Here is a 72089-nt window from a genome sequence, read left to right on the forward strand (position 1 = left end):
AATAAATAAATAAATAAATTAAAATTTAAAAAAAATAAAGAGTCAATACACTTCAAATACATAATCACGTCCAGGACTAGGGTTGTAGCTCAGTGGTAGAGCACTTGCTTCGCATGCGTGAGGCACTGGGTTTGGTCCTCAGCACCACATAAAAATAAATAAATAAAGATATTGTGTCCGTCTATGACTAAAAAAAAAAAAAAAAAAAACTTAAAAAAAATAAAAAAAATCACTTCCATTTTTATTTCTTACATTAACCCTATTTGTTATTATTATAAGCATTATTATTATTAATCTTTACACTAAGTTTAAGAATATGAACCCTGGGCTGGAATAACGGATTTCAGCCTGAGCTTTGCCACTATGTATATGATATTCTTCAAGTTACTTCTGTATGTGCCAGAGTGCCCTAGTTTTTTATGTATACACATATATTTTTCAAAAGATAATGTTTTCATGAAGGTTACATAGTTTTACAAGTTTATAAGGTTTTCATGAAGGTTAAACAAGATAATGGGTGTGGAGGTTCAGCATAGACACTGGCATGAACTATGCTGTGCTGGTGTCATGGTGATGGTAACAATGATGAAAAACATGTTACACCAGAAGAAGAAACAGAGATAATGAAAGGTGTGGAATTTGCCCAAGGTCACACAGCCAGCAAGGATCAGATCTAGAATTTCAATTCCAGTCTGATTCTTTAAATGTGACTTTAACTCCAGGCCATACTACCTCACAAGGGCTTCAGATGCTTCCTTCTCACATTTCAGTGCTACCAAATGTGCCTAAGAGCTGGTTGAGCTTTTGCCCAATCTCATAGAACACTGCACAAAATTCAGGGACTCTTACTCCAGCGCTCATTGACTGCATGATAAAGAATGCTACCAGTCAACAAGAGCAATTTATTAATTTATTCCTCAATTTTTCCAAATCTAAAATTTGGAATTCCATAAAGTATGCATACACTTTCCCAAGGATTTTGCCCTAAAGATAAAAAGGATAGTGATATTCTTCTAGGACAACAGATCAACAAATATCTACACATCATCTCAAAAATTTCACATAAGTTCCCAAAGCCTTGGCTACTTCAGCTGATCAGCTCCAAATCCAAATGCTTTTGCCCTTCCATGACAACTGAGTTCAACCCCCAGTACAAAAAGAAAGAAAGAAAGAAAGAAAGAAAGAAAGAAAGAAAGAAAGAAAGAAAGAAAGCTATTTTTACAGGACAAGAAAATGCTTTGCTCTGCCCACTTAATTCACTTAACTAATATCCAAGAAACTTATGAAAAACAAAAAAACACTGCTTAGCCTTTTTCAAGTCCTAAGTGTATCCATAAAACACTCTGGGCATTTGTGGGTTTTGTTTATTCAAGTAATAAGCTGCTACAATAAACTGCACATATTTAAAGTGTACACCCCAAAAATCTCATGTTCCTCTATAATCCCTCCCTCCAATCCCTTCCTGCCCACCTTTATCTCCCGGCAATGACTACAGATTCATTTGTATTTTCTAGAATTTCATATAAATGAAATCTTAAAAATATTTATTCTTGTTTGTCTGGCTTCTTCCACTCAGCATAAATCCATGCTGTGAGTATTAACAGTTTGTTGCTTTTTGTTGCTGAGTAGTATTGCATTGTATGGATGTATCACTCATTTATTTATTTATTTGTTTATTTAATTCACTATATAGCCAAAATGTTTCCAGTTTGGGGAAGTCACAAATAAAGTTGATTTGAACATTCAAGTTCAAGTCTTAATTTGGGGGATGTATATGCGGCAGGGAATGGGAGGTCCTTATAAGCAAACAATGAAGACTGAGAACAAGGGCTGGGGATGTAGCCCAGTCATATCTTAGCCGGGATGCAATCAACTTATCTACCTAGCTATCTATCTAATGCCTAAGCCAAACTGGAATCTGTAAAGAAATATGAAATAGAAAACAGAAACCTTTTGGAACTTCACCAATAAGCCATTATTTTGTTTTTAAATTTTTCCTTTATTATAAAAACACTAATATTCTAGCCAGGCACAGTAGTGCACACTCAAGAGGCTGAGGCAGGAGGCTCACAAGTTCAAGGCAGTTTGGTAAGACCTTGTCTCACCAAAAACAAAAGGAGTTGAGGATCTATCTCAGTGGTAAAGCACCTCTGAGTTCAACCCCCAATACAAAAAGTAAGAATGATAGCTACTTTTACAGGAGAAGAAAATGCCTTGCTCTGCATACTTGATCCACTCAACTAATATCCAAGAACCTTACATACAAGGCCCTACTTGATCTGCACTCTGTACTCACATCACTCTCCTCTCCCCTCTGCTTACTGGACAAGGGCTAGGAGCTCCAAACATGCTAAGGACCTCTTCTCTGCATGGGCTGCTCTTTCTTCAGCAGCCACATGCTATACTCACATCCTTCAAGTCTCCACCCAAATGCCATCCTAGGCTTTCCTTTCCTGTTTACCGATATAAAACAGAGTCCTCCCACATTACTCTCCATCTCTTTAGCCAGATATTCTTTTCCCACAACACTTGTCATCTACCATAACACTTGCATGGACACACACACATGAACTGGTCCTCCATATCTGCAGTTTCAACCAACCACAGATAGAAAATATTCAGGAAAAATAAACAGATAGTTCCAAAACACAAAACCTGAATTTGCCTTGCACCAAGCATTATGTTGAATCCACACAAATGAAGTGATGTGTAAGCATGCCCTCAGCAGCCTCCTGCCATTTCAAAGACCCTGAGTCTTGCTCCAGCACTCACTGTTTGAGCAGGGTTCCCCTGCCAGTCATTTATGAACCACACAGATAGACCTAGAACATGTACAAACCTTTTCTTCTCATCATTTTCCCTAAACCATACAGTATAACAACTATTTGCCTGCCATTCACATTGTTTTAAGTATTATAAGTAAACTATTTAAAGAATGTTGGCGAATGTGCCTCTGTTATATGCAAACACCACACCACTTTATTCAAGGGGGTCTTGCAACCAATTCCCCCAAGTACACACTGAGGGATGACTGTACATGTCACATACTTTTGTTATTATCTATATTCTCCTACTAAATACAAGCTTTAATACATATATATGTATATATAGAGATGGACATAATAACTTTACTTTATTTATTTATTTTTATGTGGTGCTGAGGATTGAACCCAGGGCCTTACATGTGCTAGGCAAGTGCTCTACCACTGAGCCACAACCCCAGCCCCTAAATATAAGCTTTTTAATGACAAGGATTTTATTTCATCAATTGCTATAACCTCAACATCCAGGAGAGTGAAAGAGCTCACTTCTGAAGTCCACAAATATTTGTATGAATTTTTTTTTTATTTTTTAGATGCAGATGGACACAATACCCTTTATTTTTTTTTAATGTGGTGCTGAGGATACAACCCAGTTCCTCACATGTGCTAGGCAAGTGCTCTACCACTGAGCTATAACTCCAGCTCTATATTCATCTTTTGACTAAATATTATTTATCTTTTTCAAAAACTTATCTAAAATTAACTGGGAAGAAAATTTTTAATTCAAACATTTTGCTCTTGTTTAAATGAAAATACTAACTCAAGCCAAGCATGGTGGCACACACCTGTAATCCCAGCAGTTTAGGAGGCTGAGACAGAAGGATTACAATTTCAAGCTAGCCTCAGCAATTTAATGAAGCCCTAAGCAACTTAGCAAGACCTTGTCTCAAAATAAAAAATAAAAAATGAGGGCTAGAGATATGGCTCCATGGATAAGTGCCCCTGGGTTCAATCACTGATACAAAAAAAAAAAGGGCTGGAGATGTGGCTCACTGGTGTGCGTGTGGCCCGGGTTCGATCCTCAGCACCACATACAGACAAAGATGTTGTGTCCGCCAAATACTAAAAAATAAATGTTAAAATTCTCTCTCCCTCTCTCTCACTATTTCTTAAAAAAAAAAAACCCTAAGTCAATGCTAATTGACTTCTTAGAGTGGATTCTTTTTTTCAGATTGATATTTAACTTTACATAGCACTTATAGAGTGGAAAAACCACCAGAATTCAAAGGCAGAAAAGCCCAGGTCTATTTGTTGCCCTGCCATAACTAGTGATGCTATAACCACCAAGAAGTCATAATCTCTCCCAACCATCTAGAATAATTTCTTTCTAAAATGAGGGAAACAATTATCTAAGGGGGTCATTCTAAGTTCCTTTCATGCTCTAAAACTGTGATCCGTTACAGTCTTAAGCGTTATGGTTGCCAGTCACAAATTACTCAAACTAGTTTGGGTTCCACCCCTCATAATCAAATTGTTAACTGAGGATCCAATAAAGAATAGCCATTTTCAACCACATGTGCATTGGAAATCGAAGCTTAGAAGAGTGCATTTGATTAGGATGGTAGCCAGGAATGGTGGCACATGCCTGTAATCCCAACAGCTCAGGAGGCTGAGGCAGGAGGATCTGGAGTTCAAAGCCAGGCTCAGAAATGGCGAGGCACTAAGCAACTCAAATAATACAAAATAAAATACAAAATAGGGCTGGGGATATGGCTCTGTGGTTGAGTGCCTCTGAGTTCAATCCCTGGTACCCCCCCCCACAAAAAAAGTTATCTGTAAACAACTGATAAATTTCTAATTTTCCTCAAATATGAAAAAGAAACAGTTGCTAGGAAGGAAATAAAGATACTTGTTTATTACACCAACCATAGCCAGTTATGAGATTAAAATAATTACAAATAGGGCTGGGGATGTGGCTCAAGTGGTAGCGCGCTCACCTGGCATGCGTGCGGCCCAGGTTCGATCCTCAGCACCACATACAAACAAAAGATGTTGTGTCCACCAATAACTAAAAAAAAAAAATGTTAAAAAAATTCTCTCTCTTTTAAAAAAAATAATAATTACAAATAGGGCTGGAATATTTGCTCAGTGAGAAAGTACATGTTCAGCGTGGGTGAGGCCCTGGGTTTCACTGGGGGGGGGGGGGCGGGGATTCATACATGCATGGAGGAGTAAAGTATTGATTAGAAGCAAATGTATTTGAAATGAACAGAACTGGGTTAATTTCCAGGCTCTCTAACTATGTCACCTGGAGCAAGCTGTATACCTGTTAATGTTTACTTGTCTCACCTGTACATACAAGAATTGTACAGTATACTATATACAACTCTTACAATGTGTAACAAGATTTAGCTCCCAAGGTATTTTGAGAATTTAAAAAAATAATACCTGACACATAGGATATATTTAATCATAATCATTATTAAATAATTAAATGTGAGTATACCCTCACAAACAAATCTAATAGCCACAAAAGCTTTTCTTAGCTGTCTATCTTCTGATGCTATGTAGCCCATATAACACCTGGAAAGAAATGAAAAAAAAAATTCTTCACTACTGCCAGTCACAAATATTTATCATTCATTCACATGTTAGTTTCTGAGAGGCTATACCACAAATTAAAAGAAAAAAATAAATAAACCTACCAGGTCAGAGAATCCTTTTAAAATCGTTCTTTGGGTGAAACAGCTGACAAGTTCACACAATATATATGGTAAACATTTTAGGAAAGCCAACTTAATGGCACAGGTATTTTAGCTAATCTTATTCGTTCTGATCCTGCAAATAATTCATACACATCCATATCTCTATATATGTATATACATATTTGTATTTGCTTCCATGAACTTAGATTAATCTCCAAGACACAAAGAGCATCCAACCCCCACCTTTCACATATAACAGAGCCAATTAAATTGAGATTCCACCATCATAGCATAATACTCCTTGAGTTTTCAGACAGATAAGATACTCAGACACACCTTGCTTTTTATAGAACAGTTCCAAATAAAATAAAATTATAATTTCCTGTTAGGAATTCCCTACCAACTTATATCTTCACAGTTTTGGTGGCCAAATTGTAAAATAAGTCAATTAAGAGTTCAAAACGGAAATGCTGAAGCAACCTCAAAACCAGACAAATACAGTGGAACGTATTCGCATCTCAAGCACGTATGTCCAAATGTCTCAGCCAACGCGAACAGATCACTGCCATTTCCAGAAACACACATTAATGGGTTTTAATCCATTTCTATAAAATGTTCCTTGTGCTGAAAGCCAAAGTGCATGGAAAACCACAAAACACAAAAGATTCCTCGCATTCCGTTTATAGCCAGAAGACAGACCATCCTCTCTGTGCCTTACCCAGAGGGCCCTCCTTAAGACAATAAGAATTTCATGACACCCCAGGCTACCTACACACCAAAATGTCATCCCACAAAGTGGAATGGCAGCCGCGTCAGCATCTGCCGGCGCGGATAAAAAGATACTGCTAGTTTTCCCACCTCTAGGCAAACATCAAACCGAGCGAAGCCGGTGGAAATTTTCCATTCACCAGGCATATTTGGTTTCCTTCTGCCCCCAACCCCAGCAGCACAACTGCTGAGATCCGCTTTTGCACCTGCCGTGGCTCCCTAAGCCTGGGCTTCTCCTTGACCCCTGGGCACACAAAAAGGCCCTGCGGCCTAAGAAGCCTGTGACCCTCCACCGTGAACGCAGGGAGGGCCGCGGTATCATCCCTCTCGCTGTCTACACCCCGCTTCCCTGACAAAGGCCGGGTGTCAATCCGAGGCACGACACAGAGAAGTTGCTGAATTGCCCATCGAGGACCGGCAGCTGCCACTACCCTCTCCCGAACACATACACACATACCCCGACACAGAACTCGGGAAGGAGAGCAGGGGGAGGGTGTGCAATGTTTAAATAAAAACGTCCCCAAAGCTGAGCAACCTGGGTGTGCCCTGGAAGTGAGTGCAGGGGGCTTGTGGGGGAGGGGAGAGAGGGCCCGGGAGGCAGCGGCGGCTCCTCCGGGGCATCCAGGCCGTGCAGAGGGATGGTCTAATAAAATGCCGGGTGCCGGGACGTTCAGAAGGAAACCACAAATGAGATCCCCGGCGGGCGCGGGGCGGGCGTGCGGTCTGCAGACCTGCGGCCCGGCCCCCACACACCTGCAGGTCAGCCAGCGGCGGCTCGCGGGACCGGCCCGCGCCCCAGGTGGGCCACACAGCGGGGCCGGGGCCGGCGCGCTCACCTCCAGGTCCGTGTCGGCGGCCTCCGGGGCCCCCAGGATCTCGCTGGGCAGCTCGGCCAGGTCGGTGACCCGGATCAGCCCGTCGTGCAGGAAGATGGTCTCCTCCTTCACCGAGAGCCACTGCGCCGAGTCCGCGGCCGCCGCCGCCGCTGCCGCCAACGAGCCCATGGCCGGGCTGAGGGGTTGGCGCTGAGGAGAGACGCCCGGCCCGGGAGACGCGAGCAGGAGCTGCAGCGCTCACCAGCCCATGGCAGCGGCCGCTGCACCCGCCCGCAGCGCCCCACCGGCCGCCTCGCCCGCGTAGCTCCGCCCTAGGCGGCCCGAGCTGCCATCCTCCCACCCTGGCCCCGGAGACCCAGGCCCTGCTGCTGCCACAGCCGCCGCCGCCCTGAGGAGCAGGATCCGCCTCTGCCGCTCAGCAGCCAACTGTCAGTGAGACGCCATGTTGGGGGCGGGGCTCCCGGCATGCCCCGCGGAGCGGACAATACAGGCTCCGCCCGCCCGCCTGGCCCCGCCCACCGCCCCGCGGACTCGGGCGCTGGGGCTGCGGAACCTCGACCAGCGTGCCACCTTGCCCTCCATTCCACCTTGCCCTAGTTCTGACCCGACCGCCCCCTTCTTCCCCTAGCCATTCGGGGTCACCTTGAGTCTGCAAGCACTAGGAGAAGACATCACCGCCTCCCCTTCCCTCACGCCGGTGTACACCCTTAGCAGAACTTGGAGGTTCACGCCCTGCAGTCTAGTTTAAATGAGATCCTTGCAGAAATCCGAAGCGGGGCTCGGGTAGAGCGGTTTCCTAGCATGCTCGACATCGTGAGTTCCAAACAGCACCAGAGGCAGAGGAGGGTGGGGGAGAGCCTGACGCAGAATAGGCATTGCACACCGGTCATAAGCAATGGGTAGAACTGTGCAGTACATACTTAGTATTTACTGAATAGTGTAGTATGGATAAACACTCAAAAAAAAAAAAAAAAGAAAGAAAGAAAGAGAGAAAAGAAAAGAAAAACAAGCGTGAAAGTAAAGCAGCTGTCAACAACTCTTGGAGGCCAGTGCCTGGCATTTAATAGTAATTTTAACTGTTATATTCAACACTGAAATGTATCTTGAAGATCTTAATGACATTCCATTTTTATAAAAACAAGAAAGGAACAGCTATATGTCTAGAGAAAAATGTGTAGAGGAAAAACATACCAAGCTGTTAATATGAGCTACCCCAGGGGAGTGAGGCTGGTCTGGAATAGTTGAGGTGAAATTGTTCTCTCTATATTACTTCTATACTCTTGTTACTTAAAAACAAGAAGAAGAATAGTAAGGTGCACTCCCTTTGTTCCAGCAATTGAACTTTGAGGAAGTTGTTTGAAGGAAATAAATACATAGTCAAGGGAGTATGTACAGGGAGGGATATGCAGCTCAGTATGGTTTTTGTTTTTCTTTCTTTTTTTCTTTTCTTTTTCTTTCTTTTTTTTTTTTTTTTAGTTAAAGCATAGCAGAGTTTATTAAAGGAGAGAGAAAAAACCTTCAAGGGAGAGTGAATAGGCTCAGAGAAAAAAATCGTCCTCAGTCTTGTTTTTAAGAGGAAAAAATATAATTATTTTAAATGTGGGATTGGTTAACTGAAATACATGTCAATAATGTGGAATATTATGAAACCATTCAAAATAATGCTTATGACCTGGCACAGTGGTACACACCTGTAATCCCAGCTACCCAGGAGGCTGATGTTCCAGAGCAGCCTGGGCAATTTAGTGAGACCCCATTACAAAATTTGGGGCAGGGGAAAAAAAAGGAGGAGGGTGCTGGGAGTAGGTCAGTGGTAGAATGCTCCTGGCTTCAATCTCCAGTACCACAGAAACATAATAATGTTTATAAAGAATATTAATACAAGTGAATGTTCATGATATAATTACTAAATGGAAAAAACCAATTTAAAATAGTAATTTTGGGGGCAAGGAGGTATGGGGGGGTTTGAACTCGGGGGCACTCTACCACTGAGCCACATCCCCAGCCGTATTTTGTATTTTCTTAGAGACAGGGTCGCACTGAGTTGCTTAGTGCCTCGCTAAATTGCTGAGGCTGGCTTTGAACTCCTGGTCCTCCTGCCTCAGCCTCCAAAGCCACTGGGATTATAGGCATGTGCCCTGGTGGCTGGCCTAAAATAGTAAGTTTTAAAATTCAATTTTAAAATTGGCTGTGGTGGGACACACCAGTCCCATCTTCTCTGGAAGCTGGGACAGAGAGTTTCTTGAACCCCTGAGTCTGGGTAACACAGCCTGGGTAACATAGTTTTTGAGACCCTATCTTTAAACAACAACAACAATATATATATATATATATATATATATATATATATATATATATATATATATATATATATATATGGCAGTACTAGAGATTGAACCTGGGGGATGTTTCCTATTGAGCTATATTCCCAGATGTTTTTGTTTTTTATTGTGACACGGAATCTCACTAAATTGATAAAGCTGGCCTGAGATTGTGGTCCTCCGGCCTCAGCCTGTGTCACTGCTCCTGCTACATAGAAAATAAGCTTTATAGGATGATTGCCTTTTTTTAAAAAAATCACATGCATATATGAGTACAGGTATAGAATAAAAGACTAAGTATCATGCTGATAACACTTGGGTGAGTCTAAACAGTATGTTTAAAGGTGCCTGGGGACTTGTGGTTTTTACTTTGAAAAAAAAATTTTTTTTTAAGTTTTGTCTTAGAGCATGTATGGCTTTTGAAAAAAATAAAAGCAGATTTTTTTTTAATTTAAAAATCTATGTAGCACCTGGGAGTCATTTACCCAACCATTCATAAGGGAATGTAATGCCCTTCAGAGCATATTCACAGAAAGTCCTATAGTTTAAAGAACTGAGGCTCAGAATGACACAGCTTTAGATCTGGCTACTAAGTTGCAGAAACAAGATTCAAACTTACTGCTTCCTCCACCCTGCACGGCCTCCCTCCCAACTAAATAAATCTTACAAGATGTACTGTTATCACAGTCTCATGCTCCTTACAACAATTGTTTATTTTATTGTCATGATATTATTTTCACAATTATTGGTTTAGCCGCCCCCCCCCCCCCAGATGTCAAAGCCTAGGGTGGCATATAGGATGAAGATAATCAAATATCTGAAATAATATATGAAAAATTTACTCCTGACCCTCAAAAAACGAGAGTTGCTGGACGCAGTTGCGCATGCCCGTGTATTCCCAGCGGCTCAGGAGGCTGAGACAGGAGAATCGCAAGTTCAAAGCCAGCCTCAGCAAAAAGCAAGGCACTAAACAACTCAGTGAGACCCTGTCTCCAAACAAAATACAAAAAAAAAAAAAAAACTAGGGCTGGGGATGTGGCTCAGTGGTCGAGTGCCCCTGAGTTCAACCCCTGGCACCCCCTCCCCCCACAAAAAAAAAAAAGAAAGAAAGAAAGAAAGAAAGAAAGAAAAAAGAACTAGAGAGCTATTCCAATATATGTAGAAAATGCTCCAAAATGACATGGTATTCCTCTTATACATTCAACTATAGATAAATAGATAGATTAGATTAGATAGATAGATCTATTTATATGATATACATAGATATATAGGGTTGTTTGTTTTGTTTTGTTTTGTTTTGTTGCATAGGGGATTAATATCAGGGCACTTTACCACTGAGCCACATCCCCAGTACTCCCCACCCCCCACCCACTCTGCCCTGTTTTGAGACAGGGTCTCCTTATGTTTCTGAGGCCAGCCTTGAACTTGCAATCCCCCTGCCTCAGCCTCCTGAATCTCTGGGATTCCAACTTGCGCCACCAAGTCTAGCAACATATTGCTATTTGACATAGTTCGTGGTTTGGGTTTCCAAGGATGAGCAAGGTAGAAAAGTCTTCTCTTATGGAACTGACAGCCTGATGGGGGGAAAGAGACAAGAAGCAAGCAAACCTCAAATCCAGCAGTTTGGAGCAGATCAGTGCCGAGAAAACAATAACACAGGCCAATGTGATGGGCCCGCGGCTGGGGTGCAAGCAGCGGTGGAGTCCTTGCTTAGCAATTCCTAGCGCATGCGCACAATGGAATGGCTGGTTCATCAAATCCTCACAATAACCCTAGACAGGTAGCATCAATTCTCCCCATTTTCAGCTGGGAAACCACCCAGAATCACTTTGCTCAGGGCCGCAAAATAGTAAACATCAAAGCTCAGATTTGAACCCAGCCAGGGCTACCTGATTCTGCAACCCCAGTTTCCTTATTTTTGCTGTAAGGAAACACCTTAATTCCCTTTGCTCACAATTTTAAAAAGTAGCTCAAAGGAAAGCTCTAGTACTATTTTTTTTTTCTGTTACTGGGGATTGAACCTCAGTGTTTTATCACTGAGCTACACCCCCAGCCCTTTAAAAAATTTTATTTTCAGGGCTGGGATTGTAGCTCAGTGATAGAGCACATGCCTAGCACGTGTTCGGCACTGGGTTCAATACTCAGCACCACAATTTTTATAATAAAAATAAATAACATAAAGGTCTTTAAAAACTTTTGTTTTCAGGATTCTGGTGCAGGGATGCAAGTCTGCAGTCCCAGCTACTTGGGAGGCTGAGGCAAGAGGATAGTAACTTTGAGGTCAACCTGGGCAATTTAGTTAGATCGTGTCTCAGGAAAGGAAAAAAAAAAAAAGACTGGGGATGTTCAGTGGTAAAATGCCCCTGGGTTTCAATCCTCAGTACCACAAATACATAAATAAAATTTTAAAAAATAAAAAAGAACATTAAACTTTGTTTTATTCCTTAAATTTTGTTTTATTTTATTTTAAATATATTTTTAGTTGTAGGTGGACACAATACCTGTATTTTATTTATATGTGGTACTGAGGATTGAACACAGTGTCTCATACATGCTAGGTGAGTGTTCTACCACTGAACAACAACCCTAGCCCCTTAAATTTTATTTTGAGAAAGGGTCTCACTAAATTGTCCGGGCTGGCCTCAAACTTGAGATCATCCTTCCTCAGCCTCCTGAGTCACTGAAATTATAGGCACTGCACCTGGCTTGGTATACTTAATTTTATATTTAAAGATCAGGAGTCAAGATGCCCAGGAACTATTGTCTTTCACTTAAATTAATGAAAACAACACACATTTAGGTCTCAAGGTCCTCAGACTACATAATGAATAGCTATTTAATATTTTCTATACAATTTATTTATTTAATTTCATGTGGTGCTGAGGTTCAAACCCAGTGCCTCACACATGCTAGCCAAGCTCTCTACCACTGAGCCACAACCCCAGCCTTAGTTATTTAATTAATTAATTAATTAATTTTGGTACCAGAGAATGAACTCAGGGGCACTCGACCACTGAGCTGCATCCCCAGCCCTATTTTGATTTTATTTAGAGAAAGGGTCTCACTGAGCTGCTTAGGGCCTCACCATTACTGAGGCTGGCTTTGAACTTGCGATCCTCTAGCCTCAGCCTCCTCAGGCTCTGGGATTACAGGTGTGGGACATTGCACCTAGCTAGTTATTTAATATTTAACAACAGTAATTAGTCCAAGGACTGCAGGATCTCCATGAGGCAGCTGGTGAATTAATATTTACAGACCCTCCCTCTGGAAATATCGTCTTTGAGTGGGAATTTTTAGAATGGATCAGGAAGACAAAGAAAGCCCTTTGTCAACCAGGGAACCCATATGTAGTCAAGACAACACACACACACACACACAGGAAACACCCACAGATAGACAAGAAAGGGCTGTAACTTCTGACTTGTTTGGAATTGTCCTTTCTACTCTTCCACTTGAAAATAAGAGAATTAAGATGGGGAAAGGATCGAGGGAATTTGTTGGCCCGGCGACTCTAAGCTAGAAGCTAAGAGGAAGCATAGGAAAATCAGAAAGAATTAGCAGGTTGGACCTCATCACCCCTAGGAGGCATCTCCCCAAGAGGGTGTGGGCTGGTCCAGGGAGACCATCTCCCTCTGCCCCAGCTGCTGACGTGATAGTCACTGGCCATGGCTAAGCTGGGCCCCTCTGGGATTTTGTGATATCTTTTTCCCTTCTGTTGATTTGCTGTACCAGCTGACTGTCTTAAAATGAGTGTGTAATCCTTTACTGGACCCACAAATATGTGCGTGTGGCAAGGAGATAAGTGGCCCTCGATAAACCTTAATAGAAACTGAAGGATGGTTTTAGATGAAGCAGCCGTGTTCATCTTTAAGGCCTTTGAAAAACACCAAGGAAATAAACCACAAATGAACATCTGGTGAACACACACACACACACACACACACACACACAGTTGACAGAACCTGCGGGGGAGATTGTTCCCATCCCTTAATCACCAGCTCAAGGAGGAAATGCACACACCTACTCCGAATCTTCTTTCTGAGCAGTTCTGTAGGCTCCCCAGGGTCTCATGTCAAGGGAGACTCTTTTGGCTCTTGGGTGGGTCTATGAGGGTGCAGGGAAAGAAAATCAGATGAAAGAGCTATTCGAAAACGAGGAAGAAGAAATCCTCCTTGGAGCTCCGCTGAATTGCCAAAACTAAGGAACAGTGCTCCACATTGATGGGAAAAAGCCCAAGGAGGAAGCCGCAGCAACTGCAGCCTTCTCCGCTCCAGAAATCAGCCCCGGGGAGATCTGAGAGGAGCTGCGTCCTCCGGCTCCCTCTTGTGGACATAGAAGGCACTGCTGCGCCAGAAATTCCAGTTCTGGTTTGGAATATTGCAAACATTCCCTGCTACAAAAACAGGTTAAGGAAAGGACCGAGTTGGGGGTGTAACGCGATGGTAGGGGCCTGGCCCAGCATGCACAAGACCTTGGGATCAATCCCCAGCACCAGAAAATTTAAAAAGAAAAGAAAAATAAAGGTCATTCTACAAAGGAAAAGTGGGCAAAACTAATCCCACTGATTTGGTATTCACTGAGTGCCTTCTTTGTATGGGAGTCCAACCTGCATATCTCTCTCTCTCTCTCTCTCTCTCTCTCTCTCTCTCTCTCTCTCTCTCTCTATGCTAGGGATGGAACCAGGGCCTTGCTAATGCTGGGCAAGCACTCTCCAACTGAGCCACGGCCTGAGCCTGAGGTCAAGTTCTCTAAGGGGACCTAGTTGGATCAGTGGGATGCTGTGGTTAAAGCTGATAATTGACAGGTTAACATTCACTAAATGTATGTGGTATTTGGATCATTAACCGCCTGGGTTTGGTCCCAACTCCTTCGCATGTTCCGATGATGAACAAGTTTTATCACCTGTCTGTGCCCTAGATTCACATCTTTAAATGGATGACAGCTGGGGATGTAGCTCAGTAGACTTGCCTAGTGTTTGAAAGGCCCTGGGTTTAATCCCCAGTACCACAAACTGGAAAGAAAGAAATTAAAGGGATGAGAGTACCTACCTTTAAAACCAAGCAGGGTTGGTTCCTTCTGAGGGCTGTGAAGGTAGGGTTCATTCCAGACCTCTCTTCTTGGCTTGTAGACAGTACTGTTTCCCCTCTGTCTGTCCAGACTTTGTTTTACAAGATTATGTTCTCTTACAAATTTCTTCTTATAAGGACATCAGTCTGTTGGTTCAAGGCTCACCCTAATGACCTCATTTTAATTTGATGTTCTATGTAAAGACCCTATTTCCAAACAGGGTTATAGTCTAAGGTATCTAGGGGTTAGGACATCAGTGCATGAATTTTTTTTTTTCAACAGTGGGTATGGAACCCAGGGCCTCAAGCATGCTAGGCAAGTGCTGTACCATTGAGCTACACCCCAACCCAACGTGAATTTTTTTCAACCTAACGTATGATTTGTGTGCGTGGTAGTAGGGATGGAACCCAGGGGTACTTTACCACTGAGCTACATCCTTAGACTTTTTAAATTTTTATTGTGAGATTGCAAAGTTGCTTAGGGCCTTGCTAAATTGCTGAGACTGGCCTTAAATTTGTGATCCTCCTGTTTCAACTTCCTGAGTTGTTGGGATTATAGGTATGCACCACCCCTCCCAGCTTTTTTTTTTAAAGAGAGAGTGAGAGAGGAGAGAGAGAGAGAGAGAGAGAGAGAGAGAAAGAGAGATAATTTTAATATTTTATTTTTTAGTTATTGGCAGACACAACATCTTTGTTTGTACATGGTGCTGAGAATCGAACCCAGGCCGCACACATGGCAGGTGAGCGCGCTACCACTTGAGCCACATCCCCAGCCCCCCTCCCAGCTATTTAAATTCTTTTTCTTCACAAATTTTGGAATTTTTTTTGTCTCACACTGTCCTGGAACTTATTTTTACATACGTTTTTTATAAAAATTCGTTTAAGGTTCTAATTAATAAAAATAATGGCTTGGGGTATGGCTCAGGAGTGAAGCCCTTGGTTCTAGGTTTAATCTCCAGCACCACAAAAAAAGAAAAAAAAACTTTTTCAAAATAAAATAAAAATCAATGTCAATCAGATTTCAGGATCTGTCTATATTACCAGCACTTTTTCATTTTTCCCAGTGTTTTCTCTATTCCAGACTTCATATAGAGTGATTTTAGGGGGAGTGGAGTTCTGAGGATTGAACCCAGAGGCATTTTACCACTGACCCACATTCTACCACAGCCCCCCTTTTTAATTTAATTTATTTTATTTTTTTAACTTTATTCTATTTATTTATTTTTAGGTGGTGCTGAGGATTGAACCCAGGGTCTTGCACATGCTAGGCAAGCGATCTACCACTGAGCCACAACCCCAGACTAACCACAGCCCTTTTTAAAAATTATTATTATTATTATTTTTGAGACAGGTTCTCACTAAGTTGCTGAGGCTGGCCTCGAACTTGTGATCCTCCTACCTCAGCTGCCTGAGTCACTGGGATCACAGTTATGAAACATAAACATGAGCTGGAAACCATCATGCATAGTGTGTCACTTCTCAGACAGTCCTCTCCCTCCTCCACCTAATATACCAAAGTACCTGCTGCCCACAAACTGCATTGAACCATTCCCTTTCCTGAGCTTTGTTTGTAGCTCTGTGGCAACTGGAAATACTAATTCTCCACTCTTCATTTTCTCCCTTATTAAGATTATACAGCTCCTGGCTGTAATCCCAGTGACTCGGGAAGCTGAGGCAGGAGGATTGTGAGTTCAAAGCCAGCCATCAGCAATGGCAAGGCACTAAACAACTCAGTGAGACCCTGTCTCTAAATAAAATCCAAAATAGGACTGGGGATGTAGCTCAGTGGTCAAGTGCCACTGAGTTTAGTCCCCCCATTAAAAAAAAAAAAAGATTATACATGCATGTGTTTTGTTACATGACTACTGGGCCTCGAGCCAAGCCCTAACGTCGAAGCTTGGGAGCAGGGACACACCAGTCAACCACAGACCCAGGAAAGGTGCAATTCATGTTTAATATTGTCAGCCACTGAGATTTCTGTGGTTTAATCCTTTAGTTCCGAATGCTTGGCATGGTGCTTAGAATAAAGCAGCAGCTTAGTAAAGGCTTTTAGCACTAAATAAATTTGAAGATGCCTTGCTAGAGAAGTTCAAATGTTAAGCCATCATGTTCTTCCACCTTTTGGGTGCACTTCAGGCATCCTCTGCTCCCTGCTTGTCACCTGCCTCTTTGTCTCATCTCAGGCCAGTGCCCTTCTTGATCTCAGACAATCACCTTGGCCTTGTCCATTTTTTTGTTAAATGATTGTATGATTTTTCTTTTCCCTAGACTTTGGAACTTGCTGTTCTCCTTGCCTGGAAGGCCTTTCCCTACCTGTTAGGTTTGGCCAGCTCCTACTCATCCTTCAGGTTTTAGTTTCCTCATAGATGAGTCTCCTTATGGGCTGGGTAGATCAGCGTACTCTTGTAAGCCCAGAGACTGAGGCAGGGGGTTCACAGGTTCAAAGCCAGCCTCAGCAACTTAGTGAGACCCTAAGCAACTCAGTGAAACCCTGTTTCTAAATGAAATTTAAAAAAGGTCAGGGCGGCTGGGGATATGGCTCAGTGGCTAAGTGCCCCTGAGTTCAATCCCCTGTACCAAAAAATAAAAAAAGAGATATGGAAAGTAGAATAGGGGGGCTGGGTCTAGGGCTCAGTGGGAGAGCACCTGCCTAGCATGTGTGAGGCACTGGGTTCAATTCTCAGCACTGCATATAAATAAGTAAATAAAATAAAGCTCCATCAACATATAATTTGTTTTTTAAATAGAATAGTGATAACTGGGGACTGGGGTGGGGTTGAAGGGAATAGGGACTTAATTTTTTTTTTTTTTGTACCGAGGATTGAACCCAGGGATGCTCAATCACTGAGCCACATCCTCAGCCCTGTTTTGTATTTTATTTGGAGACAGGGTCTCACTGAATTGCTAAATGCCTCACTAAGTTGCTGAGGTTGGCTCTGAACCCTAGATCCTCCTGCTTCAGCCTCCCAAGCCACTGGGATTACAGGTGAGCGCCAACATGTCTGGCTTGGGGACTTAATTTTTAATGGGGGGCATTTCAGTTTGGGATGATGAAAAAGTTCTAGAGATGAAGCTGGGGGTGCAGCTCAATAGCAGAGTGCTCTCCTAGTATGTGTGAGGTCCTGGGTTCAATCCCCAATACTGGGGGTGGGTGGGGGGGATGTTCAGAGATGCTGGTGATGGTTATGCAGGAATCTGCATATACTTTTTTTTTTTTAAAGAGAGAGTGAGAGAGAGACACAGAGAGAGAATTTTTAATATGTATTTTTAGTTTTTCAGTGGACACAACATGTTTGTTTGTATGTGGTGCTGAGGATCGAACTGGGGCCGCACGCATGCCAGGCGACCGCGCTACTGCTTGAGCCACATCCCCAGCCCAATCTGCATATACTTAATACCACCCAACTACACCATATGAAATGGTAAATTTTATATATTCCGTATATTGCCTCAATAAAAATTATTTTCTTTTTGGTACTGGGGACTCAACCCAGGGGCACTTAATCACTAAGCCACCTCCCCAGAGGCTGGCTTTCAACTTGTGATCCTCCTGCCTCTGCCTTCCCAGCCACTGCGATGGTGGTGTGTACCACCATGTCCCACACAATAAAAGTTCTTTAAAAATTATCGCAGAGCCTGGCATAGTGGCACACTTCTGAGGACTGAGGAGACTGAGGTAGTAGGATCTCAAGTTCAAGGCCAGTCTCAGCAACTTAGCCAAGCCTTCAACAACTTAGTGAGACCCTGTCTCAAAATGAAAATAAAAAGCTTTGTGGATGATTTACTTAGGTGCTTTGCCTGTAGTCGGGATCACAGCATTTGCCATCATTGTTACATACCGATTATCACAAAAATGAACCAGTAGGCAGCCAAGTCAGATTTTTAATACAAGTCCATCTGGCCCCCGAAGCAAAACTTCAATCCTATGCCATTTCCAATTGAGCTGCAAAAAATTATTTTCATTTTGAATTTATTCATTGATTGATTGAGATCACATCATGTTGTCCAGGTTTGCCTTAACTGCCGGGCTCAAATGATCTTCCTGCCTCAGCCTTAAGAGTAGCTGGGATTACAGGTGGTTTTTTGCTTTATTGTTTTCTGGTTTTGGGAATCAAACACAGCACATTGCTAGGCGCATGCTCTATGGCTGAGCTACAATCCCACCTCCATATATATATTTTTTAAACTAATAGATTTTGATTTTTTTGTAGTTTAAAATTAATTTCTCCACTTATGTAAAGTATGCCAAAGAGCATAAATGTATTCCACTGTCCTGTATAACTAATTAGAACAAATAAAAATTTTCAAAAAATTAACAACTATATCTATAATATAAACGGTAATAAAATTCCAAATATACACTGTATACAGAATCCCTTTCAAAGGGATGCTTGAGAGTCATGAGAACATAATATTAAGTAGAAACAGATTTTTTAAAATTTACAATCTTTTTCTGGCAAGGTGAGAGAGCCATCCCCTCACTACCTTCGCAATGCATCTGCTCACCTGCCCCCCACCCCAGCCATGTTTGACGGTTGAAGTTCTTCAGATTTCCAGTGGAAAAAGCTGGGTCCATCTCCCTCCAGGCTCTTCTTTATCTCAGACTATTCTCATTTTCAAAGTCATCAAACACTAATTTCTCTGTGCTTTTCCTGCCTGGTGTTGGATACAAAGCAGCACTGCAGGAATCACGGTCTCTAGTCCTGAGCCATTACTAAGTCTGCTGGGGACCTTGGATAAATCTTAGCCTCTCTGGACTTGCTTTCCCCATCTGTAACTCCAGGGTACAGGTCTCAATTCTGGAAGAGAATTAAGGACACTTCCAGCCACTTTTGGGGAGGGGATTAGACATAGACTCTGATTGTATGTGTGTCTGGGGGGGGCCCTCAAACCCAGGGTCTTATGCATACCAAGCATGAGCTCTGCCACTGAGCTATATCCCTAACCCAATAGACTTTAAAAAATTATCTGAACCAGGGATTGAACCCAGGGGTGCTTAACCACTGAGCCACAAACCCCACCCCCCTTTTTTTTATTTTGGGATGGGGTCTAAGTTGCTTAGGGCCTCACTAAATTACTGAGGCTGGCTTTGAGATCCCCCTGCCTCAGCCTCCCAAGCCACTGGGAAAAAAGGCATCTGCCACCATGTCCAGCGAGACATTAATTTCTGAGTGGTTTTAGATTTACAGAAAAATTCAGTAGGAGGTACAGAGTTCTTATATACTTTTCACAATTCCCCATTTTCTCTATAATTAGTATCTCAGTGTGGCATCTTTATTTTAATTGATGAGCAAATACTGACTTATTACTAAAGTCTATACTTGACATCAGAGCTATTTGTTATGTATAGTCTATGTTTTTTGACAAATCTATGACATACATCTACCATTATGGTATCATACAATATAATTTACCCACTGTTTATCACTAAATATTTATCCCTGCTGTTCATTTCTATCCCTTATCCCCAATCTCCAGCAACTACTGTTCTTATCATCCTAGTTTCACTTGTTTTTTTTACGATCTCATAGAATTAGTTCTAAATTTTTATTTTTATTATGATGATGATGATGATTCTTGTTGTGGTACTGGGGATTAACTCAGGGCTTTGCACATGCTAGGCAAGCACTATACCACTGAGCTACATCCCCGCCTGGATGTCATATATTTTGACTCATAAAATATGGATCTTTCTCAGTTTGGTTTCTTTCCCTCAGCAATATGTATCTAAGGTTCCTCAGAATATGACTTGATAGCTCACTTTTTTAAATCACTAAATATTTCATTATATGGATGTACCAGTTTGTTTATGCATTCACCTGTTGAAGGACATCTTGGTTGCTTGCAAGTTTTGGCAGTTATGAGTAAGGTTTCTAAAAATATTTGTGTGTAGGTTTTTGTGTGAATGTTTCAAAACTCATTTGTGTAAATTGTATTCCGTTTTAACTTTTGGCTTATGTATGTGTATTCCCATGTATTTCTAAAACTGTACATAAGCCAGGCAAGGTTGTCCATGCCTGTAATCCCAGCAACTCCAGAGGCAAAGACAAGGGGATAACAAGTTCAAGGCCAGTCTCTGCAATTTAGCAAGACCAGCTCAAAAAAAAAAAAAAAAAAAAAAAGAAAAGAAAAGAAAAAGAAAAAGAAAGAAAAAAAAATTAAAGTACTGGAGGATATAGCTCAGTGGTAAAGCACTGCTGAGTTCCATCCCTAGTACTACAAATAAATAAAATGTAAGCCAAGTACAAAAGTCTATGATTATAGTTTTAGTTACTCAGGAGGCTGAAGTAGGAGGACCAATTTGAGCCCAGGAATATGAGATCAGGCTGGGCAAAACAGTAAGACTGAGTGCAGTGGTGCACACCTATAATCCCAGTGACCAGGGAGCCTGAGGCAGGAGGATCACATCTTCAAGGCCAGCCTCAACAAATTAGCAAGGCCCTAAGCAATTAGCAAGATCCTGTCTCAAAAAGGACTGGGGATGTAGCTCAGTGGTAAAGCACCTGTGGGGTCAATCCCCAGTACCCCAAATCAAAATAAAACTCATGTTTTAGTTTAATACCCATTGTGAGGAATTAAGAGAGTGAAATGGCCTGGCACACTGGCTCACGCCTTTAATCCCAGCAGCTCAGGAGGCTGATCCTGAAGATCTCAAGTTCAAAGCCAGCCTTAGCAAAAGTGAGGTGCTAAGCAACTACTCTTAACTCAGTGAGGCCCTGTCTCAAAATAAAATACATAATAGGCTAGGGATGTGGTTTGGTGGTTGAGTGTCCCTGAGTTCAATCCCCGGTATTCCCCCGCCCCCCAAAAAAAGAGGGTGAAATGGAAACAGCTGAGTTTAGTGGCACTCACCTTTAATCTATAACTTGGGAGGCTTAGGCAAGAGGATTCTAACTTGGTAGCCAGCTTGGGCAATTATGGTGTTTAGGGGAAGTAATTAGAATAAAGTCTCACAATGTTATATTACCAAGCTATTAAAAAGAAATGAGGCTCGGCTGAGGCTCAGTGGTAGCGCACTTGCCTAGTATGTATGAGGCACTGGGTTCGAATTTCAGCAGCATGTATAAATAAATTTAAAAAAATTTCTATCAACAACTAATATATATATATATATATATATATATATATATATATATATATATATATGATGAAATTATGGCATTTGCCAATAAATGGATGGAACTGGAGAATATCATGCTCTGTGAAATAAGCCAATCCAAGAAACCAAAGGCCAAATGTTCTCTCTGATATTGTGATAACACACAATAAGGGGGTGGGGGGGTGGGGAGAGGGAAGAATAGAAGTTCACTGGATTAGACAAAGGGGGAATGCAGGGAAGGGAGGAAGGATAGGAAAAGGAAAGACAGTAGAATAATCAGACATAACTTTCCTATATTCATATATGAATACACAACTAGTGTAACTTCACATCATGTACAACCACAAGAATGGGAAGTTCTACTCCATGTATATATGTCAAAATATTATATTGTCATGTGTAACTAAAAAGAACAAATAAAAAATTTAAAAAATCCAAATTAAATACTGGTGGTATTGTAGGAAGAGGGAAGGCTGGGCCATAGTTCAATGGCAGAGGGCTTGCCTAGCCTGTGTGGGGCCTTTGCTGGATCTTCAACAGCACATAACACAGAGGGGTTGGAAGAGACCAGAACACATACCTGTGTGCATCCCCCAACCATGTGATACCCTGTACCACCTCTACACTAGGATGGCAAGGCCATCACCAAAACCAGTGGTTCCTTGGTTGGACCTCTCAGAACTCAAAGTAAAAACAAAACAAAACAAAAAACCCACTGCTTTTTCTGTAACTTCCTGTTTGTGGATCACTGGTTTAATGTAGAGGAATGGTAAGATTCCTTGTGACCATTTTTACAAACAACCCATCACATTTAAGAAAAAATTAAAGCACTATGCATATAGGAAAGGCAGCAGAATACAACAGACACTAGTATGGCAATATGTAATTCAATAGATGTGTAACTGATGTGATTCTGCAATCTGTATACGGGGTAAAAATGGGAGTTCATATCCCACTTGAATCAAAGTGTGAAATATAATATATCAAGAACTATGTAATGTTTTGAACAATCAACAATAAAAATTTAAAAAAACACACAAAAAAAAACTATGCACTTGGGCTGGGGTAGTAGCTGCATGTTGGAGCAGTTGTCAAGCACGCATGAGGCCCTGAATTGGATCCCCAGCATCACAAAGTATGTCCATACAACATGTATGTGAATGTTGTGACTTTATTGGGCGGGACCCAGTTTTGATCCTCAGCACCACATAAAAATAAAAGGCATTGTATTGTGTTCATCTACACCTAAAAAAGAAATATTAAAAAAAAAAAAGCCAGACTCAAAAAGCTACCTAAGTAATGACATTTTAGAAAAAGGCAAAAACTATATTAACTGAAATTTGATCACTGGTTGCCAGGACTAACAGTTGACTATGTGATTAACTTGAAGGAAGATTATGAGATGATGGAAATTCTTTTCACAGTCCTTTCATAGAATTGTGGTCAAAAAGGATTAATTTTGCCATTATGTAATATATATCAATAAAACTGATTTAGGAAGCTGAGGTTGTGGCTCAGTGGTAGAGCACTTGCCTAGCATGTAAGGCACTGGGTTCAATCCTCAGCACCACATATAAATAAATGCTCATCAATATCTTAAAAAAAAAAACTTAGAAAACCAAACTGATTTAGAGGGTCACTCTCATAAATTATCAGGTAGATTTTTAATATAGCCTTACCCAGTGATACCTAGCTATATACAACTGTACCTTAGTTCACATTTTTCCTTTTTTAAATTTAAAAATTCTCCTATAGTAAAACTGACTTTTTGGAAGGTATGTTCAATTTTACAAATTTTGCTACATTTATATTTATTTAACTATTACCACCACTGGAATTAAGAAGAGTGTCTTCACTCCTGCAAAACTCTCATAGTATTCTTTTAAAGTCATACCCTGCCTACCCTGACAAACATTGATGTGTTTCCCATCATTATTTTTATTTTTTTCCATGCCAATCCTGATTCCCTGGGTCTGGCTATTGCACTCACGGGAGAGCTGCGAAGGGCCCTTAAGGTTCCCCCTCTGTGTGGAGAGTGATGGCTAGGGGATTACACACCTGTCGCCACTGTTCCCAATGAAGTTATCTCCTCAGCCGAGTGACGTCAGTTCTCTGCCATGGTGGTATCCCATGCAAATGGTGACCTTTGCCGGGTGACCAATGCAACGGGTGGGTCCTGACTGTCTCTCCCAAGCCCCATTTCAATCCTGTGGCCACAGCCTATGAAGGCTGGGTTGGCTTCTACCTCTGTAAGTTCAGAGGGGCCGATCAGTCATTTCAGCGGGATCATTGGTGCTGAGTCACGGGAAGCAGGCGAACCGGAACTTGAATGCAGCAGATCCGGGCTTGGTGTGTGTTCTGAGAGGCCCAGACTGTTCACCCCAGATCCATGTCAGCTCAGCATTGCCTAGTGATCCTGAGCAAACATCATTTAGACAGTTTACGACTCCCTATGCCCGCGCAGCTGCAGAGGTCAGAGACTTGATCTCTCCGCGCCCGCCGCCATGTTGGATCTCTGGACATTTAAAATTAATATGGAATTCAAATGGTAGTGTCCATAAAGGTTTACTAGATTAGGATCACCCTTATTCATCTATGGATTATGTAGGTTGTTTTCCTCTTCTATAATAATAAAAGTGAGTACTTATAGCAAAAACAGTGAGTCAAAACCATAACACCTTGACCTTTATAAAAAGAGAGCTCTAAATTAGGGTATTAGGAACAATGTAGGCAACCTAATGACATTGTTTACATCTTTTAAAACATAGTTGAGAAAAAACTGAGAATTAGAAAAAGTGGCTTCCTGAGACTTGAGAGAAAGTCATTGTGCAGGTTCTCTTCAGGGTGAATAGCAGAGGTGTACATGAAATCATTAACAACTGGTTCCTGCAGAAGTTAGACCCAGTGTAGCCCAGAATGCAAGCAATGACCTTGTATCTTGAAGGTGTAAGAAAAAATTTATATCAACATTTAGAGACCAAAAAATAAGAGTTCAATTACTTGTGTATTGTTTTAACTTGAAAGAAGGTAGGAGATTTTTTGTTAAAGGAAGAACCAAGTGTATAATTTATCATTATCAAGGAACCTACTCCTTATAGGAACTAGATAAATTTTTGAGGGTGGAAAAGAAGGGAGAAAAATATACTTAAGAAATATTTGTTTTATTGTATTTTATCTTCTTGTTTGTGGAAGTTCATGAATTCAGGTGCAATTCCCGTAAGCAGACAATTTTATTATATTTGTAAAGCCACTAGCATACATTTCTAGAGACACACATTTATTGTTTTACGTTTTAAAAGCCTATTCTCATAATGAAAATCAACCACCACTGATTCCATAGGGACATCAATCATTTTGATCCCATTGATCAGAGGTTAGTGAAGTACTAAAAAACCCAACAGGCTTTACCCAACAACTGTAAATAAACCATTTTCATAAGCCCTCATTAGTGGTAGAAACATCACGTTGTCAAACATAATTTTAAGGGTATTCTAGCTATTCGTGTTAATGACACCTATAATAGAATCATTATGTTCTTTCTTGTATTTAAAGTGCATATCGTATATTTTTATTTTATTGCAAAAACCCTCATCAGCAATCTTTTAGATTCTCCTTTAAACATAGAAATATTTTGTTTTTATTTAAATTTATAACTGACAGCCAGTCCCTGGCATGTTTAGCTATAGACTTTCATCACCATAATAAAAACCAACAACAAAAATAACAACATACCAAACAAAACTTCTGCAATAAAAAGACTCATGAGCAACTGAACTAATTGTAGAACTGTATTTTTTTTAATGGTGACTTGGTTTCACATATATTCACCTGCTCTTAAGTAAAGGCTCTAAGTTACGAGGGATGACCTTCCTCTATGCAGAGGCCCTGTGGACACCTAGTCTCCAGGAGGCATGGAAGCTCTAGGGACTAGTTCTCATTAAACACTAGATACAAGTGGAACATTTTATAATCATCAGAGTTTGTTTACATCTCAATAATATTGCTTTGTGTTTAACTCTGCCCCCCAGCCCCACCCCCATACACTCTGTCAAAACAGATATTTTGGTTCTTTAGCTCGATCTTTGATTGAGATGGACATGTTTGACAAAAACTGAAAAGCCTCAAGCCTGCCCTAATAGGATGTCTGACCTTCCCTTAGTTTTTTGGTGGAAGGGCTGGATTGCTTTTAATAGTTTAAGAACAGGGTGGAGTGACATAGAATGCTGGTATCCAGAGAAGGCCTATCAGTCTCTAATGCTGGGAAAACAGAATTTTCTGCCTTTTAGGGTAGGAAGGTTGGAATCAACAAGATAAATAACAGCTTTCTGTCTGGGCCCTAACATCTTGGAATTAGGGTGGACCTAAGCCATGAGCTGTGGTGAGGTAGGCAGAGCACAGCTTTGGAGGAAGTGCCTCGGGCTTCCAAATGCACTGTGCCTGTTACTAGCTGTCCAGATGCCATCTGGCTGCTTTTCCAGGGCAGGCATATCCTGATTTTCTGCTAGTTATGTCAATGGAAGGCAGTTGGAAACTGTGGCAGATGGTGGCCCATCCGTGGAGCCCTGGGACACTCAGGGGTAAGTGATAAAAAGAAGCTGCCTGTCCCTAGATAGGATGGGAGCAAATCTGCTTGTTTCTAGGCAGATAGGGTGAGAGAAAAAATGGCCATTTTGAGAAAAATGGAAAAGATTGATACAGTATGTTTGTGTCTTGTTTTGTCTCAGTGTATTGTGTTGTCTTTGTGATGAAAATAAGAAAGGGGTGAGAAGTAAATTACTAAGGGAAGAAGGCACCCCAGTGGAACCAAGAATAGTTAGGGCATGTGTTGATGGAAGCCCAGGAACTCTAGTCAGAAAGAAAAAGAAAGTTCAGAGGAGGAAGAATTATCAGGAAAAAAGTTGGAGCAAAAGGCTATTACTGAATACTTTTCATTACAGGAGGGTGCGTGAATCAGCTGCTGCCACTTGTGCGAGCCAGTCATGGCGCAGCAAAGACTTTCCAAGCAGTGGCAGTGGGCTCTTCCTCGCCCCCTGCCTGGGGAGCAGGATGACACTGCGAGAGCCCAAATCCAAAGCTGACCCAGAGGCACAGTCTCGCAGGCTCTTGCTCCCTGTGCCCAGTGGCAGTTTGAGTCCGGAACACTCCCCGGACTCACCTCAGGCCCATCTGGGGCTGCCTGGGATGCTGTAGGTGGAAGATGGCTGTGTCCCTAAAGTTTGATCATTTCCAAGGCCAGTAACTACAATGGTTCTCCCACACCTGGAAGCTAATGAGTAGTGAGCACTATTAAGGCTTATTTCAAATGTAAAAAACCTTGAGATAATGAACTAAATTATTCAGAAGGTTGTTTACTTAGTGGAATGCTGCAAGATTTTCTTTAGCATCACTGCTGGAGTTTCTGCCTTCATCCCAGTGCCGGTGAGGACGAGGGTGGAAGAATTTCCAGTGTTGCTGAGAACCGGACGAAACTTCGGATCAAGCTAGCTGCCTGCAGAACTTACCTGGACTGTGATTTACCTGGACTGTGAGTTAATCTATTGAGACACTGCTTTACCTGACTGAGACAACAAAATGTAATCTACAACAAATTGTAACTCGGTATCTTTGCTAACGGTGTCATTAGTGATATAATTTTTCCAAGGTCTTCTTGCATGGAGCCATCAATTGGCTTGGTATTGTGGCATTTTGTATCCTCCCCTTCTGCTTGTAGCAGATTGTTTGTGGTGTTTGTGTAAAAACACCTGTTGTCGTTATTTAAATTAAACAAAAGGGGGAAATGTTAGGGTCTATAAACAAGTCAAGATGGTGCCTGGCATTTTGCCAGAGGGAGTGGTTTGTGAAGTAACGCCAGTGAGCCATTAAGTGTGGAGATTACTTATTGGTTGACTGCTGTATCTAGTTTATGTTAATAAAGATAAACTGTGTGGAATGTATATATACTCCTCCTGCCCTACAATAAATGGCTCCCACTCCTGCTGTATCAATCTACACAAGTTGCTCGTCACCCCTCCCCCTCCCCAGTTATTTTGCTGCAGCCAGACTGCAGCATGTCCCAAGGCCATTGCTAACCCTGCTTTGTGATTCTAGTTCTTTCCATAGTAAAGTCTTGGAATGGTTCCACCTTTCATTCAAGATTCTTCTCTTGAGCCCCCCAATTTTCTCATCTCTCTTCCCTCCAGCCTCCTGATGGGTGGTGGTTTCTTGCTATTGGCAACTCCTTTATCCCAAAGCCTCAGCAACTCCATTGCCTGAGTGATGAAAATTCTGTACAGTAAATTCATTCTGTGAAAGTGCTTGAAGTGGTTTCTGTATTCCTCCCCAGACCCTGAACACAAACTTTATTATTTTAAAAGTAAGGTGCTTATTTTTTAATCTCATTTCCAGAACATTTTGTGTAGATAGGAACATGCAAAGACATGTGAAACATATACATTGAATTTGCTTAAGATATATTCAGGGTTTAAAAAAAATAATAATTTCTAGCTTTCACATAACCTTTCTCCTCTTTTTCCTTAAAATGAAATCTGAGGAAAATAATTTTTGTAGAAGATTCTTTTTTTCAGTTGGTTTATGTGCAAGCAGGTGTGCTTTTTTTTGGTTGATTTTATTTGTTCTTTTTAGATATATGTGATAGTCGAGTGTGTTTTGACAAATTATACATACATGGAGTATTTCTTATTCTAATTATGATCCCATTCTTTTAGTTGTAAATGATATGGAGTTTCACTGGTCTTGTATTCACATATGAACAAATGCAAGTTATGTTTTTGTTTTGCAATAGTGTTTTTATATAGATACAATCAGAGGGCAAACATAAGAGCATTTACAGACATCTGACAGTGCAGAAATTCACAGGTAGAGCAATGAACATAAGGCCCCTTTACATATGTTTATCATACTTAATAGGAAAAATGGCCATTTGGTCAACAAATTCTAGAGTTGATCCTCCAGGCAAAGGAGACAGATCCAAAATCTGTCATTTTTTAGGCAAACGCTTATTTTAAATGTCAAAAAGGAATCTGTCTTATGGAAGTAAAATCAGCACACCTCTGGCAAACAAGTTTTATACCACAGGCAGGTGTCATACAGAAACACTTAAAAGAGTCATTTGCTATTTGCATACATTGCATCTACTATAAAAATTATTCATCAAACCCTGATCCTTCTAGAATAACAAACTGATGGCATAAAATCCATGAGACCCTAAGGGGTAGAATTATTGGTTAAGAAGTGATCCAGTTTCCAGGTCAGAAAAAATTGTTTCTTAGAATTCTTGGACTAACACTCTGGTCCAAAAGAAGATTATAACACAAAATTAATAATAAAAGTACATAAACACACACTATCAGCTAATGACTTTCCCCAGGATATTGTGCACCTACTTGCCTTCATCTGACTTTTTTAAGGGTACCTGTTTTTCAGATATACCATCCAATACTGATTTATGACCCACTGAAGTTTTTTTTTTTTTTAACTATTATACATGTTGAGTTACAGTATGGACTCAGCACCTGCCCCATATAACCTTCAGGATGCTCTGAGGCTTCTGTGCACCCACACAGGATCCATCCATTTTATTTCTTATATGTGGCAATTTATGACTTTTCATTGCAGAAAGAGAGAGAGAAAGAGAGAGAGAGAGAGAGAGAGAGAGAGAGAGAGAGAGAGAGATGGAGTTACACTAAACATCAAGGTTTATTTTAACATCACATTTTCTTCCTGCTATATGTGAATTTCTTGCAACTTTGTGATTGTTTATAAAATACATTATTTTTTTTCCTCTCTGAGTATCCATGGGAAATAATTTTATAGATGGAAAGTCATGCCTTAGCTGGGGAGGTTTATTTTATATAACATTTCTCCTTTATCAGATGAACCTACAAATTCTTCAAATAATAAGAGTAGAAAAATTAACATGTATGAAAAAAAAAAGCCAGGAATCTAACAGTACTGAGTTCATAGACTATGGAAGAAAATTCAAGGCAATATTTCTGCTTGAGATCTAAAGACAACCACACTCTAGCCATATGATCTCAGAAGAATTTGTATTTAGGGAAATTGAGTAGGTATTTATAAAATTTGGTTTGGAATATGTTTAAAAACTAGGCATATTTCCTATTTTTATATTACTTGATAAATTGGGAAGATGGATAGATAGATGGATGAATGAATGAACAGATGGATAAATTAGATAGATAGATAAATTCACTTTAAGTTGTTTGCCTGAGTTAACCAGTTTGTACTACTTTTTTGGCATTAGGTAAGTAGAGTACATGCCAGAATTTAAGGATTTTTACATAAAATCTTTGAACAATATTTGAAATTGAACTCTGCAAAAAAATAGAAATCATTTTCTGAGGATTTGGTCTTCCACAAATATGATTTTTAATGTAGAGCATAAGTTTTCATTGTAGCCAAGTGTATTTGAACATGCAAATTTAGAATTAACATTTAGTTTTGTGAAACACGACTTCATAGTGTAACTTTTTACTTATATGAGGAAGAAAAAAGCAATAAGCTGACAGATGTCCAGTGTGGGAAGGAGCAGAATGAAACCTGGGCGGCTGTAGCAACATTGGGACTACAGGAGGAAGAATGTAGAAGAAGCAAAGAAAAGTAAGGGGATGTGAAGAGCTTTATTTCAATAACAAAGTGCAAGTCGCTTTATTATGTAAAACTTTTGGGTAGTTTTTCTCTCATTATAGTATCGTCTTCTTACTTCCTTCTATTTTTTAAGAACTCAATATTTATATTTTTTTGATCTTTGGGACTATGCGTAGTCTTATAATTAATTTTGTTAAATATATGAAAATAAACACATCCACCTAATATTTTAGTGTAATGCTTTGGAGAATTTTTGAAGGCTAAAGATATAATATTAAGTTCTGAAGAAAAACAGGAAAAAATGAAATGTATAATACTACCAGGCTTAGTCTAATTTTAAGTCAGGAAAAAAATTGACATGTGCTTTATGGGATATAAAGAATAATATATCAATAGGTAGCTAAGTTGCCTAAGGTAGAAATTAATCATTAAAAGATGGTGATATTTCAGGAACGCTTTAAACTTTAAATGATCCTTTTGACATAAGTGTCACTTCTCATGATAAAGCATTGTGTTCCAAGCATGTCCTTCACTGGGTTTCAGAGGGATCTAATTTCAGAAGTGAATAAGGCTATTGTGCTTCTTGCTATGAGTCTGAATATTGGTTTTAAAAAACAAATCCTTTGCTAAACAAAGGACAGCAGCTGTTTTTGTCAGAAAGATATTTCTCATCCCCAGCATATTCTATGCCCAATGACAAGTTTTTTCAGAAAAAAACTCCCGATTTCCATTTTTCCAGATCAGTCCTAACTGAGGAGAGAGACAAAATGGAAATCACACTATATTTTTTTCATTTATCCTCCAACATGTTCAAATGAGCAAAACATACTTAACATCTTACAAACATCAACAGCACTCCAGTCTCTAGAAAGCAAAGGGAGCAGCAAGAAGAGCCTGTGGGCCCTCTGTGCAGTATGGAGGGGGTGCAGAAGGAGGCAGCTGATGCACCTTAGGAGAGGGCACCAGCACAGGCTGTCCTCACATGTCAGTAATCACAGGACAACCTGGACTATCTTGCACCCTGTCTGCTCTACTTCCTGTGCTCTTGCACCATCTCCCACTGCCCTGTCACACAACAGCAGAGCCTGAGTTGGCTCACACGAGTTGGCTACCATGTGGGAACGTTCTGTCTCTCTACTGGAGTCAAAAGATGAGAGATTTACCCACCAATGATCAATGTGTTCCCTCCTCTTCCCACTATTTCTCATTTCCCACCCAGTCATCTCAAATGCTTACCAACACTTTCTGGATGCCAAAGGAATTTGGATTGCAAAACAGATGTGGTAAAGGAATATAAGAAATATCATTTTATTTGTTTCAGATTAGCATAGCTTTATTACCTAAACCATCCCTGTATATTCATCATCTGTTTTTCCTTTATGGATTTTTGGGGCCCATAAATTGGCTGCTTTTTAACAAACTGCATCATTTCCTGTTTTAGTCAGCTTCATTTTCACTGTAACCAAAAGATCAGAAAAGAACAATTATCACAGAAAAGTTGATTTGTGGCTCAGGGTTTCAGGGGTCAAAGTCCATAGATGGCCAATTCCATTGCTCTGGGCCCAAAGTAAGCAGAACATCATGGTGGAAGGGAATCAAAGATGAATGCATCAATTCACAATAATCAGGAAGCACAGAGTTCCACTCATAAGAACAAAGTATTAACCTCAAAAGTCATGCAACCAGTGATCTGCCTTCTATAGTCACACCCTACCTGCCTACTTACTGTCCATTTAATCCTGGTTAGTGCATTAATGCACTGATTAGATTAAGGTCCTCATAACCCAATCATTTCACCTACAAACTTTCTTGCATTGTCTCACATATGAGCTCTTGGTAGACACCTCACATCTAAACCATGACTTCTTTTTACTTTGTAAAATTTGCCAAAATAATTAACAGGTTTTCTGGGTTTGCCTACTCTATGACATAATGCACATAGATTACAAAACAAGTTAGTAAAAATCTAATTTAAAATAATCTTATAGAGATGGGCAGGAGAAACTATGGGATGCATTCATTACTATTCATTTTATCTCTTTGTTTTATATATTTATATTTTTAAAGGTTAACTTGGATCACATGGACTTTATTGCTTGTCTTCTCTGCCTATGACAAATAAATGGGTTTTATTTACTTCTCTTTTGATAAAGTATTTTGATAAATACTTCCTAAAATTTAATTGGTAGGCATTCAAATCAAATCCCTTCTCTTAAAGGTGGGAGTAGAGTGGGGCACATCTTCTCTAGGGTCTATTACACAGTCAGTGAAAAGAGAAAGTAGATGCTCATGGGCACACAGTATTGTATAAGAAGGAGCTGACCTTCTAAAGCCCACAGACATATCTCCATTGTAAGAATGTCCTCAAATCCTTTTAACTCACTTTCTAGGTTTCTTTATGGCTGAGTAATATTCCACTCTGTAACTATAATTCCCACAAGATTTTGGACAGAGAATGATGGTACTGCTTTAATGATGGTACTGCAATAATAATAATAACTTAAGAACCAGAATATGGGGTCCATATTAAACAAGTTTTTTTTTTCTGAATTCTAACTGGGGAGTTATAATAATCTAAAGATTATGTTAATGAGGAAACAGTCAAAGCTTAAAAACAAACAACATTATTCTTGTCCTACTTTTTTTACATCAATTTCATAACCAATCCATTGGCATTATAGTTATGAAGTAGAAATAGAGAGGTATCCCCAAAAATCATTTAACTTAAATCAAAAATCTATTTGTAACAGGTGTAAGTGTCTTTTCCATGACTTGAAATGATAGACATTTTTTTTCCCTCTACTTCAGGTATGGTGACATGGTGCCAAAAACCATAGCAGGGAATAATTTTTGTTCCATCTGTTCATTGAGTGGTGTCTTGGTCATTGCTCTACCTGTTCCGGTGATTGTTTCCAACTTCAATTGTATCTACCACCAGAATCAATGAGCAGACAAACGAAGGGCACAAAAGGTGTGTATTCAGCTCTGAGAAACCATGAACTGGCATCTCTTGCTATTTCTAATGAGCTTCAGAATTTCCTATTGGCTATTCAGTGCCAAATTGTTCTATGCTAAATAGAAATTGAACATCAGTGACTCAAAGCAAGGAATATTTCTGAAATAAATATGCTACAGGTTCATTACTGGTTTAGAGATGAAACTTCATCTTGACAATGTACTTCCAGTGGTTCAGGCCTGGTAAAGACTATCATGATCAACCACTGCCTCCCCAAGCCTTTCCTGGAAGTGGCCCATGACTATTGAATTAGCCAAAGCAAGTCACATAACCATGTCTAACTTCAAAATCAGCAGGAAACAAACCTACTATGGGGCTGGATGCAGAAAGTAAGCAATAATTGATGGAGAGCACCAATTACAGCAGTAAATTCAAAGAAAGATTCTTGGCAAATTTTATTAAAATCGAGTTTCTAGATCTGATTTATTTAATCTCTACGAGGGATCAAGCTGGTTCCACTAGCTTGAATAAAGTGTGTCACAGACATTTTGTTTATTTGACAACACAGGAAGTAGGATATATATTATGATTTGTAACTGATTTTTACTTCGGACCCAGCAGTTTCCTGTTTCTCTGATCTTTTCGCCGGTTACTTAGTTCTCCTAAGTACACACCGCATACCTATTTGTAAAATGGGAAAACAATAATATTAAGATTATTCCAGGCATTGGACTAACATTTTTAGAAATATAACTAATAGAATCTTCACAGCATCTCTAGAAGTTGGTTACTTTATTCTTTCAACTTTATGGATGGGAATCCTAAGGTATTCAGGAATTGAGCAATTCTAAGGTCACATACCTGATGAGTTGGAGAGCCACCATTCAACCCAAGCCAGGCTGGCTCTCAGTTTCACACAACTTAAACATTACCATCAGTTGTGTCTCAGAAACACTGATTGATTATTAGCATACTCCTCTTCCCCATTCTGTGTAAAAATAGTCACCTGGAAAGGCAGGGCCCTTTCAGCTTGAAAATAATTCTAGGTTTGGGCACAGTGACTCAGGAGGCTGAGGGAGGAGGATCACAAGTTCAAATCCAGCTTCACCAGTTTAGCAAGGCCCTAGATAACTTAGCAATACCCTATCTCAAAATAAAAAAAATAAAAAGAGCTAAAGATGAGACTCAGCAGATAAGCACCCCTGGGTTCAATCCTCAGTACCAAAAATTAAAATAAAGATAGAAGTCTCTTCTGTAGTTTTCTCAATACTAACACTGCTCTATTTCCAGTATCCTTTATGATCACTGTATCTTTGTCCTTCAAAAATATGTTTTAGAAACCATTTATAAACATTTTCTAAAGCAAATGCACAATTTGGATAATGTGGTATAACTATAAGATATCATGAGTGATTTGGTGCAGTTCATAACTGGCTTTATAGGTAATTACAGAATGAATTTTAAATCTACTTTTGAGCAATTTTTTGTCTCTTTAGTAAAGTATAAAATCTCATATAGTGTGAACTCTTTGGAAAGTTCAGGTTAATCACTATGGTCATACAGTGTGTTGTCCAGAGAATTCGTTTTATATCTATTGTCAGTGGTCCTCTTCCTTCAGCAAAGATCACTGTTTTAACTTTGGAGTTGATTACTTAATAGACAAATCTCCCACTCTATCCCATTTTTGGACTAATAACTAGTTTTTAACTCCTAATGATAAGAATAATAAATATCTCAGATAACATGAATGCAGAGAACTGATCATCCAATAAACAGGGAGAAATTTAAAAGGCACCCTCTGGGCGATGGTGATCTTATGCAGGATTCAGGACACACCTTCAGAGCAGCATTAGGAGGACTTAAGGCCACTCTTCCAGGGCACTTTGTGTAGGATTCTTGGTCCTGCCATACTTTGATCCCCTACTGGGAATACGTCCTCTGAAATATCACATGTCTCTGAGATATCACATGTCTCCCATGAAAGCTACCTTGCACCACCCACCTATCTCCATTCTAGGAATGTTTTCTTTTAATAAGAACCACTGTATGAAAACTATAAGAAGCACAAATGTGATTATCAAATATCCAATTCCCAAAATATCTGTGTTTTTTGTAATTTGTAATGTACAACAATAAAGAAAGTCTTAGAATATTTTAGAAGCCTTTTGGCTAACTAAATTTTAAGAGCCAAAGTAAAAGTGATGTTATAAAGTATACAAATTAAAAGGTGTGTTTTAAGAATGACTTTGGCATTTAAAAAGTATCATCTGTATTTTAAATTTCTGTAACAATACATTGAATTTTACATATGAGCACTAGAAAAATTGGCCTAATAAGCCAAATATATTAACCTAATATAATATATTCAGTTAATAGTCTATGCCCAATAAGCTAAGCATAATCCTCTAAGAACTTAGGTATTCAACAAAATAACTTAACAAGGGACATTTCCTACTTTCCTTCCCAGAAGATAAAAAAAAAAGAAAAGAAAAGAAAAGAATTCATTAGGTTAAGAAAGTTTGCATTTATCTGGGCTGGAGTGATTTGACAGATATTAAGTTTAGGCAAAACTAACCAGCTGATTCAGTCAAGCAAGCAGTCTGCTCAATAGAAACATTATTCAAGCTGACCAATTAACTTAATATGGTAAGATGGTTTCTTAGATCAAATTTTTTGGCGTTTAGTCCAATTGCCAGCTCCAAACTCTAGAAAAATCTTGAATGTGCATAATATCAAGCCTTTGAGAAAATTCCACCTTTACTGTCAGGAATACTTTCTTTCTAGGCTCTTTCCCCCCAGCATATATTTTCTCTGATTTCACTACACACTGCTGCCTTTTAAAGGGAATGTATTGTTTACCCCCATTTTTATCAATTCTTCATAATCTGAACTGCACATGGACATGTGCATAAATGTAGGTTTTTAATGAGACATTTCCCATGCCCCCACTCTGTGCAATTGTATTTTAATAGATTTATTTTTCCACTCAGCTATTCAATACGTGTTTATTGAATACCTTCCAACAGGTGGTAGGGTTGATATTTTAAAGCAAGTGGTACACCTTACTTTGAAATATGAATGAGGTCATACATAATTTGCAGATTCACCAGGTAACCTTTGTTCATCATGTAATAGAAACAATGGTGATTATAACTGTAATTTACAAATACTAGTAACAACAACAAACTCTTTCTAGGCTGTCTAGTATGTCCCAGGTACTTTATAATATTCACAATCAACTTACAAAGAGGGTGATATTATTATTTCCATTTTACAGCTAACTTGCACACAAGCACACATTTGTTGATTAAAGTCCAAGACCAGAAAAGTCTGCATTGTTCATACTGTGAAGTCTCTGTTACCTAAGGGATTTTCCTGTAAGGAACTCAAAATACAGTGATAAATTTAGAATCAATGAGCTACTGTGCAATATATATGAATATCTTATTCTCACATGGAAAAGACTTTTTACATTCATACAGATAGATGTTACTGATACTCTGTCTTTTATCACATCCTGCTATGGTACTTCTCAGACTTTAGATTAATTTGAATCATCTGGAGAGCATGTTAAAACACAAATTGGATCCTGTTGTTAAAACACAAATTGGATCCTGTTGTTAAAAAGCAAATTGAGCCCTGTTCCCAAAGCTTCTGATTCTGTAGTTTTCAGTTGCAGCCTAAAAATTTGCATTTCCAACAAGTTATGGGTGATACGGCTACTGCTATCACACTCTAAGAACCATTGCCAAGTGTACTCAGCAAGGTCCAAATCAGAAAATTTTATAAACATAATTCTAGATAACGCATAGACAAGAAATAAATCCTTGTTGGAGCCTGAGAAAGATCTCGTTTTTATTATCCACTACTAAAAACAAATTTATTCAATTTCTACCCAAGTTTCTGTGGATAATCTAAGTTTTGTTAATTTGTCTATATTTTAATGATCACTCATATAGGAATTTTGGATTACATACTACTCCCTACCTACTCTAGGTTTAGCCTTGTTGAATCACCTCTGCTCTTAGCTCTTCACTCCTGTCTACACTACCTAATGTAGCCACCTGGCAAATTCCCATTCAGGGTACAACACTTAGGTCACATATCACTGCTTCCATCAAAATTCTTCTGGCTATTGTAGGCAACCTTAATTTCTCCCTTTTTTCTCCCATAATAGTGTGTATAATCTATTATCATGTATTAAACTGTATTGTCCCTCTCCTCCACCATAAAAAGTATAGTGCAGTAAATGTGTGGCACAAAATAGCACTGGTATCTGTGAGAGGTCCTGAGTTCAATACTTGGCACCAAACATAAATAAATAGGAAGCATTATTTTGCTTCTGATGCCTTTCTACATCTTCTTTCAATTCTTACCTTTCCCTACCCAGAGTCCTCTTACCATCCTGTCATTTCTTCAGCTGACCCAATTCCCTGACTGTTTCTGCCCAGCACTGCCATCCCAGGATTCACCAGGCAAAGAATATTCTACTGCCTTCCACTGACTTCCTTCCACTCTCACTTTTTTATTATTGTTTGGTACTAAAAATTTGTCTCATTTTTAGGGCAGCTACTTTCCTTAGCAAATGGAAAGATTCCAATAAACTCTTTAAATTTTTAAAAGCTGAGAAAGCTTAATGTGTTAAATTCACATGAAGCTTTTTACTAAACCATAAATGAAAGAAACAACCAAACATTAAATTTCCAGAACACATGTTACGGGAAGTATGGTGGGCTGATATCTGAGGAATAAGTAATTGGCTGAGATTACCAAGTAAAGAGATTTTCTGTTTTTTCTCCCTTAAGCTGCCTGGGATACGTTAATTCTTCAAAATTAATTAAATAGACTAGTTTGTGATTTGATGACAAAATGGTTCAGGAACATCCCTAAATCTGCAGCACATCTTATTTAGAAAGTAGCTATTCATTTAAGTGAATTGCTAACTCAAAGGTATTTTTTAGGGATCTTTCTCTGATTGGTGCTTAGCCTCTGTTCCAGAAAATACATTATAAATTTAAATAATATTATTTATCATAACTAGGAATCATCTACTTGCTAAAAGCTATTGTGTTACCCTGCATAGTAGTTTCTGAATGCTTTGTCTGCATGGAAGTCTGTTCCATGTCAAATTAATTTAAGAAAAATTGTACACTGTATCCTCCTTTTATCCTTACATATGTCATGAAGAACCCAGCTTTGGGGAAAACCTGCTTGACATCTCAACATTCCCCAAACTTGTCTTGTCCACAGAACCAGTGATTTGCTTTATTTGTTTCATTTGGATTTTATGCATTACACTTATCATTCCTTGCAACTGACTGAGAAATCCTGCTGAGATTAGAGGACTAGGCAAAACTGAATTTCTGAGAAATTGGGATGAATAGGAGAAATGTGCTTAGGAGATGAACAGCTTTTCCCAAACACCATCAGTATTTCTTAAAGCAGATAAATAGTTCAAAAATAACTACCAAGCTTTTATTCTAAAACTGACAATACAAACTCTTTTTTTAATTAACACTTTGGAAACCTTCTACTTTCCAATCGACCACAGTTAATTATTTACTGAAATTTCACCCTGATTTCCATTTTTGTTGCTGGCAATTTGCCATGACATGAAGTTCTCATTTCCTTCCAGGGTAGAGAAGAGGATTGGAAGAATTTTTTTTAACCTCTCAATTATACAAACTAGACTTGCCAAGATGGTTGTACTGAAAAGTTCATAAGTAAAATCATTTTCTAAAGTATTTTAATAAAATAATTTCCCTCAATTACCTGCTGGAACCAAAGTAATTAAGGACCTCAAAGGGTCTTGAAAACATTCAACAGATGTTTGGCATGTACCACCAATGAAACAATATCGTGTCAAAGTAAGACAAAAGAGGCTGAACAAAGATGAGAGATTCTTTTGCTAATGCACTGTAGGAATCTAGCAAAAATGACCATGCTGTCTCTAAAACAACTTATTTTTCTCTAAGGTTAGAACCACTTCTATAGTAGTGTTGGCTACTGTATGTAGATTTGCAATTATATGAAGAGAACTCTATGTCATCTTTTTTTGCTGGGTAACATTTTTGGTTAATGTACATGTCTCATCAATGAAAGAATGACATAGGTGACTATGATAAAAGTGATATTTTATATATATATATATACATATATATATATATATATTAGTTGCAAAAGGAAGAAAGGGAAGGAAGGAAGGAAGAAAGGAAGGAAGGAAGGAAGGAAGGAAGGAAGGAAGATGGAGAGGTAGGCAGGAAGGCTAGTAGTCAAAGAAACCAAGGGAATGAAGAAAGAGGAACTTGGCCTAAGGGAAGGCAAAAGAATTTGAGGGTGACTCAAAGAAGCAAGTGTAGCATGGCCCAAGTGGAAGCAGAGACAGTGGCTGGATAATGTCAGTCTTTGGAGTCAAGTGAGCAATTTTGATTTTTGTGTCCTGATAGATGGAAATCAGTTAAGTGTTTTAACAGGTAATACAAAATTATATTTGAATTTTTAAACAAAGATATGGACAAGTCTATAACCTATTAGTACTTTCTTAGTACTTACTTAGTATTAAGTTTTAAAGAATGATACTTTGTAGCTTATATGATATTAGATGAACTTACATGATAATGGTAGAATTCATTTTGTCATTTTCCTCTTGTTTCCTTTTTTCAATTACTTTACCAATGAAAACTATTTTTTTAAATCAAAAATTACTTTCAACACCACCTATAAAAATATAGGGTAACCAATAACAGAATGACTTCTTCAATTCTAATTGCTAGGAGATAAATTAAAATCTCATTCAGGATAACTTGCATTATGTGTGTGAAATGTACATTGTAAAAGAAGAAATAAGATTATGAATCTTTTGTGCACTTTTTTTCCTCTAAAATGTAATATTTAACATGAAATTTTGCCTTATCTAATCAAATTATTCTCTGGACTCTAAATGGTAGAATGTTAAATTTCATGTGTTTCAAATGCTTTTCTCAGCAAAGAGATGACCAATGAGTAACCGAAACAATCTATTTCCTATTAGCCAGTGAATTGCTTCAATTGTTTTACTAATATTTTAGGATGAGAGATGGTTAAGTGAAATTCGGTATGTGCAAAGTATTCCATTAGAAGGCCATTTCTGTGCACACAAAGGAAAAACAGTAATTGAAGTTATTCTCTAGCAATTCAGACTAAAATGTTTCCCTTCTATTTCTAAGGTAAAATTCTTGCATAGGCATTTTAGGAAGCAATTCTTTGCTAAACATTTTAAAAGTAAAATTGACACTGTGCATCTATAAAATAGGGAGTGTGAAATGATGCCCATTACTGATTTCCTATGGGCTAGAAGGTAGTGGATGGAGAACAGCTGGGGTAGTGTGGTGCAAGCCTGCAATCTCAGCTTATCCCAAAGCTGATGCAGGAGGATTGCAAGTTGGAGGCCAGCAAGGGCAATTTAGCAAGACTCTGTCTCAAAATAAAAAAATAAGAAGGCTGGAATGTAGCTGAGTGGTAGAGCAGTGCTCTCTACCAAGGTTCAATCCCCAGCACTATGCACATCCATGTGCACGCACGCACACACACACACACACACACACACACACACACACACCCTGAACAAAGACTGAGGTCATGAGTTCTCCCTGTAATATATCACAAAGTAAAGAGGCCATGAAAGTTCAGTGCTCATTCATTCTGAGTCAAGCACAGTGACCCATTTTACAGATAAACATTTTATTTTCTTAGCTAATAAGTTAGATTTTCTTATATACCAGAAATTATATAAAGAAATCAGAAGTGTCTTCAATATCTTATTTTCAGATTAAAATTTTTTTCAATCCCATGTGAAGGTATTTGCTACTATTTAACAGTATTACTTGTGGTGTTCTATAAAATATCCTCTTTTCATGATTTCAATTTGTTTAAAAAATAAAGTCAATGTAAATTTTTAAATTTCCTGTAGATATTATCCATATTCATTTCCAGGGTTTTTCCCTTCTAATTTCTGACTTTCTGATTTTATCCTTAAATTCATAAATTATATTCTAAGATAAAGCTAATTTGTCAATGAACACTGGATCCACCGGCACGCATAAATCCCTCAGTCTAACTAGAGAGATTTTATTTCCACACAAGTGTCAAAGAAAAGTGGTTCTAATATTCTAATCTGTTGGAAAATGGTGTTAGTAAAAGAAAGCTATACATTTTGTTTATTTTAATTTCAAATGTGCTTCTCTGCTTTCTTCACGTTTTCTTCCAACTCTGAAATAGAATCATGAATTCGTGGATAAACAAGTCTTTGAAGAAAGCTGCATGGAAGTTACCACCGTTAACCGTCCTTCAAGTCACAGCCCATCTCTCTCTTCACAACAAGGAGTCACCAGCACTTGCTGTTCACGTCAACACAAAAAAAACCTTTCCGCATCCCAAATGCCATCGTATCTGGGAGTCATCGAGGCAGCGTGCAGGAGCTCAGCACGATTCTAATCCGGTGTGTGGACAGAACTCCTCTATCTAACAGGTACCTGGATGAACCTACTGGTTCACAGGCTCTGTCCCTGCTGTCACATTGCCACCTATAAGCAGGAAAGTCCCAGCTCCTAGGGCTGAGAAAGGGACAAAACTGTGCAGCAAGTAGGAGGAGTCCACTGGCATATCCCTTGGGGTCAAAAATAGTAATTATGTCAGTATTCACAACAGGAAGAAGAAAAGATGACTAACAATGTTTTTATTGCTTCAACTCTACAATTTTTTGTTTGTTTGAGCAAGGACCTCTATACCCAGGAGCCCCATATGTAAACTCAAAGAGCCTGAAATGACAGTCAAAACTACTAAAAAGACAAGTGAAACTGACATCGATATGATTGAAAGTTATTCAATAGTACCTAAAATATACTAACATATTCAATGTAGCAGTAAAAATTAAAACTATGCCTACACAAATCTTTTATTAACCTATACTTTTGATCCAAAAGATATTTTTGGCCACATCAAATACAAAAGTCAATCTGATATCAAAAAGATAAGTTAAATTCTAAAATTGTTTACCAGTTAATTTATGGAAAATTTATGTGAAACTTTTACACTGACATTTTCCCTTTACTTTTCATTATTTACTATTTTTTTTACCATAAATGTCTAATAAAAAGGAATACATTTAAATTATACATTAGAAAGATCAAATTCTGCCAAAATGTTTTTTACTTCATTCTTTTATTTGAAGAGCATATATTCTTAGAGTGACCCTCTATAAGTTCAGTCTTGCTTCTTTGTTGGCATTTAAGAAGCTATGTTGAGTTCTTCACAGTCAGGGCTTGCTGGAGCTGCGGCACCTGGGTAGGCTTCTGTGGCTCCGGGTCGATTCGACCCTGTGTGGCCTTGGCCGACCGCCTTTCCAAGAAGCGCGGTTACTGTGTTGCGAGTCCTCGCCTAGAGAAGTGCGAGATCCAGACAGAGAGCCAGAGGCGACACGAAGAAAAGCCCCTGACACAGACTCATCTCCACCTCTCCCTCTCTGCATCCCGGGCACTGGGAACACATGTCTTTCATCACTGGAGACGCCGAGGGACGAGTCACCCCCTCCAGATCAAGCGAAGAGCGGGCTCAATTTGGTCCCGCATATTCCGAATCCGGGAATCTTCCGCTGACCCCCGTGCTTCAGTCCACTTTTGAGACCACAGAGCTTCACGACTCCTCTTCCTGCTCAACTTCCAGAGAGGGACCCTTTCGGGCTGGGGAGCTGATTTTAGCTGCGACTGGGAAAAGAGAAACACAATATAGAAAATTATTTAGGTTGAGCAATGTCGGGCCCTTAAATAGTAGCTGGGGGTCAGTACCATACAGCGAGATCATGGGGAAGTTCCCAGGCCAGGTACTGACGAGTTCCTGTGGTAAGAGTTTCATGCTGATGAGGCCGGCATTGGAAGATTATGTATTAATGATGAAAAGAGGGCCTGCCATCACATATCCAAAGGATATGAATATGATACTATCAATGATGGACATCAGCCCAGGTGATACTGTTTTGGAAGCTGGTTCGGGTTCTGGTGGAATGAGCTTGTTTTATCAAAAGCAGTTGGATTACAAGGACAAGTCATAAGTTTTGAGATACGGAAAGACCACCATTATCTAGCCAAGAAGAATTACAAGTACTGGCGTGATTCATGGAAATTAAGTCACATTGAAGAATGGCCAGACAATGTGAATTTTATTCATAAGGATATATCTGGAGCAACTGAAGATATCAAATCTTTAACATTTGATGCCGTAGCTTTGGATATGTTAAACCCTCAAGTTGCTTTGCCTGTTTTATATCCAAATCTTAAACAGGGTGGTATATGTGCTGTATATCTAGCAAACATCACACAGGTTATTGAACTTTTAGATGGAATTCGGATCTGTGAACATGCTCTCTCATGTGAAAAGATAAGTGAAGTCATTGTCAGAGATTGGTTGGTTTGCATTGCAAAACAGAAAAAATGGAATTTTACTTAAAAAAGTAGAACCTAAAATCAACAAAGATTTACAATTACATATCCAAAAGGAAACTGGAGTTGAAAGTGAGATTTTCATTCAAGAGAATGACCATGAAGGATCACATTCTGATTTTCCATATGGATCATTTCCCTATATTGCCAGACCTATACATTGGCAAGCTGGTCATACAGCTTTTCTTGTCAAGTTGAGGAAGTTCCAACCACAACTTAACTGAGTATCCCAAACGATGTCAACCTATTTGAAGATGGGAAAATATCAAACTAGAACTTTAAGCTATAAATCACTACGTTCATAGATTAGTATTTTTAGCTGTTACTATGATTTGTATAACTTTTACATATAACTTTGAAAAATAACAAAAGCTAAAAAAAGATGTGAAACTTTGCAAAACTGCTTAAATGTCCCATTTTGACATATGTCTTGCATTTAGTTTTTGTAGCTAATGATTCCAAGTTGCTTTAGATGACCCATCTCATTCTTCACTTCCTGTAAACCACTCCATGGATTTGTCTATCTTCATGAAATTAGTGTTCTTTCCTTTCTTTGATTGATGGCCTTTGGCTACTGAAATAAAATGCATTTTAAGATAAAAAAAGAAGCTATGTTGAAAACCAAGATGAGATTCTGAATTCAGACTATGTTGATTTATAAAAATTGGACCACAATGTTAAAATTTAGGACAATGAAGAATTTTTGTCTTTAAGATATTTTACATCCATCATAAAACAAAGTAGAAAACGGTGACAGTTTTAAGAAGAAAATATTATGACATAAACATTTTAGCCATTTTCCATGAAAATAGTTTTAATTCCTGTTTATACTCTTCTTGATCCTTCTCCTTCCTCCTTCTCCCAAAGAGTATAACATACTGGTAAAGAATATCTTTTGAGAAAACCTTCAATTACTAAATGGGAACAGCTAACTTTTTTGGCTTCTTAAGATATGATCATCAATAAATTGAGGGCTAATTTGCATTATATACTTCAAAAAGACATAATAATGAAAGGAGATTGTGGACAAAGGAATTGAGAAATCACATGGCATATCAAACTCTGAGTCTCTATCTTAAAGTTATTTTACTTTGCTCAGTTCAGGTTGTCCAAATCTTACCTGGTCCTTTTTCTTCCTTACATTTATAATGCAGTTTGTATGAGAAAGAGTTGATCTGGCTTTAAGAATTGTCTTTAATGTTAATGAACTGGTTAATGTTCAAGATAATATATATTAAGTTTTGATGTTTCATATTACGTTTTGATGTTTCATTTTTACATGATAATTTTCCTGAACATTTAAAATGCTACTTACAATCATTAAAATGTACATTTTTCAGCTTTATGATAAAAATTAAATAAATATCTTCTTTTCTTAAATCTATTTTTTTCCTCATCAGCCGATCCAGCTTAAATGTCAAAATGGAAGACTGTGTTAAACTAAACTGTGAACAACCTTACGTGACTACAGCAATAATAAGCATCCCAACACCTCCAGTAACCACACCAGAAGCAGATGACAGGCCAGAGTCTCCCAAGTACTCAGGAGGAAATATTGTCAGGGTGTCTGCCTTGTAAGACAATTGTATTTGGTTTAAGAGAATTTGAGCCCTGGCTGTGGAAAGAATCTCAATGTAGATGAAAGAAGAAAAATAAAAAAATAAACGTTTTGCAGATTAAGACAGCAAAACAAGAAGGCTGATAGTGAAACAAAAATAATTCTTCCAAACTCGAGGATGTGAATAAAACCACCAATGACATTTCTAGACAGAGTTTGACCTGTTATATAGAGGAATATTCTGTGGCCCTTTGACTTTATGAATGAGCACAAAACAAATAAAATAAATCTTTGAACAAAATGTTCCAGTTGAATGCAAAACAAAAAAAAAAAACACGGAAAACATTTTGATAAAAATTTTTCCTGTTAAAACCATGAACATTGGCTATAATGAAGATTATTACATATGGGAAAAAACTCATACAACACATTTGTATTGACTGAAGGAAACCATCATAATGCATGCTAGAATTCTTTGGAGCAGTGATCTCTGTTTCCTTATATTGTCTTCAGAATAGGCATGATAAATCATAATTGTATAAAGGGGAATTTCTGTGCACTTACAACAAGCGGATTGTTCCATGGTGGGCTGTGCAAATAAACTCCTTTTAGAACTGCAGCATTTCTCATGGGGATGCTCACTAGTAAATATGAAGTGTTCAGATAGTTCAGTATTATCATTTAATCTTGCACCGCGTGACTGTTACAACTGCAATAATTCACTGCACATATGTTGTATCAGGAATCAGGTTTTTTTGGTGGTTGTACTTTCCAGATTATAGGTACAGTAAGAGCCACATCCATAGAAAAACTTCTGGTGTTGAAAGGTTTAGGTGACTTTTTAATCCCAAACTACCATGTCATCCATGTTTTTCAGTAGTATTCTTTGGTCCACTGTATTGCTGTGACCCAGTGCATTCTCTATTTCTAGGGTACCTTTGTATTGGGTTCATTATCATCAGAGAAACTAGCATTCACTGTAGTTCAAGTGACTTTCCTACTTTTGTATTCCCCAATAAATTATCTTCTAAGTAGATTGTCATCAATCCCCTTGTCAAAAGCTAGAGAAAAGGAGTTGACTTCTATGAATTATCTCTAATGTCTTTGCTGTTTATGGAAAAGCCCAGATACTAGATATATTGGGATGTGTTTCCTGAAGAGTTGACTGGGACTAATATTACAGGATTGGCGATCTCAGAATCTTACTTGATGTATTATTTATTTTGCTTTAGATCTTGAATACATGTTGAGAATATCTAATATGAATTGGAATGCAGAGATAAACGGGAGTTCTTCATGTTGCAGTATTTGATGAAAACATTCGGCCAATGCCATTCATGAAGGTGGCACCAATTTATCTCAGAAAGGTCCTGGCAAGGTGCTGCATTCTCCACGAAATTGGGAGGACAGGAGCTTGATGATGCAAGACTGATTTCTGTGTACATTTAAGTGAAAAGTCTTTATAACTTTACACCCTTAAAATACATCAGCAGACGTGAATGTAAAAAAAGTTTTATGTCAAATAATGTTTTGTTCATTCCGAGCCACCCACCACTGTAAGGAATAAAGCTTAGTTTCTATACATGGAAAGAGTTAATAATTATCCCTCTATTATAGAGATATTCAAATGCTTATCATAACTTATAAAAATTAATTAATCCAATCATTTTTGAGTGAAGTCAGAAATTCTTGCTTCCCATTTCTAGAATAGCTTTTAGAACTGTGCTGTGCACACAGTAGCTCTTAATAAACATTTGCTGAGTGAAAGTAAGATAAACTACTGTCTCATGGGAAGAATTGGCCTTATTCCTAGTATGTCTTTTAAAAAGCTACTGATCTTCCAGCAGTGTGAATATTAACAATTATATTGACACCTGCCTCTTGTCACTTCATGCTTCTAGAGCAAATATATAGTGAACCTTCTTTGATGGCATTTATTGAGAACCTTTTTAAAAACTAGACAAAGGAATTACAATCAGGAATACTTAATGTCTTTTGATTCCCAACAAGAAGTTCTATTTTCAAGTTCTTGGTGATATATCAAGGAAAATGCAGTTAGGTTATTTTAGTTGACAATTCTGCCTCCTCTTTTCATTGATCACTTATCCAAAATATTAATTTCTTTATATATTTGGAAAAGAAAAAACTTTTTGATGTTTTAGGTGATTTAAAAAATATACTGTGTTGGTGGTGAGTGACTATTGATGGCTGTGTTAAGTGCATCTGTATTGTAAGTGAAATGTAATTATTTCTGTGTACCATATGGAGTAACTAAGGTCATTGTTTTGACAATTTTGTTTGAAGTTCATATATCTTATTTCAAAGGATAGCATAATACCTGCATTATACTGGAAAAAAATAGACCTTTGGAGCATACTTAAATAAAACATGTGCATTCTTGAACAGGACAATGTGGTTGACTGTTGCCCTTTTTCCTTAGACTTCATTCCTTTACAAAATCTAAGATGCACAGCACTCATACCTGGGGGAAGCCTGTGACACGTATGGACTAGAACTCAACACTTAAACCTAGTCTGAACTGGTGGACACAGCAGCCTTACATCAACAACAGGAATGTAGGAAGAAACTTCAACAGAAAAATTAGGATCATTTAAGTAAGGCCAGTTCCTGAATCTTATAAACTTCTTCATTACTACCACTTGGATTGGGCAAAATAAACTCTGAGATGGTCGTGGTGACACATGCCTGTTATCCCAGTTGCTGAGGCATGAGGATCTGAAGTTCAACGCCAGCCTCAGGTAATTTATCGAGGCCCTAAGCAACTTAGAGAGACCCTGTCTCAAAATAAAAAATGAAAAAGGGCCTGGGACTGCTCAGTAGTTAAGCACCCCTAGGTTTAATTCCTGCTACCAAAAAAATAACGAAAGAAAATAAGTAAAAATATATGTATATATATAAGCTATGAGATAGTAGTTTTGATCAGAATTCCATTAAGTTTTCAAAAGATTTTTTTCCTATATATGAAAACAGAGATTTGTCTAGCTATATGTGTGAATATTTAATGTGTATATATATATATATATATATATATATATATATATATTTTTTTTTTTTTCTAAAAAATGAATATAAGCTTATGTATATGTATGAATAATATATATTTATAGGCTTACATTCATTTTAATAATGTGCACATATTGATGGTTTCTTTTTAATACCCTGAGGAGAAAAAGAGCAAGAAAATGTTAAGTGTTTATTAGTAAAAGAAGGAAAAATACAAAGTAAATCTAAATCAGTTTAATAGGAACTGATTTAGCTAGTGCTGTGTATGATTTTTTGAGTGAATAGTTTCTGTATTTTCTTCTTAATTATTTTCCTTTATTGCCTTTGATTTATTGAGGTGTCAATCCTGCATTAAAAAGGTCCAACACACCTGCCTGCTCCTTCAACTTAGTTACAACATTGGCTTGGAAATAGCCTCCAGGAGTGATATTAATCAATGCCAGCAACATTTCTCAAAAGAATATAAAGGGTTCTTGATGTCAGAGAGATGATCTGTAGAGTCTTGTTAAAAAAAAAAAGCATGTTCTCTTGAATAGGATGTTATTAGGGTATTTGTTTTATTAACACACAAGTACAACATTGTTTATTGCATTGTATAAATATCATCAGAATTTTCAACACAATTTTGTAGGCACACCTAGTTATTTTTAAAATGAGGGTTTAAACTGATTTTACCTCACCTAATTGTGTTTGAGACAGTAAAACTTTATCCAAAGAGTTAATTTTTGAACAAGTTAGCCTAAGACAATTATAAAACTTATTTTGTTGTCAAAGGTTTTCTGTTTGAAATACTGTGGGATCCATGGCTTCTAATGGTTGGTTTGTCACGTGGCCTTTACCCTCTTTTCTCCTCAACACTAATAATTTCTTTGGCAGGCGCCTCTTGTCCCCCACGATTTGTAACTGTGGTTTCTCTGTGGAAGTCCATTAGGTACCCACTGTGTATTCTACATGAAACTCCATTAATTGAATACTTGGGAGGGGCTAGATGTTGTGCTGATGCTAGAGAAACAGAGATTAAGAAACCAGACCAGGCCAGGCACGGTGGCACAAGTCTGCAATCCCAGAGGCTCAAGAGGCCAAGGCAGGGGGATTGAGAGTTCAAAGCCAGCATCAGCAAAAGCGAGGTGCTAAGCAACTCAGTGAAACCTTGTCTCTAAATAAAATACAAAATATTGCTGGGGATGTGCCTCAGTAGTCGAGTGCCCCTGAGTTTAATCCCTGGCACCAAAAAAAGAAAAAAGAAACCAGACCAAACCTCCTCAAGGGATTACATGGAAGAATAGCTCAAAGTCCTCTCTGCTTCACCCTGCTACTCACACTCTTAGAAGGCAGGGTCCTTTCAGCCATAGTGACAGGCAGTCTTCTGCCTCAGTCTCCTGAAGACATCTCTTCAACAGGTGTTATAGGAGGACAGTGTTCTTCAAAGTGTTTTCTCAACTTTTTCCATCATGCTATTCAAGTCCTCTTTCTGGTAGCAATAGCTCTATTATTATGGGGGTGAGGAGACACCAAATGAATCTTGGAGGAAAAATAAGAAAGGAAAAACAAAATAAAACAAAAGATAAGAGAGGCAAAGCTTTACATGTAAGAGTTGAACATGTTTTTAAAAAATGAAAACAAAAACTAACCTTTACCAAGTATGCACTCCACAATTCCTACTGCAATGTGAGAGAAAGTGAAGAAAGCTGTTAAAATAGTTTTGCAGGAGTAACAATGCATCTGTGAATCCTAACATCATAAGCTCTATTGAAATATCTGAAAGAATGAGGCAACAAAATAGTACATCTGAGAAGAAAGGTAAGTTTCTTTCTTATCAGGAGCACTCACCACAAAGTAGGCTTTAGGGGTTTATGTCAATTCCAAAACATGGGAATGGTTGAAGGAGGGTATTGAATGAATGTGCTAAAGATCTACAGAGAGATTTGGAGCAACCCTGGGTGACAATGATAAACCTCTTGACAAGGGATACAAAGGAGGAGATTCTCATTGACAGGTAAACATTTTAAAATATGGTTTAAATCCTTTTAATTGCTTTCTTAGAGCTGTGAATAGCAACTCCAAAGGTAGATTAACCTATTATCAATTTTTAATAATCATTCACTATTAGATTGCTCAGATATCTCTCAGACTCCCTGTACAACAGAGAACAGGACCCTAACACAGCAGAATAAGAAACTAGGGCTAAGAAACGATAAAAAGAAATACAAAGAATTGATGTTGAATGGACTGTGAATTGAATAAATGAACCTGTTTAATTTCCCAATCAGAAATACCTGCTTGGAGAGACAGAAGACTTTATAGACTTTGTATAAGAAGATATAAACAGGGATGGGGTTGTAGCTCAGTGGCAGAGCGCTTGCCTCACATTCGTGAGGCCCTGCGTTTGATCCTTAGCACCACATAAGAATAAATAAATAAAAGTAAAGATATTGTGTCCATCTACAATCAAAAAGGTATTAAGAATTTTTTAAAAAGAAGAAGATATAAACCTTTTAAAAGTAAAAATATCATGTACATCACAATTTTACATAGGACTCAATCTAAATTTATAATAGTGTCATCCTCAGTTAACCTGATAAGAAACCAATGTACAAACCATAGAATTAAAATCCTATTGCAGGCGGCGGCGGCGCGCCTCAGCCCAACATGGCGATGCAAAACAAGGGGCGCCACCGCAGATCCCCGACACCCGGCGGGAGCTGGCAGAGCTTGTGAAGTGGAAGCAGGAGCTGGCGGAAACACTGGCAAACTTGGAGAGACAGATCTATGCTTTTAAAGGAAGCTACCTGGAAGAAACTCAGATGTATGCCAATATTATTCGTGGCTGGGATCGGTATCTGACCAACCAAAAAAACTCCAATAGCAAAAATGATAGAAGGAATCGGAAGTTTAAGGAAGCTGAGCGGCTCTTCAGTAATTCCTCAGTTACTTCGGCAGCTGCAGTAAGTGCATTGGCGGGAGTTCAGGACCAGCTCATTGAAAAGAGGGAGCCAGGAAGTGGGACAGAAAGTGATACTTCTCCAGACTTCCACAATCAGAAAAATGAGCCCAGCCAGGAGGACCCTGAGGATCTGGATGGATCTGTGCAGGGAGTGAAACCTCAGAAGGCTGCTTCTTCTACTTCCTCAGGGAGTCATCACAGCAGCCATAAAAAACGGAAGAATAAAAACCGGCACAGGACTATTAGAATCATTAGTGCAGAAGCCTCCAGGCTGTAGAGCTCTGCTTCCCTTCTCCGACTTCATACAGATAAAGATAAACATCCCTCATCTGAGTGCGTGGCCATCCACCTCTGCTCTCCCAGACCCAGTGCCTGTGACTCTGAGTAGTTTGTTCTAAATGTTGTGACAAACATGTCATTTCTGTAAGACATCGGATCATTTGCTTTGTGTCATTTTTAGTAACAGAGCTGCAGGAAGACCAAGACATGGTTATAATCGCAGCAAGTTGTTAACTGTGCATTTCTCCCTTCTTAGAATGAACATTTTTTCCCAAACTGGCTACTGCCAGCCACATCCGTGATCCCTGATGAGAAATATTCTCTCGTTTTCTTTTATGCTAAGTAGAACACAAATCACAATGATGTAGGCTGTAAATATCTGGCATTCTCTTAATTTGTTGTGTTTTATTTTCTGTTGTTATTTTACCATCTCATTTTCTTTGGGGATTTTTTGTAATGCCTTTGTACAGCTCATACCTTCCTGCCAACATATCTGGTAATCTATTTCATGCAGTTGCCAATATTCCAACTGAAAATAATGTGGCTTACCATAGTAAAATGGGAAACTTGGCTCTTTGTTTTCTTGCAGGAGGAAGGTAAAGAGTGTTTATTTTAAAATTACCTATCTCAAATCTTTGAGTTGAAAGCAGTTTCATGTTCAAGGAACAGGAAAAGCGGAAAAATACAAGTTAAAATCAGTTCTTTTAAAATAGATATTTTTATTCTTTTGTATAAATAAAATTTCACAGGCTTTGACTTCTCATGAAAAAAAAATCCTATTGCATCCTTTTCAGTATGCAGTTTCTTCAATACATTCACAGTGAGCACAAAATAATGATGATTAAAATAACCATGAAAAGGTAAAAACAATAATAATTCCTGCTAACTTTATTGGGTCTTAAATATATGCCAGACACCGTGATAATCACTTTACATGTACCATTCCATTTGGTAATTGTATTTCACATTTTCTTTGGAGAAAACTTGAACACTGAAAAATAATGAGTCCGGATTTTCCTAATTTAGATAATAAAACATTTTAAATAAAATCCTGTATTTAGGTGATAGAATTCTATTGTATAAAAATGTTGATGCTATTGCTTCTTGGAGACTAGACCAGAAACTAAAGGAAATGTTGGGAGACCCAGAGGGAGGCTGGTTATAATCACAATCTAGTGGTTGCAAGTTATTACAAAAGACAATCAGTTTGTCTTCCCATCGTGTCCATAATTTCTTTCTTACCTTGAAAAATGTACTAATAATTTCATGGTTAACTATTGGTAAGTTAACATAAAATGGAAAACAACTAGGAAATATATTGCTGGTCTAATTGACAAAGATTTTTCCAACAACTCCATCTTGGTACAGCATACACATTGAGTTTTTTTTTTTTTTTTTTCAGCAACAGACAGAATTGTGTGTTAGAGTATCCACCCTGTCTCACTCCCCTATCTAAACAAAGCCTGCCAAAACCTTTCAAAGTTGATGGTCAGGGCTATAGTTTAAGCTTGTATATCTAATTGACTCACAGTTCAACTCCTAGAGGCTAATGATAACGGAACAGAAATGCTTTGGAATTAATGTCAGTAACCATAATTCCCGTCCTTCATTATCTTTTGTATCTATCTAAATTGTTGCAGGCAAACATTTCAGAAAGTGACAGCAAAATGTCTATTGGCATTTAATACCACATGCAAAATAAGGTGCAGAGAGATTCAAATTGGCAAAATAACTGCATAATTCAGTATTTCAAATTAATATGGTACAATTAAAGATATTCCTGGATTTTTTCATCCTCATAAAGAATTCCAAATTTTTTTTCTGTCTGTCATTGATATTTTTTATTTGTACCCCCCAAAATAAAAAGCTTCAATAAAGGTGTAAATACCGACATTTGATTTATATGGAACTGTAGAAAATTTAATGTACCTTTTAAAATGGTACTTGGGATATAACTACTTGCCATAAAACTTCTTCTTTGGGTTTTATAGTTTGCTTGTTTTATGCTCCAAAATAACTCTGCTTTATTAATAATATCTCTTTACCTTCCACTTCAGTCTTCCCCTTTCTAGGACTTGAATAGTATATGTGTTATTCACTGAATTAATGTTATATACAAAAATTCTTTTACATGAAAAATTAAAGTGTAAAACACAAATGTATTACATACAGCTCATTATTGTCAAATCCTGATAATAAATTACAGAAGTTTTATATTTTATTTAATTTTATATGATAAGTTCTAATTTTTAAGATTATAAAATAATACAACTTCTCCAAATTGCCTCATGGAAGGATTAAAATCTGTTTTTCTGGGTGTTTTTATTCCCTCCCAAGCTAGGACTATATAGCTTGTAAATTAATTTAAAAATCACACCACACTATGAACAAAGAGCATGTTTTTATATAACAGACTGCTCCACTATCTAAAATGAAGTGCGCTTATTCATCCAAATGGGCAAGAGCTAACTAATGAGAGTGAGAAAGCCATGAGTGAGTGGAAGAACTGGAAACCAGATATCATTTGGGAGACATGAAGTTTGGAAGACCAGAAGAATTCAACATCATGTCAGTTTCTATAACTAGTTTACCTAGAATTCACTTTATTGGTAAAGACTATGAGAATATAATTATATTTTAATGCAATTATTTTCTGTTAGATATAAACTTGTGAGTTTTGAAGGGTTAACCAAAATTAATTCAGGGCATTCTCCCTATCATATACATCCCCAAATTATAAGTATTTCAACTTAAATTTATCCTGAATGCTAAAATGAGTATAATGAACTAAATTAGAAGAGTAAGAATAAGACCACAATTTTAAAAGTGAGGATATCTTCAGTTTCTGTGGAGTACTCCCGATTCTAATAAAATATTTTTTAATTATTCCTGACTGTAGTAAAAATTTAAACTCAAATGAGCTTTAGAATCACTAGCATTTGTGTTTAATTTGCCACATTTCTCTGTGTCTTCTCATAAATAAGAGGAAAATATATGCAATGCGCAAAATGTATCCTAAAATCTCAGCCCTAACAAATGCTTTTTCTTAATATAAGAGAAAACCAAACAAACTAACTTAAACACACAGTGCATTTACAGGTAAAGCAATACAATAAAAACACAGTTCTTGGGTAATTGCTTCTATGTCCATTTGTGTTTGTAATCATAAATTGTCATACAACTTATGTAGATGTTTTGCAATTAAATATCTTTATCATATCTCTGTTATGGTGTGGTTATGTGTTGTCCCCCAAAATCTCATGTATGAGACAACTCAAGGATGGTCCGAGGTGAAATGTTTAGATGATGAGAATTGTGACGTGATGAGGGCATTAATCCACTGATATGAATTAACTGGTAGGCAGGTAGGGTGTGACTAGAGAAGACAGGTCTCAGGGATGTGACTTGGCAGTTTACACTTTGTCCCTGGCAAGCAAAGCACTCTGTTTCTTCATTGCTATGTCCTGAGCTGCTGTCCTCTGCCACAGCCTTCTGCCATAATATCCTGCCTCATCTTGGGCTCAGAGCTATGGAACTGGCTGACCATGGACTTAACTTCTGAAACTATGAGCCCCAAATAAACTTGTCCTTCTCTACCTTGATTTTCTCTGGCTTTTTGGTCATGGTGATGCCAGATCTGACTAAAACCTCTCAAATCAAACTTAGGAGAGAAATTTTGAGATAAGATTGTCCACATGGATGTGCTCATATACACACACCACACACAGGTTTGAAGACAGGCAGAATGTGAAGTTCTATCTATCTTACTCCCTGTTGAAAACAAAGTTTGAAAGAAATCCAGAACAAAAATTTTTCTTTCCCAGTGATCACTAGAACTTCAAGTTGTTTTTTTTCTTTTTGTTGATTGTAGAAAATTATAATGTAGAAATATATAGGTTTTTAAATAAATCTTCCTAAAGGAAATCATCAGAAGTAGCATTCTTGGCATTTCCATACAGCATTATCTGTTTCTAAAGCTTAAATACTATAGAATAACTGAACTCACACTAGCACAAGGAAGAAAAAGGTAAACTATGAGTTGGTGATTTGGGGCACTCACATGGGAAAGAGAAACTCATTGTTAATTCACTTACAAATTTATTGAAAACCTATGCTTCTTTAAGATACCTTAAGAAAAGCAACAGAGGGACTGGCATTGTGGTTCAGTGGCAGAGTGCTTGCCTAGCACATGCAGGTTGCTGGGTTTGATCCTCAGCATCACATATAAATAGGTAAGTAAAATAAAGTTATTGCATCCAACTACAACTGAAAAAAAACAACAGATAGATTTTTTCTCAAAATGCAATTTGTTTCTTAGGTAAATTTGTTTTAGACCTTAACATAACTGTGTCTGATGGGGATGTTGTGAAAAAACTATCTTCTTTTTTGATCATGACCTTAAAGGGGATACCAAGAATTTTAAATTCTTGTTTTCAATCTATATGTTTGAGCTTCTAATCTATTTTTCTGTTTCTCCAAAGGACTAAGCTGCTGACTTTGGCTTTGTAATTTATAAAGATCTCAGATATATACAAACCCACATCTTCTGGTTCATACTAATCATTATACCTACCACATGAAGAACTGGGACACTCCAAGAAAAAGGAGGCAAAACTTTCTCACATGATGGCAATGCTCGGTGTACCCTGTATATTTAACAGTGAGGTGCAACACAAGAACATTGCACAGCTTCCCCTAAGGGACAGCATAATGCCTGAAGCTTAAAATTACACAAATTCTAAGAGATTTTCTAAAAGCAAAGAGATCCTTTTTAAGGAATGACAATTGCATGGTACTTTGACTATGGTAAAAACAGTACACCAAAAGGTCACAATGAAATGCAAGCTGTGAAATAGGTGTATTCATTCATTTTCTTTGTGAGTACATTGTACATTTCTGGCACTGAGCTAAGTGAATGATAGAAAGATCCAGTCTTCTGTGGTATTTGCAGTTTACTTGTTGACATAGACTCTAAACAGGCAGAAATATAATTAAACAACCCAAGTTTAGAGCAAGATGCATTGTTTAGAGCAAGATGCAATTGACAAGAGACCCCTTAAACTTAATGAATCTCCAGAGAAATATAAATATTGAGAAAGAGGATGTCTGTGGTCTCTGAGTATTCTCCAGGGTGCTCTCTATTCTATTCCATATAAACTGCCTATCAATCAGGATGGCTTGTGTAGACAAGAGCATGCCAGATACACCCCCTGGTGCACACACACACACACACACACACACAAACACAATTTACACAGACACATTCCCAGACACACACACTAATACAGTAATACACGCAGCATGCACATAACACACGTATACATGCAAACACCCACCAACACACACACATACACACACACACACACACACACACACACACGGTATATACTAATGGTGAAGATCAATGTGGGTGGAAAGTTGGCAAAGACAAGGGACAGGTAAAAGATTGTAAGTCTGCCCAAAGAGTTGAGACTTATTGCTCTAAGTGAAATATAAAGCCACACGGAATTTTAAATGGCGGAGTAACATGAACTGACAACATTTTCACAATACCACCACTGCTGTAATGAAAAATAGTTACAGGAACTAAGAAGAAAGAAGAAAGAAATGGAGGAATAAAGAAGGAAAGGAGGGAGGAAGGGAGAAGAGGAAGGAGAGAAGCAGGAAGAAGGCTCTCTTTAGGCTATTACAGTAGTCCAGGTGAGAAAGAAAGGTAGGTTGGGCCAGAGTGGTGGCAGTGGAGGTGGAGAAAGTTTGGTAGATTTGAGCAAAATATTTATAAAGAAGTGCTGACAAGACTTGCTCAGGGATTAGATACGTAATAAGAAGAGTTTAAACATGTGGGTAGATTTACTAAAAATGAGAAGGCTGGGAAAGAAGTGGAAGGAACTGAGGGTTCTCTGTTAGCCATGGTACATTTTAAATTGATGCAGTCTGTGTGGAGATGTCAAGGAGCAGCTGGATATATAAAATGGAAATTGAAAGGAGAGATCAGGGATGAAGATAGAAATATGAGAGTGATGGAGTAGAGATGGTATATAAAGCACAGTTTGGGATGAAGTTGTAAGGTAAGAGTGTCCATAAAGTTGAGGCTGAGCAGCTGGAAACATCCAGCCTTCCAAGGCCCACAGAGGAGGGGGAGCTGCAAAGAAAATAGAAGGAAGTATCAATGAAATAGCAAGAGAGCTTTTATCTGTTTTTATCAGTTTTACCAGCGTGTGAACTCTCTGAAAAGAAATAAATTCACTTTATGTGCTTTCTCTTGCAAACGCTGAGCATTTGTTCAAAGCAAGGTTGTAAAGCCATGTCCACAAATTCTTGGATATGCTTTCATCCAAGAAATGCAGCCCAATTTCCCTTCCATTGTATGTGGGTTACATTTAATGACTCACTTATAACTCACTGGATATGGCAGTAGAATGAAGCATTACTCTAGATTCCATTATAAAAAGACTGCATCTTTCATCTCAGAAGATCTTCCTTGCTCTGTCTTGCTCTCCAGTATCATTTGCTCTGAGGGGAGCAAGGTACTCTATAGAGAAATATTCTGTGTAGAGAAGAGTTGAGGGTTCTAACAGCCAAGATCAACTTTCTCACCATGTGAGTGAACTAACCCTGAAGGGGATCTGTTAGGCTCTCGATGACCACAGCCCCATTCAAAATGTTCCCTACACCTTCCTTACAATCCTGAGTCAGAGCCTTCCAGTCAAATGGCTGTCAGAAAGTTTGAGATAATGTGTGTTGTTTGATGCTTTTAAGTTTTGGGGGTGATATGTTAGGAAGCAGTAGATGATGAATTTATCAATATAACAAAAACAGAAAATGTCATGTAACTTTGTATAAAAAGCCTTCCCCACTCTACTTATTGCTTTACTCCTAAAAGAAAAAAATCTGGCTATATATTAAGAGAGACTGGTATTGATATGACTATTTTCTATACAAAATGAAAGCTTTTGGTATGGATACATATGTGGTTAACATCTTCCACAATCAGCTACTTTAGTCAAAGCAGACAACCTTTGTTAGTTTTATGGTAATGAAACAACCACCACTAGAGGTCATTTCTAATGATTTATTAAATTGATAAAAAATTACAAGAGAGGATTACCTTAGATTTTCCCCCTTGCTCCCTGGAATTATAAGGTTAAGACCAAGGGAACATGTAGAGAAAAAGAATAAAGAATCAATGAAGTGTCAAGGAGAGGTACTGGAGGCCAGGCTCTATTACCTGGCTGTGAGACCTTGGAACTGTATCCATCCTGTTAAGCCTTGGCATCTGCACCCGATGATGAAGTTCTACATTGCATGTGAATGAGAGGGTTAAATAAAAACAGGCCTCGTTGAAGCCCTTTGAACTTCCAAAGCTTTAGGACCATCACCCAGGTTGTCTTGGTCCATTTCTTCCCTTATGGAACCTGGAAGGGGAAAGTGGGTGGAGCCCAATAGTTCAGTTTGAGGAGAGAATGCATTTACTCAGGCATTCCTAAATGTCCCCTTTTCAAATTACTGTCATACTGTATGAACTCAGCGCATCTGATTCCAAACCACACAATACTACCTAGGTATCTCCATCTAGCTGATTTGCCTGATCAGTTATTCTTCTATTATTATTAATAATATAAGTGATTATTAAGAGCTGCACCTTTCTCCTCTTTGATGATTCTTGGTTTAACTCTTTCTGAAGTAAAGATACAGAAAATCCCATAGAATATATGAACCCGAATCAGGATAGCTAGCATTTTTAACTTTAGTAGCTCCTCCTCTCATTTCACTCTATTGCAACCACTGAAAAGGACAATACTAATCACAGCTGCCAGTGTAAGATGATCAAGGTAGAGGTGACTTTTTGACATAGAACTCATGCTTTGAGAAACCCTTTGCAAGTGAAAACTGTTAAACAAAACATATATGCTCAGTGTTATTTATTGAGATAACTTTAATGGTAGACTGTAGTTTTTCCATTCTTGTGCTTCTTCCCCTCCCTACTTTTAGTATATGTTAGGAAGAAGGAAACTCAGGAATCTGCAGGTTTCCAGAAAGAGCTGATTAAAATTATCAGGCTGGCCTAACTAGTCATCAAAAAACCCACATAATAAGGATTTATTAATAAATAATTAATTGAGAAACAAATTTTATTTATTTGTTTTCATTTCCCTTTGTTTTTGTCTTCCTAGAAATTTGTGTTTCTGTGTGTGTGTGTGTGTGTGTGTGTGTGTGTGTGTGTGTGTTTGTGTGTGTGTTTGTTTGTTTTGGTGGAAATCAAACTCAGGGTCTCACTTATTTTACTCAAATAGTGTATCACTGAGCTACACTCAGTGGTAAATCACCTTTTTTAAAAAACAATCTTTGCAAGGGTATTTATTTTTAAAATGACTTTTTCAAATTTCAGCAAATTTTGTAATATGATCCATATTATGAGCATATTTACTTACAACTGTTAGATTCATCAATTGTTTAAGATCATAAAATATTTTAATATGAAATATTTTGAAAACATAGAAAAGTCAAAGAATAAACAAACATTTGTGTTCACACCATCAAGATCCAACAAATGTTACTGCCTTTGTTTCAGATGTCTATTATTTTCAGAAATGAAGAATCATAATTATAACCAAAGCTTTTCTGATCCCAGTTTCCCATTCTCCCTTTTGCACACTTTGTCCTGAAATTTCTATGTTATAATTTTCATGTATGTCTTATTATTTTTTCTATGCACGTATGTATACAAATTGAATAAAGTTGAATTTCAGAACATCTCTGGTATATTATAGATGAAGGGATTTAAAGACTTTGGGAAATAGAAATCTGGAGTGAGATAATCATGTAGACTGAAGAAAAAATATACACTTAAAAATTAAATTCTCACTCCCTGTGGAAGACCTTATCTCCGGGCACTAAATTTGGGGGCTTTCAATCCCCACACTTTTTCAAACTACAGAAAATTTGAGAAACCAAACAATTCTTAGTGGGCACTGTCAGGGTACCCTACACTGTACCTCAATGTGATTGAAGTAAGCATTAGTCTTACAAGTGAGGGCCTCGGTACCACACACCACCCTATTTCAGATGCCAGTCACCAGGCCCAGGATGTGTCACATGCTTATAAATCAGGGTTACCCACAATGCCCTCCTATGGCTTATAGAACTCAGGTAAACACTTTCCTTCTGTTTAATTGTTTATTATAAAGGGTCTCACAAATGACATAGATGTTCAGCTGGATGGAAGACTCGGAGGGCAAGATATGGGAGAAGGGCAGAGCTCCCATGCCTTCTCTCTCACTGCACACCCTCCAGGCACCTTAAATATTCAGCAATCCAGAGGCTCCCCCAACTCAATACTTGGGCATTTCTATGGAGGCTTTCTTATGTAAGAATAATTGATTAAGTCATCAAGTGATGTTGATGAACTCAGCATTCAGCCTTGTGCCCTCCCCTGGAGGATACAGAGAGGTAAGACAGAAACTGCCAATTCTGATCACATGGTTATGTCCCCTGACAACCAGCCTCCCATCTAGGTATCCAGGAGCCCTTGGCTCTTAGTCATCTCAATAGCATACAAAAAGAAAACACTTCGGCGATGTCAAGGATTTGAGGAGTTATATGCCCGGAACCAGGGCCAAGACCAACTATTAGAACAAAAGATTCTTCTAGTGTCTCTATCTACAAGGGTATTATGAGCTCTGTCTCAGGAACTAGGGGCCAAGACTAATATATATTTCTTATCAAATTTACCCACTTACCCACCCTTGTGTATGCCCAGAGAACACTCTTTTCAGCAGTACATTGAGAAATTTACTTGAGAGGAAAGAGCCAACATCTTAGAAAAGCTCAATGTATTTCAGGGCAGTAATGATACTTAGAGATCATTCCTTCAAAATGGGCTCAGTGATTTCCCAATTATCAGGGAGAGCTAGAGGTGATTATCAGAATAGGCAGCATGACTAGAGCACTAACCAAAATAGCTCTATCCACAGATATAACTACTAGCAGTTAATTAATTATGGTATTTCTAGATATTTGGACTATCATATTTTTTAAAAAAACAAGAAACTTTCTTGTGAGCAGTCTTATCAATACAGTAGAGAATCACAACTTACTCAGTTCCATGAATTGAGCCACTTCACAGACAAGAGATCCTCAATGAAAGGTAGACCAGATAGCCTCAAGAATATCTCCAACACACTACCACAATAAGGACATTTAAGTCTTATTCTTTGAATTCCAGTGAAAGTCATTATCTTGTGTAGCTGTGTACAGAATATGGAAAATGGATTCTTCACAGATGATTAGACTAACTTGGAGCTTAACACAACTTTCCATAGTTCCCATGGCAGGATGGTTTCAGTATGGTCCTGAGAGTGGGTGTGTGGTCCTGAGAAAGTAATAGCTCTATGTTATAAGGCAGAGGGAGTAAGAGTCACTCTTGCAGTAGACTTAGGAGGTTTGTAAACACACCTATGATTAGCTAAGAGGTCTGTGGATGCAAACACTACATTCAACAATGGGAAGCAAACCCACTTTATCTCTTAGATCTATGGAGTAAGGGCAGTAAGGTATGAACTTCCAAGTGAAAGTTTCTATATCAGCCCCTCCATTTAAAAATTACAAAATAAAAATAATACTTCAGAGATCAAATTTGAAAAAGTAGAAATATGTCATCTCTCCATTTAACTATGTAACTATGCCACAAAAGATAAATCTTGGGCTGGGGATGTGGCTCAAGTGGTAGTGCGCTCGCCTGGCATGCGTGCGGCCTGGGTTCAATCCTCATCACCACATACAAACAAAGATGTTGTGTCTGCCAAAAATAAAAACTAAAAATTTCTCTCTCTCTCTCTCTCTCTCTCTCTCTCTCTAAAAAAAGAGATCTTACAGAATTACGCAGATTAATATAAATTTAATCACCTATAAGTAAGTGATGTTGCCTTGCACATTTATTCAAGATATTATCTCCTGCTAAAAGCCTGGTATGCCCACTAGTAAATTTGGCAAATGCCTTTTCTCAAGACCACATAAAAATTTGCTTTATATGTCAGAGAATGTTTTGGGGGTTCCCTCTATCAACTCAGGGATTTTGCCAAGTCTGGTTCTTTGTCATAACCAAATTCCAGGAATGTGGATCATCTAACCAGCCCACAACTGGGATGTTAGGCCACTGTTCTGGTAACATCATTGTAGTTGCATCTGGAGTTAAATGTGTAGGAATATCAGTACACTACAACTGAACCCCTGCAAGTTGTCATTCACCATGATAAATATTATACCTTTCATTCAATGTACATTCTCCTTTTCTCTATTTTGTCCCTTTACTTGAAAAAAATTATCTCTGGCCTCACAGTTTGACTCATTTGCCTTGCTTTACAGGATCTGCTCCTTTTTCCCCTTAAGTTTCTGGTCATTTCTCTTCTATGTCTTTTACTGGTTTAACTAACTCTCCAACACACACTCTCTCTCTCTCTCTCTCTCTCTCTTTCTCTCTCTCTCTCTCTCTCTCTCTCTCTCTCTCTCTCTCACACACACACACACACACACACACACACACACACACTGTCTCAGTCATTATTCATATCATGTTCACATGGAAGATGCTTTAGTCTCAGGATTCAAGAACATTGCACATTAGGAATTTTTTGTAGAATGGGGTTCAGTACAAGAAATTATAAGAGTACATGCCTATAGGACATCTGGAAGCAAAAGTTAGTCTAGAAGATAGTCAGAGTGTAAAAATTAGAGCTCCCAGAAGCGAAGACAGCAGTGAGAACTCAAGACTGTAGCTGCCCAGGGAGAAGTAAGTACTTAGCCTTCTGAACTCCATGAAAGGGCCTCCTGTTAGAACAATATATCCTGAAATCACACAAGGAAAAAATCTGAAAAATTGGATTCCAGCTTTCTTTCCTATGAAACATAACAGAATGAGGTGATAGACAGGAACACTGGTGAGATAACAAAAGACAACCCAATTGTCCCTGAGGATATAAACCCACTACCATAGAAACCTAAGCCTCTATCTTCAAAAACTGAATTATCCTGTCTCAGTCAAAATGTTATCCAATGTTAACCCAAACCAAAATATTCCCTCCCAACTTTTCTTCTGTCAATAAGGCTGTGTTGCCTGAATCTTCATCATACATTTATTCATTTGTTTGTTTGTTTAGGCATAGAAGCAAGAACTTAGACGGCTTTTCCCCTGAGCTACATCCCTAGCCCTTTTTATTTACTTTTTATTTTGAGACAGCATCTGGCTAAGTTGCTCAGGCTAGCCACAAATTTGTAATACTTCTGCATCGGCCTTTTGAGTCACTGAGATTACAGGGGTGTACCACCACAGCTGTTGTCTTTGACTTTTAAATCACTGAGTCAAACTTGATTCTTTCTTCTTCATAAACTGCAAGCCTCTGGGTGTCCTACTTTGTTGTTTGGCTTCTTCCTTCTCAATAATACTGCCTCCATAACAGGTCAAGTTATGATTATCAAATTTGGGTTTTCTATATTTAGATGAATAACTGGGTATGGTGGTACACACCTATAATCTCAGTGACTTAGGAGGCTGAGGAAGGAAAGTTTCAAGTTCAGGGACAGCCTCAGCAAATTAATGAGGCCCTAATCAACTTAGTGAGAAAGTATCCCAAAATACAAAAGGACAGGGTATGTAGCTCATGGTAAAGTGCCACTGGGTTCAATCCCCAGGAACCTCCTTCCCCAACAAAATCTATCCAAAATGTTGAAGTAACTTATACAATGTTATAGAACTGGGTGAGTGGCAGATTAATTGCAGAAGTTAACAGATTCCTCGATCTCGTTCTGAAAATTTTCTTCCCACGTCATATATTTTTTTTTGTTTATTTTTCGTCATAGTACTAGGAATTGAAACCTAAAGACCTCTACGAGCCCTTTATGTTTTTATTTTGAGAGAGTGTCACTAAATTGTTGAGGCTAGACTCCAACTTGAATCCTCTTGCCTCAGCCTCTGAGTAGCTGAAATTACAGGCATGAAAATTGTGCCTGGCTTCTTCTTACTTTTAACCTCTCTCTATATATATATTTAGGATAAAATCTAGAGTAAAAATGATTTTGTGTTTTGGAAAATGATGTCTAGTATGGATGGATAAGGAATTTAGGAATATGATAATTTCACTAAAACAAAAAATAGATTGCTACAGAAAGTTCACTACAGAATGCCTGGTAGATACTTCTCTCATGAACACAAATGGTAATGGTGATCACAGTGGTGCTGGGAGATCTCCCATCATGTCCACCCTACTCACCTTGGGACCACTCACTCTTCAATTATTGACAAGTCCCATATCCCCAACTTTTTTTTTTCTAAAAGTGATTTTATTCCAGGGAACCATTTAAATTCTACTAAGTTGGAATATTTGTCACTGAAGCCTGTATATAAAAACTTTATTTATTTCTTTTATTGGTTGTTCAAAACATTACAGAGCTTTTGACATATCATATTTCATATATTAGATTCAAGTGGGTTATGAACTCCCACTTTTATCCCAAATACAGATTGCAGAATTACATCGGTTACACATCCACATTTTACATAATGCCATATTAGTGACTGTTGTATTCTGCTACCTTTCCTATCCTCAACTATCCCCACTCCCCTCCCCTCCCATCTTCTCTCTCTACCCCATCTACTGTAATTTATTTCTCTCCTTCTTTATTTTCCCATTCCCCTCACAACCTCTTATATGTAATTTTGTATAATAATGAGGGTCTCCTTCCATTTCCATGCAATTTACCTTCTCTCTCCCTTTCCCTCCCACCTCATGTCTCTGTTTAATGTTAATCTTTTCTTCCTGCTCTTCCTCCCTGCTCTGTTCTTAGTTGCTCTCATTATATCAAAGAAGACATTTGGCATTTGTTTTTTAGAGATCGGCTATCTTCACTTAGCATAATCTGCACTAGTGCCATCCATTTCCCTGCAAATTCCATGATTTTGTCATTTTTTAGTGCTGCGTAATACTCCATGGTGTATAAATGCTACATTTTTTTTTGTCCATTCATCTATTGAAGGACATCTGGGTTGGTTCCACAGTCTAGCTACAGTGAATTGTGCTGCTATGAACAATGATGTGGCAGTATCCCTGTAGTATGCTCTTTTAAGGTCTTCAGGGAATAATCTGAGAAGGGCAATAGGTGGGTCAAATGGTGGTTCCATTCCCAGCTTTCCCAGGAATCTCCATACTGAGTTCCAAATTGGCTGCACCAATTTGTAGTCCCACCAGCAATGTACAAGAGTACCCTTTTCCCCACATCCTCACCAGCACTTGTTGTTGTCTGACTTCAGAATGGCTGCCAATCTTACTGGAGTGAGATGGTATCTTAGGGTGGTTTTGATTTGCATTTCTCTGACTGCTAGAGAGGGTGAGCATTTTTTCATGTACTTCTTGATTGATTGTATGTCCTCCTCTGAGAAGTGTCTATTCAGGTCGTTGGCCCATTTGTTGATTGGATTATTTGTTAACTTATTGTCTAATTTTTTGAGTTCTTTGTATACTCTGGATATTAGGGCTCTATCTGAAGTGTGAGGAATAAAAATTTGTTCCCATGATGTAGGCTCCCTATTTACCTCTCTTATTGTTTCTCTTGCTGAGAAAAAACTTTTTAGTTTAAGTAAGTCCCATTTGTTGATTCTTGTTATTAACTCTTGTGCTATGGGTGTCCTATTAAGGAATTTGGAGCCCAACCCCACAATATGTAGATCGGAGCCAACTATTTCTTCTATCAGATGCAGAGTCTCTGATTTGATATCAAGCTCCTTGATCTATTTGAGTTAACTTTTGTGCATGGCGAGAGGAGGGACTTCAGTTTCATTTTGTTGCATATGGATTTCCAGTTTTCCCAACACCATTTGTTGAAGATACTATCCTTCCTCCATTGCATGCTTTTAGCCCCTTTATCAAATATAAGATAGTTGTAACTTTGTGGATTAGTCTCTGTGTCTTCTATTCTGTACCATGGGTCAACCTGCCTGTTTTGGTACCAGTACCATGCTCTTTTTGTTACTATTGCTCTGTAATATAGTTTGAAATCCGGTATCGCTATACCGCCTGATTCACACTTCCTGCTTAGAATTGTTTTTGCTCTTCTGGGTCTTTTATTTTTCCATATGAATTTTATGATTGCTTTATCTATTTCTACAAGAAATTCCATTGGAATTTTGATTGGCATTGCATTAAACCTATAGAGAACTTTTGGTAATATCACCATTTTGATGATGCTAGTTCTGCCTATCCATTAACAAGGTATATTTTTCCATCTTCTAAGATCTTCTTCTACTTCTCTTTTTAGGGTTCTGTAGTTTCAATTGTATAAATCTTTCACCTCTTTTGTTAGGTTGATTCCCAAGTATTTCATTTTTTTTGAGGATATTGTAATTGGAGTTTTTTTTTTCTCATTTCCGTTTCAGAAGTTTTGTCGCTGATATACAGAAATGCCTTTGATTTATGCGTGTTGATTTTATATCCTGCCACTTTGCTGAATTCATTTATTAGTTCTAGTAATTTTTTTGTAGACCCTTTTTGGTCTTCTAGGTATAGAATCATGTCATCTGCAAATAGTGATAATTTAAGTTCTTCTTTTCCTATTTTGATGTCTTTAATTTCTTTTGTCTGTCTAATTGCTCTGGCCAGTGTTTCGAGAACTATATTGAATAGAAGTGGTGATAGAGGTCATCCCTGTCTTGTTCCAGATTTTAGAGGGAATGCTTTCAATTTTTCTCCATTCAGAATGATGCTAGCCTGAGGCTTAGCACAGATAGCTTTTACAATGTTGAGGTTAGTTCCTGTTATCCCTAGTTTTTCTAATGTTTTGAACATAAAGGGATGCTGTAGTTTGTCAAATCCTTTTTCTGTGTCTATCGAGATGATCATATGGTTCTTATCTTTAAGTCTATTGATGTGGTGAGTAACATTTATTGATTTCCGCATATTGATCCATCCTTGTATGCCAGGGATGAATCCTACTTGATCATGGTGCACGATTTTTTTGATGTGATTTGTATTCGATTCACCAGAATTTTATTGAGGATTTTTGCATCTAGGTTCATTAGAGATATTGGTCTATAGTTTTCTTTCTTTGAGGTGTCTTTGTCTGGTTTCAGAATCAGGATGATGTTGGCCTCATAGAATGAATTTGGAAGAGCTCCCTCTTTTTCTATTTCCTGAAATAAATTGAAAAGTATTGGTATTAATTCTTCATTAAAGGTTTTGTAAAACTCCACTGTATACCCATCTGGTCCCGGGCTTTTCTTGGTTGGTAGTCTTTTGATTGCTTCTTCTATTTCATCCATTGATATTGGTCTGTTCAAATTGTGTGTATCCTCCTGACTCAGTCTGGGCAAATCATATGACTTAAGAAATTTATCAATGTCTTCACTATCTTCTATTTTATTGGAATATAGGTTTTCAAAATAATTTCTAATTGTCTTCTGTATTTCTGTAGCATCTGTTGTGATATTGTATTTTTCATCCCATATGTTAGTAATTTGAGTTTTCTCTCTTCTTCTCTTCGTTAGCTTGGCTAAGGTTCTGTTGATCTTTTTATTTAATTATTAATTATTTCATTCAACAGGTTGTTCATTCCCTTGGTTTGAACCTCTATACCAGGTGACCAATGCAATGGGGGGTCCTGACTGGCTCTCTCAAGCCCCATTTCAATCCTGTGGCCACTGCCTATGAAGGCTCGGTTGGCGTTTACCTCCGTGGGTGCAGAAGGGCCAACCAGTTGTTTCAGCGGGGTTGTTTAGTGCTGAATCACAGCAGTTTGTCTGTGAGAAGCAGGTGACCAGGAGCTTGAATTCAGTGGATCCGGGCTCGGTGTGTGTTCTGAGAGGCCCAGACTGTTCGCCCCAGATTCATGTCAGCTCAGCAATGCCTAGTGACGTTGAACAAACAGCATTTAGATGGTTTATGACTCCCTTTGCCCGCACAGCTGAAGAAGTCAGAGACTTGATCTCTCCGCGCCTGCCACCATGTTGGATCTCCCTATAAAAACTTTAAATAAGACATTATGTGTGTCAAATGGAAAATAAGACATAAGAACTATTAACTTGGGGTTATTATAAATAAGAACAAGAGGCAAAATGGATGAAAGGACAAGACAAAAGAGTGTTCCATTTTAAGATTATCCTTCTGGTATGTCTATTTGACAGAGCAGATAGTGAAGAGATCACAAGGAGTTTGTATCTGCTGGGGGAGGAAGGATTATTGATATAAGACAAAAATTGCCAATTGTTGCTATACATACAAATCAAAGATTCATTAAAAAAACTCCTTAAAATCTAACCAAGACTCCACACAAAGATACCGGCATACTATTAGCTTTTGAAAAATCTTTTCTATCATTCCAAACATATGAAGTAAAAGTAACAGCAGAAAAAAATGTGGCAATCTAAATTATATGAATATTAAAAAATACAGTGAAGTAAATGTGAAACTAAATTAATATGAAGTTTATATTACTTGGTAGAGATCATGATTTATAAATATTATGTATTATCAGATGATGGCTTAAGGAAGAAAGTATTCACTGAAATGTTTAGATTTATACCAATCCATTTAACTGGAAAATTGCATGAGTCATATCTATATTTGATAGGAATGTTATGCTACTATAGAGTAATAAAGATTTAAAATTATTTTTTTCAAAAACATGTAAACTTACTGAACTAACATTATAATAGACATTTAATATTCTAATAATTTAAATAGAGATAAATTAGAATTTTAACCAAACTTACAAATCAGATAAAAATTTATGGGATATCCTATTATGAACAACATTAGAAATGTTGACTAGGAAGTTGTCATCTGGTAGACACATCTAATTAAACAAATGTGCAAGAATCCACATTTATATCTCTTCTTTCAGTTCTATCTCAATAATGACAGCATGAAGTTTACTAGCCAGTCTCCATCTGAAATGATGGAGACATTAAGTTTGGGAATTCTTTAGAATCATCCATCCCAATTGTGCTACATAAGATTATTGTACAATTTTGTAGGTGGAGCTGTGAGGTAATAATGTCTGCCTTCCCAGGCCTTCCCAGCTGTGTTCAAGAACTAGTACTGCTAAGCATGGTAAAATATGTTTAGAGAAAAAAAGTATGTTCATTCTATTTTGTAAAACTGTATTAAACAAATTTATTAGGAGTTTTCAAGGAAATTTCTTGAGCAAACGAAGCATTAAGTGAATAGATACATATTAATATGGCTTTGTGGAAATTATCCTTCTAAGAGTTTTGTTTTTCTAGTTTCACCATGAATTCCTTCCAAGTGACAACTATTCAGTCCCCATAATACCTAGTAATGAGTTTCATAAGTCATTTTTAAAGGGTCATTAATATATTATCAAGCATTTATCAAATCATACAAACATTCCAGATGTCTATGTGTTTAAAACCACAACAATAAGAGAATGTCATAGAGGTGTTTTGTGAGCCTACTAGACAAATGGGACTCATTTATGTTAACTAATAAATGTAACTGTCCAGTTCCAAAAAATTGGACCTGCTCCAGACCATTTTTCTCTCCATATCTGAGGGTTTCACTGAGGGCTTTTTGAATGATTGCAGGTGTTAAATTTTGATAGGCACATACATCTCTGGATTTTTCAAGATTGTAAAAGAATAGAAGCCCATCTTTCCTGTTTTTCCATTTACAAATAAAAAATTTTAAACAATTATTTGAAAATCATGTATAGATTGTAAAGATATTAATTTTTACCCATTGCACAATTTTCTTTCTTCTAAACAATCTCCATTAAGAAGGCTAAATGTACATTTAGAAGGGGATGTACATTAAAAACATTTGTTCATGAATATCCCCACTACCTTCTTTCAATAGTCAACAACTAGTTGCAAGCATTCCAGATAACACATTTGAAAAAGCAGTTAATATGACATTCCGACCTTGCATAACTTAGTATAATCTTATTATTTAAATATATTTGTGAGCAAACGTATGCATTTCACCAAAGGTTCTGAAAATCAACCTATAACCCCTAGAAGTCAGTGATTGCATGCAAAATACAAATTTCAAAATAATATTTTTGATCAATATTTTTTGACTAATTTGCCCTTGCTTCATATTTCTCAATCTTAGCTTAAAAATTACCCCGATTTTAAAGAAAATTCAATGAACTGATTGACCTATGATTTGTAAGAAAATTTCCTTTAAAGTGTTTGATTTTTCTTCCTGGTACATTTTTCTTGCAATAAACCATAGGAATACTTATTTCTATCATCTCCTATTTCTACTTTATACATGCAGGTATGTGGTTATGTGTGTATATATATGTATGCACAGACATAAATCATAAATATATAAAATAGTTGGCAAACAGAAAGAGATTAATTTAGGGCCATGACAGAAAAAATACTACCAGTCAAACTTAGGCTTTAACTCACTGCTTTAAACTCATTAAAATTCTTTCTTATGTAATTATTATTGCTAGTTATTATCTATAATCTTCAGATTATGCTAATCATTAGAAAAAACTTAGTTGTGAGTATATATATATACTCCCTACCCCCCCACACACATATAATTTATTTCTTTGTTTCCTATTGAAATTCAATGAGAAAATATAAGCCTACTCTAATTTTCTTGCATTTCTACATTGCATCAACTTAGGTGAGAAGTGTGAGTAAATGCGGGACTCTATTTTAACAAACTTGGAAGACATCAAATTTGCTTCATTGTATTTTAATTTCATTGTAAATAGAAATCCATTATGCAGTGTACAAATGGGGATAGCACTAAGAGATTCATCTCAAGACTGCCCTAGGAGCACCTCTCCTCCCACCTAGTTTTCCTAATTACTTTGCCTTCAATCTTTTACCCATCAGCCATCCTGCAGTAAAGCACTCCTTCCTACCCTCCCCAGTCATCCACTCCTCTCCCAGAACACTTAGGCTACCTGAGTTAAAAAACACTTCCTGGAAAACTTGTCAAATTTCAAAAATAATAACACCTTCGTCTTCATAGAAATAGAACTTAGTGGGGGTAGGACTTAATGCAATAGTTGATGTGCAGAATTTTTCATTTAATAGAGTTTGTAATCACCATATGAGTAATGCTTTGGGATAAGTGCTTAGAAACATTATTTATAGAAATAAAAAAATGAAATCTTTTCTAAATGTGAGTCTATGATTTCCCTTTCATCAGTAAGTCACTAAACTCACATGACATGTTTTTATTCCTTTAATTGCTAATGTAATATTAAATAAATTATGTTTATATTTGAGTTATCATCAAATGTAACCATCCAAGTGAAGATATATTGCCTACAAGTCTAAACCTTCACCTGAGATCTAGCTTCTTATGAGATGATGGAAGTATGTTTAAGTCACCACCTATGATTTCATAGTCACCGCAATACTGGTACAGTGTTGAGATCTATATAACAACAATACTGGACCTGTGAGTTTTCTCTGGGAAAATTTGGGAACATAATAAAGTCTAACACATAAAGTAAGGAGAAGTTAGACAAGGAAGAGGACAGCATATTTGGAAAAAGTCTGGTGATTTTTTTACACATAGTTCACATGAAACAGGAAAATAAATCTTGACATAACTGTAGATTTCAAGAAAGAAAATAATGGGGTGAATTTGAAGCACAAAGGAAACATTGGAATACAGACTATGTTATAAAGTATAGATTAGTTTTAAAGGCAAAA

The 72089-nt window shown here is 37.9% G+C and overlaps 2 pseudogenes; both read left to right on the top strand.

The window, feature by feature from the left end:
• Positions 1–13612: 13612 nt before the first annotated feature.
• LOC143389639 (tRNA (adenine(58)-N(1))-methyltransferase, mitochondrial-like) lies at positions 13613–43850 on the top strand (annotated as a pseudogene).
• Positions 43851–45011: 1161 nt separating this feature from the next.
• On the top strand, positions 45012–51696 carry LOC143389638 (chromatin modification-related protein MEAF6 pseudogene; annotated as a pseudogene).
• The last annotated feature ends 20393 nt before the right edge of the window (positions 51697–72089 follow it).

This window comes from Callospermophilus lateralis, unplaced genomic scaffold (genome assembly GCF_048772815.1).
Source record: "Callospermophilus lateralis isolate mCalLat2 unplaced genomic scaffold, mCalLat2.hap1 Scaffold_63, whole genome shotgun sequence".
NCBI classification, from domain to species: Eukaryota; Metazoa; Chordata; class Mammalia; order Rodentia; family Sciuridae; genus Callospermophilus; species Callospermophilus lateralis.